Below are 72089 nucleotides of genomic sequence, written 5' to 3' on the forward strand. Positions count from 1 at the left end.
ACCCAGGAGACATCCCCAACACTCTGCAGATTATTAATATTTGAACTTATTTTTTACCTTGAAGTTTTCATTCAGTGGAGGTGGTGCATTAACAGCCAGTACTACTTTTTGATGCTCTATGACCCGTCCTTCAACAAAGGCTGAAAGGTGAAGCCTGGTGTTGAGCAGAGTCTGGTGTCTGGCACAGGCTAAACTATTAATTTCACTGTGAAGGTTTGACTGTTTTCTCATCACACCTGAGCCATTAGGGTCCAAATGTACTAACTCAATGTGAGTGTGTTTCTAAGTTAAATGAAATAAAGACAGGCCCTTTCATTTTGTTACAACATGTGCTGTTTTATATACAGAGGTTTTACATAGTTTAACCCAAGGGGAGGCTCAAAAAAGTATTGGACATTCTTGGCTGCTTTCAAATCATTGATGCAGACCACTTTGCTCCTGGGAACATTAAAAGCTGCAGAAATGGTTTAATACTTCTGCCCCAATCTGGACCACTATAATCTCTTACCATGTTCTACACAGACTTCATTACTTAGTGTGCGCCCCAATGTTCAGTTTCGATTGTGTGACTGGACTTAATATTCACCAGTGTGTGCCCCTCTAAACGTAATCTAATCAAGTCTAATGAAGAGACATCTCGAGGAAAATTAAAGAAAACAGGATGAACCTGACCACAGTTTTAAGAGGGGCTTTTTGGGGCTGATTACTTAAGAAAGTTTAGTTTCAGTAAAAACATGCTTTCACTTTGTTATAATGATGTAGGGAAAGCAGATTGATTGCAAAAAAAGAAAATTGCAAAGGAGAAATGAAAATGCATTATTTTCTTTAAAGAAGTATATTGAGTCAATTCCATCCTTACAAAATAATAAAAGGCTAATAAATGAATGGCTTGTTTAATTTCAGGGGTCTCACCACAGAAATACCAGTGAATTTAATTTTGACATAATGTAGCCTTCAGCCATTTTTTTCTTTTCTTTTGCATATTTAAAAATCCCATCAGATTTCAATGAATATTCCAACTTCATTACATTTTACTTTGCCTTTAAGATGAAATCCCATCAAGTGCATTTTTTTGTCAAATATTTCCTATTTTCAAATGCATTTTTGCTTTGTTGTTTCCAGATAGTCATCCAATTTGATTCAGTTGCATTTCTTATCAATAAATATTTGAGCAAAGATATATAGTAACAAAAAACATCACATTTGTCAATTTAAGAACTAAGCTCTTTGTACAGAAGTAGTTGAGCTGCAACAGTATACCATGCTTCTTCTTTTAACCTTTTCTGGCAGTGACGAGAGGAAAATGTAGACCTTGATTCATTGTCTGCTAAATCAGTCAGTGTTTACCATCTGGACGCCTGCAGAGAAATTAGGATTCGGACATAATGCAGATCTGCAGTCCCATTAGGTTACACAGTCTGCTCTTTTCACATCACTCCTTAGATCTGCTGTTTCAGAACATCAGGGTAGGCTGATAGTATCACGGCCCTTTGCTGTCTCCCCCTCCCTTCTGTGACAGCTAGGTCTTTGATGTGCAGCTCAGACTCGCTTCCAGCCCAGACAAGGCCACAGACAGTAGATTTGAAAACTTGGATGTCATTGGGGTATTAACCTGTGTGCTGCCCTTTAGGGTCAATGACTGATTCATTTTGGAAACACCTGAGTGCTTGAAGTGCTGTGGACTAAGGTACCAAAATCCCAAGGTGTGCTTATCAGATTTAGACGATGGACCTGCCTTGATCTTCACCATGCAGCTTATTTCAGTTAAAGCAGGTTATCTGGCAATCTGAACTTGGCTCAAAAGCTTGCAAGGTGTTAAACTTCAGCCATCATGAGGATATGCTGTCCCTTCAAAAGTGAGGTAACTTATTAATCAATTGGCCCTACAATATCAACACATGTGTAGCTTATCTATATTTGGTCCTCACAAAGTTATTCAATAGATATGTTACAAGATTAAGAGTTTCAAAAAGTTGTTCTGCAAAGTCTGATGTCCAAGTAAAACGTGCTTCCATGACAGTGCGGGAGTAGTTAATTACTTAATCGGGACATCCAGACTGTCACTGGTAAATCCGATGCTGCTTGAAGCACTCCTGGGTTAGGGGAAATCATCAGTATTTATGCAATCTGAATTTTTGCACATTTTTACATGTTCCACCCACGTCCTTGTATTTCATTGGGATGTTATGTGACGGATAAATACAAAACTATGCAAAACTAGGAAGCGGAAGGAGCATAAGCAGCAAGGCTTTAATTTCTTTTTGTAAAAAATTTCTAAACCTCAAAAGCGTGGTGCACATTTTAGATTTCTACACAAGTGTAACTGAACTTCAGAACTAATTAGTCACCTAATAAGTCAATGAGACATACGTACGTATGTGTCATTTTATTTCTGTAGAAAAAGAGCTGTCCTGTATAGGCCTTTTTAATTGGGGGATTAGTAAGGGTTGTTGACCACTTCTCTTGCTGATGGTTCTTCCTCATTCATTTTTTACTCCTTCTACAAATTGCAGCGTTGTTTTGGCCAAAATGTGCTATTTACTATCCCTAAATGAGTGTGTCTTTACTATTATGTGTACCTGTATGTCTACAGAGCTGCTGGCTTTCTTTAAATCTTTGAAGAAACAAGTCAAGCACATGTTAGACTCTGCAGTGCGGTAGCAGTAGCTTCTGCAATGAACAGTAGATTCTGCAATGAATCACAGAAAAAACCCATGAACATAAATCAATATTTGTTTTTTTTTATTCTCACCACCTAACAAAGCACAAGCTGGAATTTGGTACAAGACTTCCCCGTTGGGCTCAGAATGTGCAGACAATAACAGAGAAAGCAGAGGGGCACTAAAAAATGTCTGATTGCACAAATGGAGCCCTCGCTAAAGCCAAAAAAAAGACAAGAAACCAAACAGACTGTGAATGAGCAATACAACAGCATTTGTTGCTCTAAGCTGCCTCTAAAAAAACTCAAAAGTGATTCCAACTAGCAACGTGTTACTGCTCAGTAATCTGTTGACAGAGAAGCTTTTCAGCTTCAGAGCTAACTACCCTGACACAAGCACAGTACATGTTTAAAGTATGCAAGTTAATGCATTGAGAAATGCACCGATCCGTTCTATTGTATAAATGTATGGCGTTATAGAACTCCTCAGACTTTAATAAATGCTCATCGTTTAAACATGTATCACCAGAATAGTCACCAGCTTTGGAAGGAGGGTGAAATAATTTTCTTATTAGACACATTTGCCTTTGATACAGCCAATAGCTGTTTTTGTGAGGTATATGCAATTACAAAAAAAAACTGTCTTCAGTTAATTTTAGAATATGAAATTGTCCTTAATGGGCTCAGAGTGTGCAGACAATAACAGAGGAATAGATGTTGCCCTGATGTGCAGGTTAGGAGGAAACGTGATGCAGCCATCTTCCCCAGTTCTAACCATAGAACCCGATGGGGACAGCGCTGCGATCAGAGGTTGCCGCATTTTTTCAGGTCTAGCTTCAGCAACATTATGTACCAAAAGAAGCTGACTTGGTTGTTCCATCAGTGAAATTCTTTTTCCCTGATGGGGCGGGCATTTTCAAAGATGACAATGCCAGGGTTTGTTGGCTTCAAATTGTGCGAGAGCAGGGGTGCCCACACTTTTTCAGCTTGTGAGCTACTTATAAGGTGACCAAGTGAAAATGATCTACCAGCAGTAAAAATACAAAACATATTATCATGATCTTATTTTGGCTATTCAATATTGTGCATTATTTTCGTTGACCCCCCCCCCCCCCCCCCCCCCCGATTAGGATAATTAAAGTATGTTTTAATCGAATATTAATTAAAATACATATGGGTGTGTCTTGCAAAACTGAATGAACCCACATTGCACAATACAACTCTGATCACACTTCCAGGTGATCATCAGTCATTGTATGGCGGTATTTGGACTTAATAATCTTCATCTGGGAAAAGGCTGATTCACATAAATAGGAGGATCTGAATAATGCAGTTAGGGAGATGGGATATTTCCTCTTTTTGGGGTATTTTTCATCTGTTAGTAAGTTCCAGAGCTGTTCAAAAGCGCTGGACTTCAGCTCGATGTCAGCTTGGAGAGTCAAAATTGTATTCTCCACACCAGACAAGTTCGGGCGAAACAGCGTTGCTGATAATGCAAATTAATCCACTTCAGCATCCTCCTGAAAGGGGTAGCACATGACTGCAGCAACTGAATGTAGCAAAGTCTTGAAGACACCTGTCAAAGTCTGACAGAAAGTTTTCAATCTGCTCTGTGTACCGTGCATTGTCAAGTTGGTCACGCGTCTCTTCCTGCATCTCCAACGCCGACACAATAATCTGAAAGTTTGCAAAATCATAGTGCTGCAACTTTGTGGACAGATGTTGCATCTTCTGTTTCAACATAAACAGAAGATGAAACTAAGCGGATCATAGTGATCACAATTTTGTCTTTTCCTTGCTCTACATTAAGGTCGTCCAATATGCTGGTCAGATTTGTTAACAAAGTAGAGTCTAGCAGCCACTGGTCATTAATTGGCAGTATGGCAGTATTTTGCATGTTTGGCTACAAGTAAAAACTCCTTAGAGGTGCATAGCCATGTTATTATTATTTTTATTATTATTATTTAAACGTCAGTAGCTCTCTCTGGTTACATACAAAGTTTTATGAAAGATTATCACATCCTGTTTGCTTATTAGTTATTATTTTTGCCGTTTTCCGCTTTGTTTTTGCTCGCTCTGTTAGTAAATAAAGCCTATTGTGTTTATTTTTAATAACAGAGGTACATCAGTACATCACTGCGCATGTGCAGCAAGAGATAAAACAAGGAAGTGTCTAACGGCCATTAGCCTTTCCCTGCAAAGCATGAGAAATGGTCCAAGATCCAGTGGAAAAAAAAAAACTCCAAAAAATATGATTCCAAGAGGGAGAAGACTGGAATGTTGCTGGGAATACAGTATGACCGTTGGTGTTCACTGAAGCGGGCGCTAAACCTGCCGAGGCTCAGATGTGACCGCAGAGTTGACTGACATGAATAAATGTTCTGATATGAGTCTCTTAAAGTTGCAGTAGATCGGTATATTTAAATAATAACAGTTGGTCTTTGGTCACATCGAGCTGCAGCATCACTGTGAGGCATTGCAAAGGGTCAGACTCGGTCCGTCATTTTTTAATACTGTTTTATTAATTAAGCAAATCGGTGTAATGATAATTCTGCGATACTGCCAGTAGATGCCACCACTTCTGATCATCGTGCTCGATGCACAGAAACCACCATAAAAACACTATCAGGATGGAGGCTGGGTGTATATAGCTTTATTTGATCATGATAAAACGGTTTTGGTCTTTTTTTACAAGCATATCAGGTGGCAATAAACCTTTCATCTCCAGACAAAGCTCAGAGTGATTTCAGTCAGCCTTCTCCAGATGTTAATGGAACAGACGTCTTTGAAGAGATCTTGCTCGAATAGAACAGACAACTTTTTTTTGCCACATCCATTATCTCTTTTATGTTGAGCATTTTAGCGCATAGCTCTTGTTGATGTCTTACACAGTGGTAATTGAGGAAGTCCAGAAAAGCATAATCCTCCCTACAATTACCAATGAATCGGTTCAAGCAGCCAACCATCGCAGATGCACCATCCATGGTGATGGACACGAGTTTGCGAAACAGGAGCTAAGTTTTCACGATAGCGGCTTTGAAAAACTGGAAAATGTCCTTTTCCCTCCGTTGTGAATAAATTCTAGGCTAGCTACGCTCATGGAAACTGGACAAGTTGGCGCGGTTTAATAAGCGTACCTAGGTGGCCGACCCAAGTGACGTCATATTAGCTTCCCTGTCAATCAAGACAAATGTCATAGTGCAGATGGATTATAGCCTATCATTTGTCCCCTACTTTTAAATGCCATGCAATGCAGTGTGTGGGCTGTTAATCTGCAGTTCTATAAACTCTGTGTGGACGTACATAGGAGCTTTCATGAGGTTAAAAGCAAATTCTATTCAATTCAATTGAAAAATACTTTATTTATCCCAAAGGGAAATTAAATGTTGATGTTACTCTTTTTGTCAAGGAGTTATTATAGATGGTGATGGCTGCAGGCAGGTATGATCTCCTGTAGAGGTCCACTTTACATCCAATCTGTAGAAACCTTTGACTAAAGAGACTCTGTTTTTATTGTAGATAACAAAACCACTACATGTCGTTTGTCTCTGCTCTAAACTCTGCAAAATATCATGTGAAGTCATATTGCACTGTGTTTAGTTTAACACCAAGACGCACACTTGAAAGTACTCCAAAGCAGAGCTTGTGCATCCCTGTCTAGAACTGTGGCAGTGCATTATGGAACATGTAATGTTATTGGTTTAACAGAAATGTGAAATTGTCTTATTGACATGTCAGCAGAATTGGAGGCAAACATAAAGGTGACCTTGCTAATGATTTTTACTGAACAACTGAACATTTTTAACCTGACTCTCGCCAGATTCATTTCATTCTGCAGACCTCATCTGGAATGGATTTCAGAAGGAGGGGCCTTATCGACAATCCTTGCATATGATTGGATAAACCACTTGTCTGTCATCTTTACTGACATGCTACAAGCGCTTGCCAAACCCGGTCGGGAGAGGGGCGAAAACATTGTTTCCAATAACAATAGCTTTCAAAGCCGTACTCTGGTGTACTTTAATCAATTAATATTCGGTAGATTGGACAGCACTGATGAAATGGCATCAATGTGGCCGCTTGCTTCCTCGCTGTTGGGCCGCCATTGTTATCTGAATCAAAACATTTGCTTCTCTGATATGTCACATCTACGAAAATCCTGATTGGCTCGTCCATTTTATATGGTAATGAAATCCCAACCAATGGCAGTGATTCTAGATGGATGTGTGGAGCCGTGTGGAGCTAGGCTGCATTGTTTTTATATATTTTTTTGTCCTTTTTGATATTTTATTTTTTTCACCTTCAGTAAACCTTTTTTTGTTTGCAACACAAACACACTGAGACCACAAAGCGACAGCACACAAGGTTTAAGTGGTGCTGTGGCACAGTAGTGTGCCAGCTGCATGATAAGTCAAAGATCACTCTTTTCCCAAGCTATCATCCACGGTCCATGAGAGCAGTAGTTCAGTAATGACTGTACAATAACTTAGATGTGACAATGCTGAGTTTCAGGTGTTTGGACTCGCCACTATTTTGTTACAACTATCTGAAATGACAGAAAACCTCTACTTTTAAATACAGTTAAATGGTGCAGTCTAATGTTAGGCACATCTGTCTAACAGCATGAGTGTTTGAACAACTGACAGTAATCAACCAACCATCCATTTTCTTGCCCATTGATTGTCAAATTGTTTGCTGCAAATTGTTTGAAGCAATTTCATTTTTAAGCCAGCATGAAAGAGGATCCATTAAACTGAGTTAAAAGCCATCGTTTGCATGCACCAGCGCCAGATTACAATTTCCTTTGAAATCTACTGAAGCCGTTTCAGTGTTGCGGCAGTGAGGTTTAGCAGACGGAGTTCAAGAATGCAGCTTTCAGCTTAGCTTGTGATGAACATACATGGCAAGCAAGCATCCTAGTTAATTGCAGCATCACTGCGCAGGGTAGCTCTGCATCTTGTGAAGAACAAAACAAGAGCTGCACTGACTTTTGGATAAGCTGAAGAGTAGAAAAAGCACCGGTAAAGAAAAGCATCCAGTGTATAAAAGCAACTGTTTCATGAAAACAGAAGAGGTCATGCTTCTTGAATGTGCATATTTTAGTTTTATTTTTCAGGAATTAGTTTGTGTTGGGATTTTATTCCTCTATCAAAACAAGAGGAGATATGTTTTATTAAATCTGATAATTAAAAACAGACATCTGGTCTCTCTTGAGGGTGGTTATTGAATTCTGAGAACGTAAACAAGCGGCATGAATGTTTTACCACACCCAGACTCAAGAACTCTGATCACTTTTTTTTCATGTTACAACCATGAATTTCAAAGTTTTTAATCAAGATTTTATGTGATAGAAAAAACACAGAGTAGTGCATCATTTTGAAGTGGAATGAAAAATATCAAGCCATGTGTGGGACATGGCAATTATGTGGCAACATGTGGTTCGATAAAATGAAACCAAAATGACCTTTTTTAGAGTACATGTACATGTACAATTCTATCAGGTGAAAAACTAGTTTTATCTTGAAGACACCATCCAAACAGGGAAACATAGTGGGAGGATAATTCTGTGGGTATGACTTTCTTGATAAGTGACAGGGAACTTGATCAAGGTTGCTGGGAACACGAATAAAGCTGAATATAGCACAGTACTGAAAGAATTGGAACGCCAGTGTCAAAAGTATTTATTTAGCACATTTAAAAACAAGTGGACCAAAGTGCTTCACAGTTACGGTAGGAATCATAAAATAGTTAATAGAATAAAACACAGAAGTAGGATTTCTAAGAACTATTTTAGGTCTCATAATCAGTCAAATGGCAGGGAATAGACATAAGTTTTCAAGAGACATTTTAACGGTTCTTACTCTGAGCAGTGCAGACATGAAGAGGTATTTCACAGTCATGGGGCAGCTACAGCGAATGCTCGATCACCTCTAGGTTTCAACTTTGATTTGATTTTGGAACATCGAGGAGGATCTGGCTGGCTGACCAGAGTGCTCCAAGAAGGGTTTGTCGATGTTGAGTGAGCAATAACATCTTTAAGCACAAAAACGTCCAGCACGACAGCAACCGTCAACATACAGCCATATCTAGAGGGAAATGATTTAGATCAAAGCATATTAACATGATAAAATGGTTCATTCAAAGTCCAGACCTAAAGCCAATTGAAAACCTGTGGTGAGACCTAAAACTTTCTGTTCTCCATCTAGTCTGTCTGATCTTGAATATTGTTATGTGAAAAACATTGACCAAAATGTTCAGACTCTAAATGCGCAAAGTTAATTATAGAGACGCAAGTTAAAGGGCAAACATGATACAAAAAAATATGTGTATGACAATACAGGAGCTAGATTTTTATTATAGCGAAAAAAACAGGCATGTTTTTCCTTCTGGTTTATAACTACATGTTACATTAAATCCACACAAGTTTATGTTTTCTACATGGTACAATGTGAAAATGGTTAAGTGTTCTGAAAACGTTTATAATGGTACTGTATGTTCTAAACTTCTTATGTATTTGTCACTGGCAGTGAGGAAAATAAAGAAAGGAAACAGCAGACCTATAACTACTAGGGGAGTGTAAATGTGGCAAATGTGGAGTTCTAATTGAAAGAGCTTTGTGCTGTTGTTTTTTTTTTGGCACTTTTAGACTAAATCATACTAAACAGAAGGATAAATCAATTTAAGTTGCTGTTGCTCTGTGACTGCCCCTTCTGTATGATCACACCCAGACAAGATGAGAAAGGAAAGGAAGAGCAGGGGAGATGGAGAGTAAAACCAACACAGATCCCAGAGAAATTGACAAATGAAGAAGAGGAGGGAATTCCAAAAGAGGCAGAGTTTTCACAGTTCAAAAGAAAGCCTCATCATTCAAGAGGAGCAGAAACTCAGGCATGTGAGTTGGTCAAATAAAAAATTTAACAGAGCGCCTACATAAACAATTTAGTGTACAACTAAGTGTCAAGACTCCTGTTTCTTGTGAGAATCTTCTTTTGCTGCTTGAAAAAAAAAGATAATAACTGTCGTTTTGGAGACAACTTTACTCAGTTTACTCAGTAAACATCCAGTATAACAAATTACGTTCTTAACTTGATCCAGTTGTGAAAACCTGAATATTACCAGGCTGTTTTCAGATCCTATCAATGCATATAGGGCAGGGCTGTGAAGGCTATGGCCCCAGGACCATTTATGGCCTTCTGTATGGGCCCATGACTACAATTACAGAACAGTACAAATCTTACCCACAATTACAGCCAGATGATGCAGAATTAGGGTTCTGATTTAGCTATAAAATGGGGATGGGGCAAACTAGGTAAAAAAATATATAGCTAACCACCCCATTGGCCCTGTAGATTACAGAAAAAACATCACACAACAAATGAGATTGCCATGTATGTTCTCCGTGGGAGCCATCCAAGATTTGTACATTATCAGCAAAACCCTCTATTGCCTGCAGAACCTTCCCCTGTTGAAGCCAGATTATCTACTTTTATTTTCAGAGGATTAAGAGAAGAGCCAGTGAACCTGTAACGTACGAGATGTTGGTAATCAGTAAGACAGAAATGCAACTAAAATAAAATGCATGCTTCAGTTAGAGGGTAATTGTAGAAGTCAGCTTTTAAAAGATATACTCGCCAAATTATATAACTCTCACATCTCCTAAACCTGTTCACATTTTGTGAAATTATAGGCACAAATGTATTCATTCAGACCTAATGCGATAAATTAATACAAAGCAGTGCGTAATTATAAAGTGAAATGAAAAGGATAAATTGTTTGTATGTATGTATGTATGTATGTATGTATGTATGTATGTATGTATGTATGCATGTATGTGTGTATATCTATCTTCATACACCTCCCCATCAACTGTGACCAGGCTTCCTGGTCCTGCTGAACAAAATCATCCACAAATGATGTTTTTTTTAGGCTGCTGGGACAGTTAGTTTTCTACATCATATTATGTTGTACGTATCTGCTGAAAATTTCCATTTTTGTGTCACCTGACTATCACACCTCCTTCTCCAAGTTTCTGTGCGTGCATGACTTATGATGGACTGTGAACTGTACTTCTTACTGCTTCCTTTTTAAAGGTTTTGTTTTTTCCCCACTCTTTATCAAGTCTAGATTTTCCTGAGTGAATGACAAATAGTTGTCCTCTCAATATATCCTCCCCCCTGAGCTATAGATCTCTGCAGCTCCTCCAGAGTTACCATCTGAGACCCTATTAACAGACTAAAAGAGCTTTGCTGCAGGGATATCCCCATCTCCACTCTGCCCTGAGATAACTGTCCATCTGTTTATGCATGCCACATCTATGAAGTCCTTGGCTTTGTGAGTTAGCTGCTGTTTTCCCTGTTAACTGCTTTCTGCTGCTCCAGCCTCTGTGATCGCATAATCCTTAACAGCAGTCATTTAAATTAAATTCAATTATTTTTTGTTTGGGAATTAAATCAGAGTACAGCCAAGTTAACACCACCTAAGACCCCCCCTTCTTTATTCAACACATTTTTACCTATGTTCAATGTTCTCCTACTTTTTTTTTTATAAAAGTCTTCAATTTATCAAAAATGTGTCTGCATGGTGTAGGGTGGACCAAGTCTTGTGTTTTTCTTGATGCTAGTGCTTCACCTGCCACATATCTTTACAGTTTCATCTTTGTTTATTGGTTCTTCCCAAAGGCAGTTATAAAAAGGAGTATGGTTTTGTGAGGCTTTATAGATTCGCTGTAGAGTTTAATATCACTTCACACTGTAAAGGTTTGAATTTGGAAGAAATATCATAGTTTCTATGATGGCATTTCTTTCATTGTACAAAAACAAAGCAAGCTATTGATCAAACATCTATAAATGTACTGTACATAAAGAGTGGACAAAAAGGGTCTGTTTTGTTCCAAAGTGTTTCCCGCTGATTCCCGTGTTGTTTCAGTATTCTTCTATCACTCCTGGTCAATGCCCTGTTTGACAGAAATTCAAGCCTCTGACTTCCCACTGGGTTACCACTGGGTTTAAAACAGTAATAGTCACATCTAGTAGTAACCAGTAAATATTTCTCAGAAATTAGGTTGGTTGCAACTTTTTTTTTAATCACACCCCAGCTGTACTTGAGCTGACCAACATAACCAGTAAGTTACCATTTACATTTCCCTATTTCTTTGTGTAACAGGCAGGTCGCTAGTTTGATATCCCGCTCCGACCGTCTCAGCCGTTGTGTCCTTGGCAGTGTTGTAGTACTCGAGTCCGAGACTCGAACTCGAGTCCGAGTCATTAGCTAAATTTAGAGACTCGTGACTTGACTTGGACTTGAGCACTGATGACTCGAACTTGGACTCGGACTCCTACATTCAGATCATTCTGACTCGGAAATTGAGAAAAAGACTCGACTTTTTTTATATCATTAGGCTATAATTTTAATATGTCATTAGAATATTATTTGGTGTATGATTTTAATATCTAAATGTCGTACCGCGCACGTGACGTCACCATCTCATGAGCAACGCCCCTTGCTGCTAAGGTTGGGCAAACGGTGTGAGAGCAGAACAACATACCAACGTTCAGCTCAAACGATGGCTTGAGTGTCGAGGGCTTAGAAAGACTGGAAAACGGGCCGAGTTGATAGACAGGTAAGTCGATGTTTTTCTCCTGCTCGGCGTTCATGGCGTCATCGGACGTTTTTTTTTTCTGTTTGTAGTCACCGTCCAGGAATCGGTATAAATTTTCCGTCCCGCCGAACAATTTAGTCCGGCCCGGTGGCCAAATGCATGATCATTATCCAACGGCTGTATATCTCCTCGCTGCATCGACCGATCTGCACCAGATTTGTTGTGAGTAATGGGGGAACGCTGCCGAACGCGTTTGTGGGAATCGCCCGGTGGACGGGCGAGGAAAATGCGTGACAACATCTGCGCTGGCGGGCGGCCGGCGGTGCGCGAACCCCGCCCGCCGGCCGGCACCGCGGCAGTGGCCAATAGGCCGGAGTGCGCTTGGCTGCGAGGGCCGATCGACGCCGCTTGCAGCTTTAACATCCTTCATATGCGGCCTATCAGCGTACCTCGAGTCGCTGTTGCACGTTCCATAACAACAATGTTTAAAAACCATGGTTAGGAGACGTCTTAGACTTGGAAAAAGCAGTACTTTTACCGAGTAAAACCAAGGGTAACTACAGCGAGAGTTATTAGTGCAATGGAATGTTACTGCTTCATGTCATGTCATGTCACACGTCATGGCATGTTCTTACAATGAACTTGGATCAATAGTGGACTCGACTCAGATTTTTTTTTAATGACTTGGACTTGACTCGGACTTGAACACTGGTGACTCGAACCTGGACTCGGACTCGAGGCATAGTGACTTGACTACAACACTGGTCCTTGGGCAAGACACTTCCCCCGCATTACCTGATGATGCTAATGTGTGGCAGCCTCGCTTCTGTCAGTCTGCCCCAGGGTAGCTGTGGCTACTAACTTAGCTCACCATTGTCAGCATGTGAATGGGTGAATGTAGTGTAAAGCGCTTTTGGGTTGTTGGACTGGAGAAAGTGCAATACAAGTACCAGCCATTTACCATTTAAAACAAAAGTCCCATCTGACCATTAAATATATCTGCATGTCTGTTTTACAAGAATTTTATGAAGATTTGTTATATTCAACACATCCTACATTCCATTAAACAGACAGTTTGTCAATAACAACCATCATTTTGTAAGTGATCATAGTGCTAAATCTTACTACAATCCAGAAAGATGAACTAAAATATGAACTTTGGTTCTCTAATTTGGACTGCAGTGACCCAAGATTCACAAAAGCATTTTGATATTGGTTTTCAACTATTATATTTGTCCTTATATTTATTTTGTGTGTACATACTTCCTTAGCTTCTTTTACATCAGTTTTGCTTAGTAATTTGTTTAAGTTTTAGTGACCTAGTAAAGATGATTTGTTGACTGAAATATAGTGTTAATTCAGATAAACAGCATTCTATAGATGTTGAGTTTATTTCTGTTAATAAATTCTTGAACCTTAAGAGAAGTTGTCACTCCTTTATTCTATGTGTGTGCAGGGTTTGCTGTTAAAAGCATGCCAGAGCTTGAATCACCCTTTCAACTATCAGCTGTTTGGGCTGATATTCACCAGACAATACTCGACGGACCGAGGGTTATTTAGTAACACCCACTTCATGCTGAAATTGGATTAGAGACAAATGGACCCAGGCAACTTCTGTAATTAAGTTGTTGCATCATATTTTAGGAGTTTCAGATTTAAAGGGACTGAACCCAAATGCAAATAACATTTCTAGGAGTTTTACATTGTTACATTCTCCCCAAAATTGTTAAATGTGTGGTTGTAAAGTGCCAAATGTGTAAACATTTATGGAGTGTCAATATTTTTGCAAGGCACTGTAGATGTTCAAGATGTTTTTCAATGTAGAAAAAATATTTGAATAAAGCACAGCATGTTTTTCTAATAAATTTAGATTGATTAATTTTTGGGAAAAATGTAATGTCATTGGAGCAAAACCTGACAAGAGCATTTATTAACTAAACTGTATTTGACGGTTACAAACTCAGAATCAGGTAACCATCACACCACTATAATCTAGGTGATTTACTGTTGTATTTTTCTCTCATCAAGCAGTGACTTCATTTGCCATAGAGAAGATTATTTTAGCAGGTTTTCTTTTCTGCTTAATGTAGAATATATTTCAGATGCATCAGAATTCTTTGGAAAATCAATTTTGTTTTAATAAAGGCACCAGATGGGTTTCGCAGGTGGCAATAAGCAATGATGCCTCTCAGAAATTACATTTACATGCCACTAGTTTTTCAAACAGGTTTAAAATTAAGGATTATTATGGAGCCACAGAAAAATGCTGCTTTTCTACTGTCTCTGCTCATGCTCTCTCAGACAATGGACCCTTAACTAGTGGGCCATGTAATTAACCAAACATTCGTCAAGTCGCAGTGAGCGCAGAGATTACGCCCAGAATTGTTCAACAGCAGTTTGTTTCAAGTATATTACTAGCTTAAGGCTGTAATACATGTTCACATACTAAATCATTCTAATACTGCACACTTGTCACTGATGAGTGTAAATTGCTTTGTTCCTTGTGTCATCGGGGATGAATTACAGCAACACAGGTTACTGACATCAGCTGCCTGTGGCAAAGCTGGTTTTGGCGCACATGCTTGGGAGAGCCAAGTACGAATGTGTGTTTGCACCCATGTTTGTGCTTACCTGTGGCATTATAAAGAAACAGTGCACTCATACACCATCCACCACCTCTACAATCAAGCTGAATGCCTCCTCCCATCCTGTCACCAGGCTCCCATCTTATCTTTTGCACTCCCACGTTCACCACCCCCCCTCATCTCTAAGCAAAAAGTCCTAAATTAGCTCTGACCTTCTCTAATGAAAAGTGGAAGCTACACGGTGGCTTATTACAGTGTGCAGGGCTGAGCCTCTGAAATAGCATGCTGCTATTTACCAGCCCCCAAGTGGCAATTACGAGTCTCTCCATACATGACTTTCCACTGCTCTTTCTAGCCAGCAGGTGGTCTTTTTAGAAACAATAGACACAGACGACAATGAGGGAAACAGCTGCTGCTTACCTCCTGGTTCTCCCATGTAAATGGCATCGTCACGGTAAAGAATTAGGAAGAATGTCTGGCAGGAAACAGTAAAACTAAATCTTGGAGAAGGAACTTTCGGTAAAAGAAATCACATTTTAAATACTGATTAAAATGAAAATTGGTAAATGTTTAACTTTCCTTCATTTCTTTGTCCTTTGTTTCCAATGAGTCAATCTTTCCTGTGATCTTCCACAGTATCATTATTTGGTATGTTCTGTTTTATTTGGGCTAGGTACAAACAAATCCAACCAAGACCTGACAAAGGACCTGAGAGAGTGATCTACTGTGTGCTAAGTGTAGGCTATGCTTTATTTTTAAACTCTTTGGTAAAAGCCATCTTTGTGTTAGGTTTAAAGAAGAACAACTTTTAATGACCTTCAGAAGAAGGTTAGATGTTTTTAATTCACCCAAACACAGAACAAGAACCATGAGTAATAATTAGATCTTATTGAAAAATCTTGGTGTACAGCAGCCAGAAATCAGTATCAATCCAGGAATTTATTTGAAAAAGATAGTTAGGTTAGAGGACAGTAAGCATTTTAAATGTTCCTACTTTTTTATGAATATTTTGATATATATTTACATGGTACAACACTTAAGATATGGTGCTTCCACACAATGTAAATGAGTCATTTTACAGCTTGTATAACAGCACAGACTGGCATTCCCATGAAAATAACTCTACACACAGCCGTTAATGTCTAAACCACTTGCAATAGAGATGAATACAACCATAAATCAAAATGGCAAATTGTGGCCAATTAGCCATGTTCCCTCCCCAGTGTCATGTCACTTCTTACTGTTAGAAGGTCTGAGGTGTGAATGGGTAGCAGTGTTCACTATGATTTTATTGCTCCCATACTGATCACTGGATGTTCAACATGGCACTTAATGGTGAAGAACTTCAAGAGCATGTGAAAAATAATTGTTGCTACATAAATACAGCCTTGTTGCTACATAAATACAGCCTTGGCTACAAGAAAATTGCAGCTCAGCCTGAAACTGAGCTGCAGCATGGTGGCCAAGACCATACAACGGTTTAACATGGCCAGTTCCACTCAGACCAGGCCTTACCATGGTCCACCACAGAAGCTGAGCGCACATGCTCACAGACACAGCAAGGGTTTGTCTTTTAAAAATACACTGCCATCATTGCTGCGGGGGTTGAAGGGGTAAGCCTGTTAGTGCTCAAACCATATGCCGCTCACTGTATCGAACTGGTGTGCATGGCTGTCGCCCCAAAAAGGAATTGTCCTCTAAATATGATGAACAAGAAAGCTCGCAAAAAACTTTGCTAAAAAACAAGCAGGGTAAAGGCATGGATTACTGGAACAATGTCCTGTGATCTGAAGAGTGAGTGTCTTGCCTACAGTCAAGCATGGTGTCATAGTTTGGGGCAGCATGAGTGCTGTCGACTGTGGGGAGCTAAAGTGCAACGAAGTACTCCAGCTTCCCCCCACAGTCCAAAAACATGACTGTTAGGTTAGTTGGCCTCTCTAAACTATCCTTAGGTGTGAGTGTGTGTATGGTTGTTTGTCCTGTCTGTCTCTATGTTGCCCTGCAATAGACTGGCAACCTCTTGCCTGTTGAATGCTGGCGATAGGCACCAGCACCCCTCGTAACCTCATGAGGGATAAGTGTGCATAGATGATGGATGGACTTTGTAAAGTTCCTTGAGCTGACGTGTTGTGAATTGACTCTATATAAATAAAAATATAGAAAATGAATTGATTTGTTGCACGGATGCCATCCCATCACAGTATGACACTGCAACTCACTGAGGAGCTGAAAGCGACCCATTGTTTCACAGGTGTTTGTAGAAACAGTCTGCATGCCAAGGCACTTGATTTTAAACACCTGTGGCCATGAAAGTGATTGGAATCCCTGATTTGGATTTGTGTGCCCTTTATTGCAGCGTCTGCTTTGTCGTCTCTGGTAAGGGACCCATCCAACTTTTTCATTTATCGATTGGGGATTAATCTGAGAAACCTTTGGTTAGGGATCCACATCACTTGAGGATGGTCAAATCTGAGGATCCAAAGGGCCACGCATGTGGAGACAATGAGCAAAGGCCTTTTCGACAAGGGACTTACATAATTTGGCTAAAGCTGAGGAGCTAGAAAAAAAAAAAAACAGTCAGCCAGATGTTCTTTTATTCAAGCTTTTCCAAACACAAGTATTCTTCTTAGAGTCATGAAGGCTATTTCATGAGCCACACATTGCTTTTATGGATAATAAAGCCTCTTGACAATAAAGCCTTTGCTGTCAGTGATGATTTATTTGCTAGACATAAATCAAATTAACACAAGCTGCAGTTCATATGATACAGTGCCTTGCAAAGGTAACCACATTTCTTGCACTTTTTGACATTTTGCCACATCACAACCACAAACCTCTACACAAAATTGCTTGATTGAAATTTTTTCAATAGACCTACACAAAGTAGTAATTAGTTGTAAAGTATAAGCAGTATGATACATAGCTTTTAAAATGTTTCATAAACAATAATCTGGGAATAACAACAACAACAACAATAATAATAATAATAATAATAATAATAATAATAATAATAATAATAATAATAATAATAATAATAATAATAATAATAGCTCATCATCAGTCAGACTGGATGAAGAGCATCTTTGAACATCCCTTTTCAAAGCTTGCCACTGGTTATTAGTTGTATTTCAGTCTGAAGAATTACCATTCTAACACATGAATAGTTATTGACTTATTGTAGCACTGCTTCTATGTTTAGAGTTGCTGTCTTGGTGGGAGTTGAACCTTGCTCCAGTCGCACGTCTTTTACAGCCTCCAGCAGGTTTTTCTATTAGACAGGATTTAGCTCCTCCCATCTTCCTAATCCATTCTTCCCAGGTTCCCTGATACTACTGCAGAAAACATTCCTTTTGCCTCATCTGACCAAAGAACATTCTTCAATATGTGAGCCTACAACAAGGCTAGTATGGCTTTCTTTTAACAATGTTTTTTTTCCTGATTTGCCAGATTTGTGGAGCACATGACTGATAATTGTACCGTTGCTCTCCCACCTGAGCTGTGGATTTTTCCAAGTTTTTCACAACTACCTTGGGATGTCTTGACTTTTCTGATTAATGCTCACCTTTCATGGCCTTCAGGTTTAGGGTTAGGGTTACCCCTAAACCCTAAAAAAGCCATTTCTTGGAAATTGTATCATACCTTTTCCATTTTTGGATGATCAATCAAACAGCTTACCTGACTCTGCTTTATATATCTTCACAACTGTTTTCCTGAACTTCCGCCTGTGTATCTTGGTCTTTATTCTCTAACGTTCTCTACTAACACTTTTCTGAGTAGCTATAACACAGATGAGTTAAAATTACACACAACTGGACTTTATTCACTATGTATAGTATTTCTTAGGGGCAGTGGCTGATTCCTATTTATCAGTTTCTTCTTCCACATCATCATCTCAGAGATTATGTAAATTCCACAAAGGTGCTGAACTAGTGGCAGCCTCTTTGAGTCACTTTGGTAAGTTTCTGTGTTCTAATCATGTTAAGAACTCAACTTGTTTTTTTTATCTTGAACTGTGCAATACTGGTTTAGTTGCAATGTGCTGCAGAAATAATTTCTACTGGTACTTTCTTCACTTTTTGAACAATAGATGTGATACATAGCCAGGGAAAAAAATTGGATGCACTTGGGAGCAGTTAATTAAGCTTTCAAAAGCCCAACTAAATCCGGCAATAAAGCCTGCAAATCCAAATGCGTTTATGAGAAAAGTTGTAGGATGGGAGCAAATGGAGGTCAATGCCACATTCTAACCATTCATTTCTTTTATTGTCAAAGAAAACTTGAGACTATTGACAAAAAACATCAAATGGTGCTTACAAGGACACGTCAACAAAAAAATGTATAATGTGATTTATTGAAATGCGGTTTCAGTACCAACATTTGGAAATATTTTGCTGGTGTCATACCAAATGTAGATACTTACAGACCAAGGGCAGAGCACTATACACAAAAAAGGGATTGCATTTGCAATTTACTATTGATGGTCATCTTCATCTTTCATCATTTCTTAGAAAGAGTAAGGATGGATGCCATTTCCTGGGATTACCCACACCCCTCCCTTTCTGCCTGTTCATACTTTATTCAGGTCGAGGTTAAAATTTTCTATGGAGATACTAAACAATATTTCAAGTTGTTTATTCATCTCCGTTATCATACAATAACCATTATCCCCATACTTTTTTCTGTTGAATATCTGACATCAGTACAAGCTTGTTAATAACAAAAAAGAATATACTGCTAAATCCGTATCAGAGTATGTCAAACCACACTTTACACTATTTTGTTTTCTTAATACAATACATTTAAAAAAAAGGATAACTACACTATGTTTATTTTTCTTACACACATGGAAAGAAAGATTTGCTTATCTGTGTTGTCTGCACCACAATAAAACAAATCTATTCAGCCACCTGAAATCTGAATGGCTTTCTATGACAAGGTAGCAGAGTAGTAGTAGAGTGCTATAGGCTATGGATCACTAAGCAAAAATTCAGTTTTTACATTTAAGCATCAATTATGAACAAGCATGCTTTGGCAGTAATTGATATACCAAAAATAGATAACAACATTATTATTTTGTAGCATTAACTTAGTTCTTGACCATGTACTGTATACCAAAGGCAATATGGTCCTTCTGAACTGCTTCCAAAACTGTAATAGAGGAAAAACATCCAGAGCTTTCAAGTTAACGGAGGTGAAATTGACATTTCAGAACAAAAAAAAACTATATTAATGACCTCTGGCCTCATGCTTCTCTGTAAGATCTAAGTTTTATTTCTAAAGCCAGAACAGAGGCGGACAAAGACAACAGTATTGCGGTCAATATACCTTTGCTGTTGGAGTCACACAACAAGAATACCAAACAGCACAAAAAAATGGCATACCTGTCTTCAAGTCAGGCAAGTCACTTACCTCAATACCCATATGAGCATACAAATCAATAAATGTTGAACAAAAACATTTTCACCACATATTGCGTTTTCTATTTTCAATTATTATACAATTTAAAGCTAATTCTAATGTAAAACCTAATAAATGTTCTTGCTCTAACTCACTGTTTTTATGTTGTTTGTATGGACGAAGAGCTCTTTTCTAATGAAACAGTGATTCTCTCCTTAATTCCTTGAAGTGTCAGAGAAAGTGACGCATCAAAGCTTGCTCTTTGACAGCAGTTTTTCTCATCAAAAGTAACTCAAAGTCAGGTATTTCTTTGTTTTGTGGGACTGTAGAGTTACACCATGAATGTCGGTCATCAAAACACAGAATAATTACATAATTAGGAGCGAGAAATAATGGAGGCTTTTATCTTTTTGCTGTCTTTGTTCTGTAAAGCACCCGATTCCGCTGCACGCAGTTGAAAAAGATGAGAACCCCTTTCATCAAAACAATGTAATAGCACGGTATGCAGGGAGCTTTTTTTCAGAAGTGCTCAGCTGCCCTCACATACAGCTGCATGCACATGGTTCTCTTTTCTCTGGAGCACTTGAAATCAGCAGAGGAGGATTAAATGATTGTGAATAAAGAACAAAACTCACATGCACCCAAATGCTCTGCTCTTTTATCTCTTTAAAGACACTTCTTGGTGCTAATGCAATACCTAGATATTGCATTAGCACCAACAAATGGGAATAAACATTTTATGCTTATCCAGGATAAGGTTTCGCTGGTCCCAGAGAGAAACCAGGACATCTCTCTCCTTGGTAACACCCTCCTACTTATTCTAAGGGATCCCAAGGCGTCCCCAAGCCAGACAAAGTATATGGTCCCTCCGGCGAGTTCTCGGATCTCGCTAGAGATCGCCTTCTGCTGAAATCTGCCTGGAAAACATCAGGATGCCTGTTTGGCTCAGCTATTTCTTCACCAAAATGGCACAGAGGAATTTTTTCTCATACAGTGGAATACGGATATTTTTTATGCCCTATATAAAAAGACACATAACAGATTTTTTTGGAAATTTTTCTTAACGTTAAATCAAAGTAAATGTTTTTTTGTTTTTTACATCGTTTTTCTGGGTTTGAGAGGGGGGGGGGGAGATACCCGGGTCAGCCACATAGAGGACTTAGGCCTCCGTACATGGGTCGTGTACGGAGCACACCTGCACCATCGGAGCACACCCAACTTTTCATTTTTAATATCAATTGTGATTATCAAAATTACAACTGCTCAATGAGAGAGGGGATTTTTCTAATAAACTTTCTTACACTTCTGAAGTTTATATACATTTTGTTAAGGCTAGGTAACTGACAGGTACAGGGTTTTTTAAGAGAATTAGTAAAACATTAAATTAATTCCTATGAATGTTAATTGTTGATTGTTGCCTATTTATTTTGCCGATCGTATCAATTTGAAGTTTGCAAACTCTAAATAAGCAACAGCAATAACAAACAAATAAAAGCTCTCCGTTAATAAATGGTAACTTTTTGAGTAGGACTTTATTAACGTTCCAGTGTACAACATATGCTATTGACAGTATACAACTTGATTCTGGTTTTAGATTAAATATCATCCAACGGTGGGTGATCATCTCACAGTAATTTATTTTCTCCAACTGTTCTCCCCGAGTGCTTGCAGGAAAGCTAGCAGGGCCATCCATCTACCTGTCTGCTTGTTTTTTAATTTCCTCGGGGCAAGTCATAGGCAGCCCAGGAGATGACAGGTTTCACAGCATGGTGGCTAAGTGCCATACGAAAAAAAAAGGGCTTGGTGCGCACAGGGTGCATCTATCAGTCTCAGAATTGATCTGGCACAACATGCTCACCCATTGTTTGACTGCCATTCAGACATTTCCAAAACTACAGTCTGCAAAAGTTTCTTTTTCAGAGAAACCATCCATCATGATTAAAATGCATAGCTTTAGGATACATTATAATGTTTTTTACTGTTATATTTGCATTAGTTAAAGATGGCAGACACCACCTTCACCTTTCCCTTCACACTAAAGCTATTTTGAACCACAGCTGTCAATTAGTTTTCCCTCACTCTTATTCAGCCCGGGTAAGTGACAGAAGTCAATACAGGCAATTCTGTAGAGGTTGCATGCATTGTCCATCAGTCCTGAAGCATCACCAGCAGTCTGGCAGGTGAACCTCTCATACAGAATGGAAGTAATGAGGAATTGCTGTATACAGCTGCTGTGGGATACCAACACCCATATCTTTCCACACAGTTAAGTATATTCAATTTAGAGGCTTCAAGTTTTTTAAGTGCTCACATGATGTAATGTACACCAGTCAGCAGACCTTTATGATGGCTTAGTTGGACCCCATACTGCCATAGTTATTTAATGTCAGATCTGTGCTTTGTCATATGTTGATTTCTGTTAACTACTTTCACCAAGCACTTTATGGTACTTTTCTATTTGACTTTTTTTCTATGACTGGCTGACAAGGCAAGTATGCTTTAAGACACTGGGTGTTTTCTACCTGAGACATTCATTTAGCATATCGTCTTTGGGGGCCATTTTTGTGATGTATTCCAGGATTTTTGCTGTGTCATCCTGGATGGTGTTTTAAACGCTAACTAGACCTTGACCTCCCTCCTTCTTCTTAGCATACAGTCTCAAGGTGCTGAACTTTGGGTAACCCTTTCTTGAATTTTGAAGAGTTTCGTTGTCTTAATATCAGTGGCTTCTATTTCCTCGTTTGGCCGTTGAAGTATTCCTGATGACTTGCAGAGCTAAGGTATTGATGGCTTGGATATTGTTTTTACCTTTCAGCTGGCTTCTTATAGGACAAGTTTGTAGGTGCTTGGTTTGGCTTACTTATGCCAACCAGTAGCTGGTGTTACTACTAGCCCCTTTCTGGACCCTGCTCATGTATTTCAAGTACTAACTTGTGCCTTTTACCCTTTGCTGGAGGAACTTCCACGTAGTGCATCTTCCAACCATGGGGTGTTGTCACATAACACATATGGTTCCGGCACAGTTTTGGTGCTCAGTGGGTCTAGTTTCATGTTTTTTACTCTGCCACTGAGAGAAAACACACACACACACACACACACACGTTTATTTAAATAGTGCCAATGAACAACATGTCATATCAAGGCCTTTTCTAAAGTTAATTCTCTTGAATTATACAGATAGATTGGTTAAAAATATTTATACAAGCCCACTCTAGCTATTGATAGGACTTGACCTGCAGGTCAATATCAAAATGTCTATCTGAATTTAACCATAATTAACCCACCAGCCACTGGAGAGTGAGGCTATTTGACGATCTGGTGGAGGCTTTAGATAAGTTTGTAGATTTGGAAATCTAGCTCTCAACGACGCAGGCACTATATGTAACTAGGGATCACCAAGGCTACCAATGCTCAGTCCAGGAGAGTTCTACTGGTCGTCTTGAAAATTGAGGAGTCCTGCAGGAGGTTTCAATTACGATAATGATATGATGCTGGTAAGTAAACAGCTTTGCAATAATACTGATGATATAATCTAGTTGGGGAGTCCTACTGGTGCTGGGCCCCATATCTGAAAGATTGGCCAATCCACCCTGAGTAGAAATGAGCTACTCTGAGTAGTTCTACCTCACACTGTCATACTCAGCGTTTTTCAGTTTCAGAACAGGTCATATCAATCAGGTAACTAAACTCAGCATCCAATCAACTCTGAGTTAAGCGCGAGCCTGAGCATCATAGATGCCCTCATCACTGGAATGAAGATAATGCAATTCACCATGGCAACAGCAAGCCTCAAAATTTCCCTTGAGTACTATTAGAACTCTTTAATGAAGGCATATGGAGAATATTAAACTATAATTAACTAAAACATATATGAAAGGAAACAAAAATACATGAATGGAAAATTAAAGCTGGAAGTCTCAAAGGTTGTTACAGAATAAATTATTGATTTCATTCTGTGTAGTTCTTTTATTAATCTTGTGGGTCTCAGACTATGCAACATCTTTAAACTCTACAGTAACTGAGTGCAACAGTAACATTCCTGACAGCGCGACATACAGTTGCCTCTGAAAGATTTTCTGCGTCACCTACATTATTAAAAAGCTACTGTTGTGATGTGATGCAGGCAAGCAAAGGGCACCGCAAGAGCAACTTGGTCCGTGGAGATCAAGAGTACAGGAAGAGAAGATGGAAAAACACGCAACCATTCCAGGAGTCAGATATTTTATTCAAGTGAGTTTGTCAAAAAATGTTCATGATGAAAATGTCCAGTGATAAGAAAAAATACATGTGCATATCTATATAAGCTTTGCTGGCAACAAATTAGATAGGACAAAATAATTAGATAATAAGCAGCACAAAATATGAATCAGAACAATGCATATAAACTTTTTTTTGCTTATATGATTAGTATAAAGAGGCACAGAGTGAGATGCGGGGCACAAAGAAACCCAAAACCCAAGTACCTTCCCTAGTCACAATATTCTAACTTTTGAAGCTGTTTTCAAGCTGTGTATATGTGCGACAATGCCCGTTCAGCAAAAGCAAAGCAAAGACGGGAAAGTCCTCCAGCGTGACGTATATTATACTTTGCTGTTGTAGTGAAAGAAATATGGATTGGCATTAAAGATGAATAGTTTTCTCACTGGTTCGTGTTTCAGATCTCCAGCAGATTTCATGACTCTGTCTGGCAGACAAACAGAAAACTAAATCAACACAGAAGCAAACAATAAAGAAAAGAAAGAGACTATGAAATGCACGCAAATAAGTACATATATTGCTCCTAGCCCCTGAAGATGAAAACAGAAAGCACATACACCCATTTCTCAAGCAAACTGTGTATCCAATCACTATTCAAAGAATGTGTGGCTGTAAAACACGGGGGCAGAACTCATCAAATGTTAATAATTCTTTTTAACAAAACCAATTAGAAATTTTTCAACTCAGCTTATTAAATACCCTTGCTATGGAATCATAGTAGAGGAGGCATGGTCTTATTGATATTTTTCTCACACAAGGAGAAACATGTTCTCTTGTAAGAGATGAATCTTTGAAGCTGGTCTTTGACGGCGACTTCAAAGCAGACCTACATGCTAAATGATGGCGGTGTTGAAGAGAACCTTTGGCTGAGCAGAAAAACTCAGATACTGATACAAAAAGGGGATAAAAGGACTTAGATATTCATGGACAAAGGTTGAAAAATGAAAATATAGTCTGCAAAAGATTGGAAACAAGACCAAATCTGCTGAGTAGCATGGATGTAAAATGAAGTGAAGCAAATGAATTGGTTGAGAAAACGTTATGTAATCATTTTATGCTCTCTTCTAAAACCAGCATCTTTGGATGTAGGTGAACAGTGGTAGAGCTTGGAATGAAATGTTAACATATTTGTTTTCTGTTTGCTGGTCAATTCTCAATTGAAGTGTAAATTGTGTTTGAAAATGAATGGAAATAAAACCTTTTTTAAATATCATGCGGATTGGTGCAGCGTCTGCTTTGAAGTGGTCACTGTACCGATCCGTTGTGGTGGAGAGAGAGCTGATCCAAAAGGCGAAGCTCTCGATTTACCGGTCGATCTACGTTCCTACCCTCATCTATGGTCACGAACTTTGGGTCGTGACCGAAAGAACGAGATCCCGGATACAAGCGGCTGAAATTAGTTTTCTCCGTAGTGTGTCTGGGCTCACCCTTAGAGATAGGGTGAGGAGCTCAGTCATCCGGGAAGGACTCAGAGTAGAGCCGCTGCTCCTCCATGTCGAGAGGAGCCAGTTGAGGTGGCTCGGGCATCTGGTAAGGATGCCTCCTGGACGCCTCCCTGGTGAGGTGTTCCGGGCACGTCCCACCGGGAGGAGGCCCAGGGGAAGACCCAGGACACCCAGCTGGCCTGGGAACGCCTTTGGATTCCTCCGGAGGAGCTGGCCCAAGTGGCCGGGGAGAGGAACGTCTGGGCCTCCCTACTAAAGCTGCTACCCCCGCGACCCGACCCCTGATAAGCGGAAGAAGACGGACGGACAGGCCATTTAACATTTCGGTCATCTTTCTGCCTTCCTTTCTTTTTCTTTGACCTTTCCCTTTCTGTGTCCATTGAATTTAAGTTAATACCATAATATCATCCAATAAAGGACTTTGCAGACATATCAAGTGGAGCAAAATAGCAAAAAAGAAAATAAAAAATAAGAAATGTGTCCAAGCAGGTTGGAATGGGTGGAGAAAAGTGTCCTGTGTAACCTTGCCTGAAAAATGAATTCTCACGGTATTTTTGCATTCAAAAACACACAATAATCCATGCTGTACTGCTTCAACCATTTGTGTCCGGACCAAAAACGGTTCAGGCCAATCACGTTGTGGTATTGAGACTTAAGGCGGGACATTCCGCTGCAAGGAAAGCAAGAGCGGCAGAGCCCACAGCCGAACCATCACAAACATGGCAGCGCAGGAGGACGGATGTGTAGCTGCTGCTATCACCTCTGTTTTGTAAGAATCCACGATTTCTTCTTTGATAGTAGAACATCAAGAAGTGCCTTGACTAGCTTTGTTGTGGTTTCTCATGGCAGCTGCTGCTTATGTTTCAATTTGATACCATGATTGGCTAAAACCAACCTTTGGTAGGTGAGCACTAGGAGTCGCTTCACCCAATCAGCTCAAAGAGTTCTGCTGAACTCTTGGAGCAGACGGATTCAAGTGGATCAGTCCCAGATTGATCATTTTCAGAACTAGAGGGCTACACATTATCAATCTGCCGTGCCAGGTTATGTCAGTGTGTTGTAGATAAAAAAGTATCAGCAAGAATGAAAGGAAAGGTGTCGAAGATGGTGGTGAGACCAGAAATGCAAGCTTTACAGACAGTGGTGCTGAGGATGAGACAGGAGGAACAGCTGGAGGCAGCGAGATGAAAAGTGAGGTTCTCTTTGGGAGTGGCGAGGATCAGGAATGAGTACATCAGAGGAACAGCTCACGTTAGATGATTTGGAGAAAAACCCAGAGAGGTTAGAATGAGATGGTTTGGCCATGTACAGAGAAGGAAAATTGAGTACATCTGTAGAAAGATTCTGAGGCTGGAACTCCGAGTCAGGAGACCCAGAGGATGACAAAAAGAGGAGATTTATAGATGGAGCGAAAGAGAAAATGAAAGCAGTTGCTGTAAGAGAAGAAAATGCAGAAGATAGTGTTAGATGGAGACAAATAACTCATTATGGTGACCCCTAAAAGGAGGAGGAGTTAAATGAATGGAAGAAAGAAGAAAAACTCCTCTCCTAATGGTCAAAATAAATAAAAGTAAATGGCCCGAAGCCACTCATCTTTCTTCTATTGTATTTAACACCAAAGTGACTAAATTCCACTAAAATATTTTTTTTTATCTTTCTTTTCACATTTCATTTAGATGTTTGTACAGTACAAATATATTTATTTGGATTTTAATGTTTTTAACTTTGTAATGTATTTTCTTTCTATTAAGAACAATGATAACAAATCCTTTACACAAGGAGAAGACCAAAGTCAGACAGGACTCAGGTCAGAGCCTGATGAGAAGGTAAAATCACTTTTAGCCTCTTAAGCCCAACAGCCCCCAGTACAAGGGGAGGAATTGAACCTTCTATTTGTTTCTAGGTTCATTAGTATGGATTCAGGTTTGTTAGAAATTGCTGATTTTTAACAAATTAACTAATATTAAACCAATATTATTTAAATGGAGTGAGTAATTGCTGAATAAAATGTGATTACATTTAAGCATGTTATTTAAGTAAAAATTTTGAAAGGGGGGGGGGGTGGCTGTTCTTAAAAGGTTAGACCATCCATCCATCCAGTCATCCATCTTTTCATCCATCGTCTATATCCATGTATCTTCCCCGGGAAGACTGGTGCCTATCTCCAACAGTCTTTGATGAGAAGCAGGGTTAGTTAAAAAAAAATTAGAAGAAAAACACATTTGGTTTGAGTTCAGTTTTTTTTTTTTTTTTTTTACCTATGAGGGCATAATAAACACAACCTGGTGTTTTCCAGGTGCCCAGGTTTAGTTACTGTTAAATAAAACGTCCAAATCATCACCCTGCCACCACCATGCTTACCAGTTAATATGACTGGTTTGTGATAATATGATGTGTTTTCTCATCCCAGCTCTGTGCATTATGGCTATTTTCCACCCAAAGGATACTGTTTCTGATTAAATGTTAAACCTAAATTGGAACTGCCACATTGCTTTTGGAGAGAAGAGGGTTTGCTTTGGTTTTCTGGGAAGATTGTTTTCCATAAGTGAATGGTCTTTCTCACTGTAGAATTATGCATGTTAATGAAAAGACAACTGTCAATATTACTGCTTCTCTAAAGTTATAAAGATCAGTTAATTAAATCAATTTAATTACCATTTTCTTGGGTGCTTCTTTTCATGTTAAACCCCATGGAAGTACTGAGGGCCAACTTATTTGTTTGTTTAATATAATCATATTTAGGCTTTATAATTAGTGACAGCATAAAATCTGTTTTGTCCTTTAGTACACCCTAGGTTAGATTTAAGCATTTTCAAATCATATAAAGACCAAAGGATTTTTACTCTGTTTTGATTCTTGTTGTACACACACTTTTATTTTCTCTGTCATGCAGAAGACGTTACAGAGCCAGACACGAAGGCACAACTAACCTTCCACACAGATGTACAGATGTGTACAGATGTGTGTACATATAATAAGGTGTAACCAGATTATATGTACACATTCTGCGGCACGGATTGTGTCACATACAAGCAGAAGAGCTCACATAACTCTTATACTCAAAGTTCTACACTGGCTTCCCGTTGTGTACTGTGTACATTTTAAAATTTTGCTACTAACCGTTAGAGCCCTGCATGGACAGGCTCTCTGTTATACCTGTGATTTGATTCAGCCTTACCCTTCTGCTTGAAGTTTAAGATCTTTTAAACAGAACCTGCTAATGGCCCCTCAAACCCATTTTAGGACGAGGGGAGACGGGTCCTTCCAAGCTGTCGCACCCAAACTGGGGAATGTACCACCACTTTAGCTGTGCTTGATAAATCTGTGGATCATTTTTAAAAAAAACTAAAACATTATTTTTAAAGCAAGCATATTAGACTCACTTCCCCAAGGGCTGCTAAAACTATATGTATCTTGTCTATATAAATTTCTTTTTGGTGGTGTTTTGTATTTTATGCCCTGGACTGTGAAGAACTTTGTAACAACTGTCTGAGAAAGGTGTTACATACATAAACTGTACTTACTTACTTACTTAAACATTGTGACAACAATATTTGTACATCAAACAACCACATCTGGGACTCCACAGGGAATATCAGCACATCAGAATATCCTGAACCCAGACCAGCCATACTTTTTTTTAAAACAGGAAGTCAGTCCTTTCGGATGTTGCTAGAACAAGCCATGTTTGGTTCCATATATTAAATTATAAACAGTCAAGTTCAAGCTTTACAGAAAATGCTAATGCCACTCATTAATGTTCTCACTTGAAAAAGAAAATTGCCCAACTCACCGTTCATCTGGAGTAACTTTTATGGCAGCCCACACGGCTTTGCCTAAAGTATCCATGCTGCCACTGCACAAGTCTTGACATGCAGAAACCCTCCTTAGACAGAACCATGACAGCGAGAGCAAAAATACAGAAAAATAAAACTACAGAGCAAAGAAAATCCATCTTGAGCATCGAATGCATAAATACACAATTAGAAGTTGAGGCTCCTGTGCCATCTGTACTGCAGCACACTAAGAAAATAATCTATTTAATTTCCTTGGAGACCACAGGTGCTACCATTTATCTCATCCAGAAAGACATCTAAAGTAGATAAATGCTCTTCTTCGAATGAAATAAGTCTACCTTACCATATGTGGCCCTCTGCTCTGCCATATGAAAGCGAGGGGGGATTCCACTGTTTGTGCTTTGAATGCCTTTTCACATTCAATATGTCAAACTTTGGCCATTCAAATTTCATTTATCAGTCTCAATTGAAGAGTGTTGAGTGAATTTGTGTAAACACACCTTAAAAGTTGCTGGGTTATTTCTTTAGCCTGAATCCTAGGTTCATGCTGTTGGGACAGAATTTGGGTAGTTTTGAACAATCTCAAAAATATTGCGACCCTGTTTGTAGGGTAAGAGAATAGATGAAAAGGAACTTCATCATTGCTCACAGACAGCCATTTAAAACTATAAAAATAGATAAAAATAGAAATGGTAATATTAAATTGATGCTGTATAATAATGTTTATGTTAATGTTTCTAGTTCACACTAGAACACAAGACATGGTAGCGTTTGGTTATCACAGTCTTGTATTTTTAAGACTTAAATGCTGAGGAAAGTTAAGTGATCTTTGATGAAAATATTTCAAACTTACAGCTTGGGTGCAGAACCAGGGAATACACAGATAGCAGGTGAAGCATGGGGCAAACAACATGGAACCAGTGGCCTGAACATGAAACCAAAACTGCTTAAATACTGGGAGGAGAGAAATAATGAAGGTGTGAGGAACAGGTGGAGTTAAACATGGGATTATGAAAGCACAGGTCCTCAAGGCAGAGCAGAGGGAGAGGAGGAGGGATAGGACAGAGTCAAGGAGAAAATAGAATCTAAACAGAATACAAAGACCACAATAAATATACAGACTCTATTACAAAATAATAAACTCACCAATGACTGAACTGAAGACCCGCAGGAAAATAAAGAACTAACATAATCAAGAATAAACAAGGGACCTAACGATACATGGATGGATGGATGGAACCTTTAGAAATTGACAGACAAATATACAGCTGACATAAGTAAACTTAGAAATATTTTATATGGAGTAAATCTCCAATTTATGCTGCATCTCTCTGTACTCCTGGGGACTCTCTTCAGTCCTCACCGTGGTCCAATTCTTCTTAGCTGATGTCTTTCTCTGAACACACTCCCGTACTTCCTCGATCCACCACCAAGTCTTCTTGGTGTCATCTTTCCTTCCAGAAGAAATACCGTGTGCTCTCCTACCTGTTTCCCTGAAAGCACTAGCTGCAGTTGTCCAGTCATCTAGAAACACACCTGAACACCCTTGGCCTGTCTGAACTCCTCCCTGAAAGTCACACTCCTTTCTTCCCTTTTCGGCTTCCACCTCCTTGTCCTCTGCTCTGTATCTGTCCTCTTCATCTTCCTCACCATTCTACATATCACCATCCAGTGCTGTCTGGCAACACTCTCACTAAGCACTACCTTGCAGTCAATAAGTTTCTTGCTGTCGATGTATTTTTCCATACTATGTTTTCTTATTGAATACTTTTTAATGATAGACTTTTGTACTTTTGTAATTATATTTTAAGTCTGGAAAGTAATATACATATTCCTCGATCCATTGTCTCCAGCCACTTATCCTCACTGGGGACTGGTGCCTATGCCAGCAGTCAGTAGGCGACAGATAGAATACACCCTGGACAGGTCTCTAGTCCATGACAGGTGCAACACCAGTCATGAGAGGGCAACACTATAGCTGGAGAACCTGCACAACATGCAAAATTACCAAGATTCAAACCCAGGACCTTCTTGGTGCAACTTCATAGTGCTAACTACTGCACTATCTTGTTGCCTGGAACAGTATTGCTTCAGTTGATTTGCATTCATTTCCAGATTTTTCCAAAGTTCATCCCCTAAAGGTGAGTTTAAAATACACATAACTATAAAAAAGCAAACAGCTGGGCATAATCAAGTTATATTTGAAACAACTCCACAACACATTTTTGATTAAGGACTATTTGTGGTCTAGAGGGGCAATATTAATATCTCCGATTAAACCACATGACACAAATAAAGGACTGTTCAGCCAATGTAACCTGACAAGTTCCCTTCGTGTGTTTGTGTGATTCAGCTTCATGAATGAGTGGTGATTTGGCTGGCTGATGTGTTCACACCCCCTGGTGATTTTCCTGCATAGAGTTGGCATTTGCATCCATGCTCGCGTGACTGTGACTCTCTGCTGCTCCTTCACTTCCATGTTGTGTGCCTTTTTCCACCTCTCGTTATCCATTTGTCTCTAAAGCCACGACTCACCAGGATATACTGTTCCATTCATCTCTGAGGACCTTCCAAACCTTTTGGCTAACATGTGTGTGGTAACATTATCTACTAAAGCTCAAACAACTATGCCTTTTCCCATCAGGGGATTTTATGATACACCACCAGTCAGAAGCTACATTAGTAAATAGTTGCCCATAGACATTCATGACAGTTCCAGTGGATATTCCTCAGCAGAACAGTGTCCAATACACAAGTCATAGAGTCAAGGCCTAGAGTAACAGTCATGAGCATTAAATGTAGAAGGCTGCAAAACAGGAGGAGGTGCGCATGCAGACGCCAGTGCAACAGCATGCTTGTCGCAACATTTTATCTAAAAGGTAATTAAACATGACCTGATGGAAAGTGCAAAACAGTGTGTGTTGAAGAGCAGTAAGTAAGCATAATGCTCCCAAAAAGAAAGGTGCTTTGATAAAATGGCTGCTCTAGGGGATCTCCAGGGGGTCTTCACTTCTGCACGTGTTGTGAAGGAAAGTGGAATTGACTGTCACAAAACACTCAGGTTTAGCTCATCTATTTTAAAAGAGGGAGCAAGAGGTTGCCTTTTTGCTTGTCCTACATGCATATGCAGTTTGGGCCACAAGTTTACAGAAATTCAATATGGGTTGGATGCACAAGATTCAATTTATTATTGATTTTGTCATGTTTATGCTGTTTATATGAGTCTTTTCCTGAGTAGAGGATCCCTGCTGGTGTGTGTGGCAGGCCGGTAGGACATCAGCACACATGACAGTGATGGAACATTTTTTTTATTTTCAAGATAATTCATGAATTGTAATCATAAAGCATTCAGATGTATTACTCTGTGTATTAGCAGAGTTGAGTGTAAACCTTATCTGCAGCTTTTAAGCTCAGAGGACATTGTGACCTTCCAAGCAAACAGAGATGCTAATTCTCTGCAACTGTTATATCATAAGAACGAAGGAGGATTATGTATTTTCATACATGGACTCTGAGAAAAGAAGAACCTTGGAAAAAGTATAGGTGGAGTGTGGACAATAAAAACTGAAACATTCTTGGTACTAGCTAATTCAGCTTGACTCCATCTGGAAGAGGCTGTGAATTATGTACACAATGTTGACTTCACTCGCCAAGATAAAAAAAAGACCTATGTGTCTCAACCAGATGAGTGTCTGTCCTTTCTCTTTTAGTAAGGTGAAGATTAGAATTACACCGACAGACCACAATCACCCTCATCTACTTGATTAACCTGTGTGGTAGGATCAAGCCCTCTGTGTTCTTGCTGTTGTCCCTAGAGTTTGTTTCTTGTTCCTAGAAGAAGGTATCTGTTACACTTATCTTCTGCTCCTTTATCCTTGTGCTCCGCTCTCCCAAGTTCAGTCGTTTCTTCACCCTGGATCTTCTGAGCCACACTGTGAAAATTCCCTCCTGGAACCTCATTTTCCCCATGGTTGTCCACAGCAGCTCATTTGGCTCCTTATCACTTTGGCCTGCCTGCTCTCCAGCCTCCTGTTCTCCCACCTGAAAAGTCTCAGTGATTTTGCTAGCGTTGTCCTCTACGGAAACTCAAACCACTCTGTCTTCCCCATCTTTGGGTTTGGAAACTACCATAAGCCATGACCGATTTTTTTCTGTCATGCTTCCTCTAATCCACACAGGGTGCAAGCACAAATATACAGACACTCCCACCACAAACCTACTGTAACTATTAACAAGCTACTGGTGCAATGCTGCCTGGTTCCCTGGCCACTCTGCTTATCCAAAAAGAGAGGGCGCTCGACAAGCACAATACAACAGTGGGCTCAGCATCAACAGAGGATGAGGCAGAGGACCATGGAGGTTGTTCTATTTTACACCAGGTGGATGAAATGGCTCGCATACAACTTCATTGAACTCATGGCATGCTTACATAGATGTTGAGCAAGGTATTTACAATATGTGACTTACTTCATCAGTATTATTGCTCAATTACAATTGTATTTACTCAGATTGCCGTGACCTGTAGTCCGCTTCCTGCTTTTGGAGTGGACTCTGGTCAATTTGGCATTCCCATATGTCTTTGAACTGCTCCAGAGTTAAGTTCAACCGAGCCAAGACCTAGGTTTTGAGGTGGATCTGAGTTTGCTTTTTCGGTCTGCGTCAGAGTTCAATTGCCCAATCACACCTTTCGAAATGAACCGAACTTTCTGAGCAAACAAATCAGAGTCTAATTAAAGTAAACTAAACATGGATGGTGTTAATGCATCCTGGGAAATAGGCCTCTGTGCTTTTTTTTTCAGAAATCATCTGGGATTGCTATTTCCCAAGATAGTCTGCATACACAGTTCTGTGGTGTCTGTGGCATTTTGGCCCTTTAGAAAAAGCAACTATGCACACGTTTTTACCCTCTAACTGTGCATTCGAGATGAGGTTAAATAATTTGGAGAAAGCTGTCTTTCATCCATTTGTGAAGAGCCCCAGCACAATTGGCAGCAATAACAACCCTGAGCATGCTTCTGCCACTGCCATGCTTCTCCATAAGGCATTTAACAATTTCGGTGTGATCAGAGGTGCACTTTATGTTGCAAGTGGTTCTTTTTTGGTCGGTACCCATTAAATGCATGGTGATTGAAAATCTGCTTCCTTGTGGACAGTAACACTGGTGTCTTCCAGATTATGGTTGGCCTGAACCTTGGTCATTGTTGTATTATTCCTCAGTATCAATCAATCAATCAATCAGCCAATCAAACCTATAAATAAATGAATCGATCGATCATTTGTTTTTTCACAAAGTTTATTCTTGAAAACCTTAACTAATTTTCCTTTAATCAGAGGTTGCCAGTTTTGATCAAATGGCTGACTTTGGACACATCTTAGTGTTCTAACAGGACAATGATCCTAAAGTTGTTGGCGATGGATGAAAGAGGCAAAAGTTATGCTTCTGAAATGGTCCCAATTTAAACTGTGTTGAAAAAGTGAGGACAGTATTAGATTTGTATTTCACCCTGAGAAAATACACTTTAGAAAAAACACCAAATGCAATATGACATTCAGTGATATTTGACAAGTATATGTAAACCTTTAACAAGAGCTGTGGACTCACACCTTTATCTCCGTTGGGTGAAACATAAAAATACACTTTTAAAAAATCAGAAAGAAAAAAAAGCGCTTGTTGAAATCAACAGTTGAGCTGTAAATCAGGAGTCGACACGGAACAATGGTTTTCAAACATCTCCCAAAGCAATGAGCGGAAACAGTAGGGTGACAAGGGGAAGAAATTATTAAAATGTGCCACAGTCAAAAGTGCTCTTGCAGTAATTAAGTCGACAGCAGCTTGGCTCTAACAGCTTCGTTCCAAGTGTGTAATGTATTTCAATAATGACGGCGCTTGGCGGCAAATTGGCTTGTCGTCACGCTCTCTCCCCCGGATAACCCTGTTACTGCTGACCACTGTGACTGGGTGCAAGTCCACATTGGAACACTGCTTTCCTGTAAAAGAAGAAATGAGAGAGAAGTAGAAAAAAGAGAGAGGAGAAAAAGAGAGCACAATTATAAACGTGTCTCATTGCATAAGTAATGTCAGTGCATATTCCTGGTTAAAGTTCATATAGTCTGCAGTGGATACACTCTAGCCCCCTGCTGCTTACTGAGAGTATTTTTTGTGCATCATCTTTGAGCCTTACCACTCTGCTTTGGCCACAATGGCTAATCCTGACACATGCTGCAGTGGGAAACAATCGCAACATGCAGCCTTGAACATTATGGAAGCCTGCCACTTGGATATATCTGGCTATATGTCAGTTCAGACCTGGCAGGCTAGCTGCTCATCTGGATCCTAGTGTTTTGTGCCTCTGCGGCTGTTTTGATGGTTGACCAGAAAGAGTGTTGGACGACTGCTTATGTGAAGTCTGATGGTCCATGAAGGAGAAGTTTGATAAATCTCAAAGTTTTGATTGAGCTGCTTGTTCTTGAGCTTGGGACTGTAATAACATAACCTCCTAAACAATGAAGTGGGTAAAATAATCTTAAAAACTATGCATTATGCTCAGATCTAAAATACATTTTGTAAGATAGACTTATTGATCTCACAGTGGAGAAAGTCACTGTTATGAATAGTTGAGAAACAAAGTCATTGATACATTTTAGTCCACAAAGGAATGACAACACATTCTTAGGCTTTGGGATTTCAGCAAAGACCAGGGAGAGCCACAAAACACCAATGAAGAAAACATGGAGCAGCAGTGAACCTTTCAAGGAGTGGTCTTTCTACCATATTACTCCAATGGTTCACTGACAACTCATCTAGGAGTCATTATTAAAGTCATTAGGAGGGCCAGTTCTGTCCTGGGATGCCCACTGGACCCAGTGCAAGTGGTAGGAGACAAAAGGACTGTGAGAAAAATAACATAACTGATGGACATTGTCTCCCACCCAATGCAGATGTTGCACAGCTGGAGAGCTCTTTCAAGTGACAGACTGCTGCACCCTAGATGCTTCAAAGAAGCGCTTCCGCAGGTCCTTCATCCCAGCTGCTGTTAGACTTTATAATCGCTGCTGCTCAAAACAAACTCACTGGTTGCATGGGTTCTAATCTGATCATAAATCATGAACCATTTACACTGTCTCTCCGATGATGTCAATTTGCACATGTTTTAGCTTCTCTGGGAGTTGCTTGTACACTAATACATATTACATATTTTCTCACATCGTTGTCTAAATTGGCTGCTGTATTTCCTTTGTTTACCTGAAATCTGCATTTCTTATTGGATTATCATCAGTCTCTCAGATGCTAATGTCAATTTGCACATGCTTTAGCTATGCTAAGTGTTACTTGTACATTCAAGTATATTGCATGTTTTTCTAACATAGTTGTGTAGATCGGGTGCTGTATTTTCTTTGCTTGACTTCAATATAATTTTTTTTCTGAGTATGCCATATTATCAATTATTGTCCAATACTTTATTTTTATTTTTGCCTTTCTGATAAGTTTATACTCTGTTGCTTTAGAACTTAACTTTAGAGTAGCTTATTTTTTTCATTACTGATCTAATGTGTAAATCTGTCTGTGTTTTCGCAGTCATGCCCATATTTTCCCCATTGTTTTACAATAAAGGTTTTTATTATCTTATTTAATCTTAAAAGAACACAGAACAACATCAAATCACCGCAGACCACACAAGACTCAGTTAAGCTCAGTATACAAAATTCGATTATAAGAAAAAGGCAGCACATGGCATCCATCAAACAGTTTCCAGATGATTGCTGAAAAAAAAGCACAGAGGCCTATTTCCCAAAAACCGACCGGATTTCAAAGACTTTTGGGAAATTTTCTATGGATTACTAAGACTTTTTGGAAGGTGTGCATCCTGTTACATGAGATGAAATGTTAACACACCATTTTGTGTGTAAATTTGGTTTGTCTGACAAAGCCAGTCACACGTCTCCACACACCCACGAAGACCAACCTGACCTAAGCCTATTTCAAGTTCCATTAGCAAGGACATGTACTCATGTCTATCAACTTCGCAGCGGTATCAGAATGCTTCCTGAGCTTTAGCTCCAGCTTTAGTGTACTCCAACGGTCATATTGTTTTCCCAGCTCAACTCAAGTTTCATCCGTCTTGGAATCAAATATCTTCTTGCGCCTTTTTACATTTGATCTTGAACTCACAACTAAGCTGGGAGTCCCACACTCACTTGCCGTCATTGCTTCAGCTTGTTGACCTATTGTAAGCATGTGCAATGACATAACCCTGGTCACATGATGTTGTAATGGAAATATTACAAAGCAAAGGCTATATTTATTAACTGTCATGGTTTTAATATGTTTGTCCCACATGCAAAACACAATTCAGAAGGCAGGCAGCAGTTTAAGATGTTTTTTAAAGAACGCGGGAACAGGAACGCAGGATAGGCTCGCAGGGCGAGCGCCTGACAGCGACAAAGGAACGGAGCTGATCACCCTGTGAATAAGAACAGCTAATTAGTTCAGGCCGTGGAGATCGATCTGTACGTGAGGGTGGAGTGCTTACCGCCAGGCTAGGGAAACCTATCCGAGGGGAGTGGAGCACGGAGACAGATTCTTCTGAGCCCACTACTAAGATGGAACCAGGTGACTGAACGACAGGTGAGCGGGTAGATGGAGCAAGGCAATCTGAGCAGCACCAAATCAGAGAGCAGGGAGCAGATGGCAGCAGCAGGAACCAAGGCTGACTGGAGATGGCCTCAGCCCGACTTGGTAACACCAAGGGAGCACGAGGGTAACGTCACAGAGCAGGATCCAGAACGGAGAGAACACGGAGGTTTGACTTGAGACGTAGGAAACACACAGGGATGCTTTGAGTGGAATCCGTGAGGCAACCTGAGAGAAACAGGAAACAGGGATTAGCGCTGGGAACAGACAAACTGTCAAGAGACAGTGGCCACTGAAGCATACCACTCAAGGTTAACACTCTGGCGTCTTCCTGCTGTCCGCTCTCTGCCTTTATGCTTCAGCACGGCGCCGCTGAATGAGCTGCAGGTGCACACCACACCCATCTGTTAACTACAATCACCTGTGATCAGACAGCGCTGGCAGAGAGCTGCACAGCACTGCCTGCAGACACTAACAAATTAAGTGAGCAAAAGCAAAGCTTAAAAGACAAAAATAACAATTACTAAAGAAAACAGTTGAATGCAAGCAGAGTGAGTTACTGGTGTATAATTAAATAAAAAAGTCAAATAACGTGAATATGTACCTTTAAAGGTTTAACCAAAACATAGTACAACAAAATTGTAAAGTGATAGGAAAATTATACTAATGAATAATTAATTATCTTTTATAAAAAGTAAAAGTAAAAAAGTAAAAAAAATCTGCCGTTTATTGTAAGGTTATATTCCTCTCCTTCAATCTGAAACTCCTAACAACTTGTCTTTAGAAGTCACGTAATTAATAAGTACAAATCATATCTGTAATCTAATCTAATTGAAGAAGTATAAATATTATTATTACTGAGGTGTTCAAAGCTATTTCTTAATGACTCAGCAGGGATTCTTTACAAATTAGTGAACAAACAAGGTTTAAAGCTAAGCAAACACTGGTTGAAGTTTTATTAATACAAGCTGTCTACTCTGACAGCAGATGCAACCCTGATTGAATAAAGTCAGTCAAACATGATAAGATCTCCAGATATCCTTTTTGTAGAGCAAAAATGCTCTGGCATTGCACTTTTAAGAAGAGATCTGACTTCTACCTACTGTTGTTAGCATTTAAGTTTCTTTTCTCGTGCTGGTTTTCCCAAAGTTTTCTTTTCGCAAAAAATCAGTCATAGAGCCGCAAATGGCCACTGCCTGCACTATGGACACACCTGGTCTGAACCATTTGTGTCCAGGATGTGTGAGGTATGCAGAGATGTTTTCCTGACCCTAAACCTGTACAAGTCGTGGAAGGAGGGAAGGTCAGTCCTGATGATCCTCTCTGTAGACCTAATTGTTTGGACCTGTCTTGTTTTCTGAAAGAGCCAAACAACACACTGATTGATGTGCACAGAACAGACTGAATAATAGCAGTGTAGAAGATGACAAGTAAGTACTTGGGGTAGGGTTTACTTCTTGAGCAGCCACAGGAAGTACAGTCAGTTCTGGGCCTTCTTCTGAACAGTGTCTATGTGTGAGGATCATCTCAGGTACTGAGAAAGAGTTATTGCTTGGAACGTGAAGTGATCCACCGTAGACATTGATTTGTTGAGAAAGGAGAGGGGAGGCAGTGTGGGGGCTTCTGAAGTCCACGCTTATCTCCCCAGTCTTGAAGGGGTTTAGCTTCAGGTGGTTGGGACTGCAACAGTGGTTCAGACAGTCTGACTCCTGTCTTTATGGAAACTCATCACCTTCCTGGATCAGACCAATGACAGTGGTGTCATCTACAAACTTCTGGATTTTCACAGACGGGCCTGGTAAGGTGCAGGCATTTGGGTACAGCGGGTGGAAGAATGCAGAGAGAACACTCCTCTGGGGGGCGCCAGTGCTGGTGGTTCTTGTGCAGGAGGGGATGCTCCCCAGCCTCGCCTGCTTCTGCAGGTCCGTCAGGAAGCTGGCTATCCACTGACAGGTAGAGGCCAACACTGTGAGCTGAGTGAGCTTTTAGTGGAGGACTTCTGGTTTCATGGTGTTGAAGGCCAAACTGAAGTCCACAAACCAGACCCTGCCATATATCCTTGGATGGTAAAGGTGGTGCAGGATGAACTCTTGCCCCAAGTTGACTGTATGATTTGACCAGTAGGCAAATTGCAGGGGGTCCATTTGACCCTTCATAACCACCATTTCCTTTTAAAAAAGAAATGAAAATAAGAGATTCTTAGATATACCTGAAAATATTTGTCTCCTGAGAAGATATGAGTCTCCAGAAATATTATGGTTGCAATTGGTTGGCCAGAGGGATCAAGGCCAAGAACTATAAAGTTTGACATTGTTAAGTGGTGAAATGTGGACATGCTCAAGGAGTGTAAAAACGTTTTATAGGCATCGTATTCTGCAGTGTATGTTTAGATGATAAAGTTGAAACGTTGAGGACAAAAGAAGTGTCAGGTCCAACAAAGGGATTGTCTACTGGAGATGAACAAAAGTAATTTCCAAGAGATGAGGAAACAATGACAAAAATAAAAATGAAAGTCTGAAGAAATTTTGCCCCAGATCGCTTGAAAAGGTTACAATACAGTCTGTCATCCTGGGAGCAAAAGCAAAGAGATGAAGGATGGCTTTTGCCCAGCACTGTATCACTTTTTGTCTGTATGCCTCCTCGATTTTGAGGCTGCAGTGCTTTGGAAGCATAACTGCTCCGATATGCATTCCTAGTTCAGCATATGTCAGGGAAGATTTATTCTTATCCATTCTTGTATTGTTAGAAAAAAACAATTCAAATAGAGATAGCAACAGTGTGATTTTGTATCTGTATATTTTTGTAACTGTATATTTTCGATCGTCATATCCCTCTGGTGCATGTCGGTCATATAGTGAACAGTTGTTCAAAAGCCATTTTCTTCTAAATGTCATGATTTCCATGGTGGAACTTCATATCAGCCACTAGAGTGCTGTATAAACCCCAGTGAAGAGCGCCCCTCTTCATTGTGGTTTATTCACTGGCCAGTCACTGTCATTACAAGTCAATTTGTCCTCTGAATCCAAGATGGCTGACAAATAGCCACCGTTGTTGAGCCCTCCTGGAGTGAACCCTAGAGGTTGAAGAAAATTATGCTACACAGTAAAATCCTTTGCAAAAGAGAAACTTGTTGTAATATGCCCTGAAATTATAGCACAATTATAGCGCAATTATTTTCTGTTCTCGCACATGTCAAACTTGTCATCGAGGGACAACACAGGAAGTGGAAATTAGCAGCGAGCTTTGTAGTTCAGTCCGTGTTGCTCTGTACGTACAGGTATAGCAAGGGAAGAAAACAGTTGTGAAAACTTATGTCAGCTCTTGTCATCCAGATGTGATGTCAGCCAGTATGGTCCAGGTGCGGCACCACTAAAAGATTTAGCAGTGTATTAATGGTGCTGTGTGAAATTCAGTTCCTGTGAAAATTTTTTTAAAGTTTAGGCATGAGTCCTGTAAGGTTCGGGTTAATAGATAGCAGACTGGTGAGGAATCTGCAACAACGCTTCATATTGTGTAAACAGGGGAACAGAATTTTGCACAACGCCTGCAAAATACTGGGGAGAGAGGAAAGAGGCTGCCTGCTGTATAGTCCTCTTTCAGAACCCGTCACTGCTGCACTTTGGGTCAGTAAACACTTCTACTACCACTATGCAATCTAAAACATGACTTGATCTGTTCATAAATTGCTTTTTTTTACTCTGCATCATTTTTTTTTTACATGTACAGGGTGTACATGTGGTCATTGGGCCACCTCTTGCCCAATGACCACTGGAGATAGAGACCAAGAAAATTTCAAGACAATGACGTTGTTCGAAACTTGGCCTGTGTTCTTTGAAACTGAAAAGTCAAAGTTGAGCAAATAGCTCTATTTATTTTCTTTAGGCATCTGTTTGCCAAAGATCTCTTTCACAACATAGTTCACAACAACAATCTGCAATATGGCTGTGATAAGGGAAGACATTTAAATTTCTTCAGGTCATTTCTTTTATGGTATGCTTTCGGTATCCTTGGAAACAGATGTACTGGCCTTGTGAGGATGACCTGTGTCTCGCATTAACTGGAAATGCCATGTCTGTGAACAGATGTAGACTAACAAAGCTCTTCTTGTTGATGAAAACGTGTTAATATTAATAAAATGATACAGTATTGCCAGTCTATATACTATATATAGTATTGCCTGCACCCAAAGAGAAAAAACGTAGACTTAAACTAGTTTTTTTTAATGGAAATGTTTTTTGAAACATAGAGTTAGCATGTGTGTATTAAGGCCTGTTCAGCCCTTAACAATAAGCCAATCATAACTGTTCATGGTTTTGCCATCCAATATAATTAAATAAGATTTCGTATTGAGTTCATATTCCATCAAATTTGGAAAGAATACTTATATTTCTACCTTAACTTTTTAACAATACTGGAGAAAAAGCTTTGGCTCAGGCTTTCATAATTCATCAAAGGGATGGTCAACAATAGAGTTACAAAAATAAAAATAGCATGATACAGTGATTTTGTGTTTTATTTACCGATTTGGTTCAGACTAAGCAAATGCCATAAATGCATCTTGAAAACAAGTTTTTGCATTGCAACGTTATGCTGCATGTAATTGTAACCAGGTTACAATATTACAATTGTATTACAATATAGGTTTCCAACACTAAAAATAGGAAAGGAAAACCTGTGGACAGAAAGGTGGACGGATCAGACATTCCTCCAGGCTTGATTGGTTGCTTCTGACCGGGAGCAGTGAATTTCTGCAAATGGCAGTAAGACCATAAGGAGGACCCAGAAAAGCTTGTCGTTTGTTCACAGATTATCTGTCTCATATTTTACAGTCAGGACATAGTGATGTAAAAAAATACATTTATAAAAAAGTTACCGACTGCAACTTTAATACTCCTTGAACTTTTTCACAATGATTTTAATTTCTTTTTGATAAAAATCTGTCTTTTGCAACCTCTAAGAACTTTTCTTCCATCATCATTTCATCACCTTTAAAAAGCTTCTCCCTTCCTGCTGAACAAAAGCATTCTCACAGCATGATGCTGCCATCCCCATGTTTCACCAGGGGAATGGTGCGCTCAGGGTGATGTGCAGCAACTGTGGATCTTTTTTGACCCGAATTTCGTAGACATGTTTGCTGTGTTCCCTACATGGCATATGGCCGATTGCAAATTTTGCTTCTCATGGCTCTATTTTAATTATGCCACTCTTCATAACAGAACTACTGCCACCAGATTCTCCTTCTTGAAATGTAAATCTCAGCAGCATCTCCAGCGTCACCATAAACCTGTTTCTCTGATTATTGATGTCCTTTGTCCGATTTGTCAGAGTCAAATTTGTCTTGAGAAGTTTGCAGCTGTATCATGCTATTTCCATTTTCAAATGATGGGTTGAACAGCACTCCGTGTGATGGTCAAAACTTGGGATCTTGTTTTATAATCTATCCAAACTTTAAACTTTCCCTCGTGTATTTCCCTGACCTCTCTGGCATGTTCCTTTCTCTTTATGATGATGTCTGTTCTCTAACAAACTTCAGAAGTATAGATATAGAAACTTTTGTTTGCAACATGTGACCTGCTTGTTAGGAGTTTTCCACCATAGCCATGAAATCACTGGACTGAGTCTTGGGGAAGGCCTTCATGTGTAGACTTTGCATGTTCTGGTTTAGCTTCAGGCTTTCTGTGTTTTCCCTGCACAGTAGGTTGATTGGTGACAGAAAATATCTGTTGTCCCTGTGAGAAAGCTGTCCAGGGGGTACCGCGCCTTTGACCATAGACTCCAGTGCCCTCAGCCTTTCTTAAAGGGACCGAATGGGCTTGTTAATGGACTTTTTCAAAAACGAAAAGGGTCTATCTAAGCTTCTCATGAATTTAACTGCTCTTGATCTCATCTGCTTAATGGTCTGGTTTAAAAAACAGTACACTATTATTTGCACTCATGCCTGACTTTATAAGGATAGAGGCAAAACAAAGTAACAATACACCCAACAGTTATATGTTGAAAATCAAAAAGATAAAATATCTGTTTTTGTGCAACATCAGTAAAATAACAGTACCCGCTTGGCCACCCCTATAAAACATTCTGATGCTACAGCATCCCCTGGAGCTATGCACGGCGGTGCACAGTCTATAAAATACTCGCAATGCAAAGACAAAATAATGTTTGTTTGTTTCAGGTTTGACTTTAGAACAGGCACAGTTATGGGCACAGCATGACAATTTAACAGATTTATTATCTATAATGAACATGAGAATGGATATTCTAGGCTCCCAGCAGCAGAGATTGGACATTGAGGAGGACAGGTAAGTGTTATTGTTTAAGCAATGAAATTATGTATAGTGGATTGTCTGGTAGAGATGGGTCCTTACTGTTAGCTATGTAGGTTGGAATCCAGGAGGAGGTGAACAGAGCCACCGAGGCTGAGCTTGGCAGGTAGGGGAGGACCACGGTTTGATGATGCTGAAAGGAAAGGCATTCAGTGCACTGGATGGCATAGTATGGTGGATAGGCAGGCGAGGAAAGTGTTGTAGTATGGTGGGAACGGTTGATACCAGGAGGACAACCAGAGGAACAGCAAGAAGATCAATGGAGGGGATCTTGATACAACTTCTTCAAAAAGTCAAAGGAGCGAGGAAATAGAGCAATGGAGTGTGAGGACTTGAGCGAGGCATGGACTGATTTCCTTGAAAAGGAGGACAAAGCTCACATTTGAATCTGAACCTGAGAGTAAGAGTAATGCAAGAAGATAAAATTGACGAGGTGATCAAAAGATCACATGTTGTCCAGTCTACCGAATATTAATTCTTAGTGAAGAAAAAAAACACCAGAGAATGGCCTGGAAGGCTATTGTTAATGGAAGCGATAGTTTTGGTTTCAATGTTGGTTTTGATGTGAGTGGTTTAGGTAAATAAAAATAAAAAAGAAGTACCACGTCAGTAAAGATGACAGACAACTGGTTTGTCCAATCATATGCAAGGATTTTTAATAAGGCCCCTCCTTCTGAAATACATCTCCAATGGAGCGATCCTAAATGGATGTGTGGAGCCCTGCGGAACAAAATCCATCTGGTGAGAGTCAGGATAGTATGATGGCATCTTCAGCTCCAACATGAGGCCAATAAGCAAACTGCAAGGGGTCCTGAAAGGTGCTTGTTTGCTTGCCCAGGTGAGACAGTAAGAGTCTCTGCAGAACCTGAATGATGTGGGATATCAGGGTCTATACTTGAAGACTGATGTCTGAGCTTTCGTTGGTATCTGAACATGGTGTCATTCACAGCAATCAAAGTTGTAATACTTTGCAGCTTCTTATCTGCAAACTATAAAATGCCCATTAAAACAATTGGACTTTAAAACTCTGAAAAAGTGTGCTGTGCATTTTTATTCAGGGTCCCTTTCAGTCAATACCTTGTAGAACAACCTTTCACTTCAATTAAAGCTGCAAGCTCTCTACAAGCTTTACACATTTAGAGACTGAACCTTTACCCATTTTTGCAAATCAGCTCCCTTTCAGTCAGACTGGATGGAGAATCACAAACCATTTTCAACTCTCAGTTTCCCATTGGAGTGTGAGCTGGCCGTTCTAAAACATACATATGATTCCATTTAAACATCCTATTGTGGTTCTGGATGTCTGTTTTATGTTGTTTTGCTGCTGAAAGTAATCTTTCATCCATGTTCCGAGACTTTTGCGGCTTTATACAGATAATCTTGGAGGATTGCCCCATATTTAACTCCATCTGTCTTGCTATTGACTCTGATCATCTTCCCTTTCGATGTAGAAGGTAAGCATCCCCACAGCTGCTGCCACCACCATGGTTCACTGAGGGGGATCATGTGGTCACAGTGGGGGTACATTTTCAATATTCCCCCACCATGTTGCATGTGCATATAGGCCAACAAATTGTCATCTTAGATGTTGGTTTGTTTGCAGTTTGTTTGCCACACCGTGTCTGGATTAAACAATGTGCAGTGAGATGTCAATGTGCAGGGTTTTGGATTTTGTTTTATAACTTACCCGTATTAAAAACGTTCTCCACTTTATGTGCATCCTGCCTGCTGCTCCTATGCCTTAATCTTCAGGCTGTTTGTTCACCAACTATCCCCAAAAAAACATTTTACGTACGTAAATCAAATCACACATGAGAGGACAACAATAAAATACAAGTTTGTGGTTGTAACATTGTAAACCATACCAGACAAAGGTTGAATGCCTTTACAAAGAGGTTATCTTTTGCAGAAAGCAAGTACTGTAGGGTACTAGATTTCAGTTTTATATCAAGCCGTATTTATTGAACACATAATAAAATCATCTTATAAATCATTTGTCTTTTGAAGAAAATTTTCCCCTAACTTATTTTTGCTGAAAACATAAATTTTTACCAGAACGATGATCTGTATTACAGTAGATCTATTTTCCTGCAGTGCCTTTCAAATATTGGATCATGGCAAATAGTCCTTAATGGGAGGAAATAGGTCTGTCCCTAGGGCTTGTAGAGCTGCAGCAGCCTCGGTGCCTCAGACCTCTCAGTGATTCTCGTTCGCTCTCTCTCATCGCCCCGTCCCTCTCTTTCATCTCTCACTGTATTGTGATGCACTTCTGCAATCCACCACAGTTTGTGTGCATGCATCATTGTCTGTGCCAAGGGTTCGCTGTTAGAGGTGTAGAGCTTATTGGAAGGGAGGGGTGGGGCAGTCCAGCGGATAAATGGAAAGATGTAAGAAGAGGTTTTTCCGGAAGAGGTGGACAAAGAAGAGATTGCAGGATGAGCCTGCAAAAAAATATCTGAACTCTCTTTCTTGTGGTTTTGGACAGGTCAAAGTCTGCAGTGATAGCTGCAAGACAAACAGAGGCACAAATCTGGGTAAAAAAAAAAAAAAAACTCTTACGTTTGCCACTCTCAATGAGACATTCAGTGTCCAAGAAACACTGCTAACATCACTCTGAAAACATTATATCCACCTTAAAGCTTGGCTGTTACAATACTGAGTGGGAAGTAATTTCTATGCATAAAAAGGGAAACTGGTTAAAGTTGATGATAAACAGCATAGAGCTAAATGCAGGGACATCCTGGAAGAAAATAATTTAGAGATCCTGCAAGAGAGGAACCTGTTACAATTGTATTTTCCAGATTATTTTAATTAGTTTGTCATTGTAACATTACAGAATGTGGAAAAAGTTCAACATATGCACATACTTTTGCTAGGCACTATTTGACTCAAGGATTGCGCTTTATCAACAGAGACATCTGCAATTCCTACATAAGACAGCACAGAATCAGCCGTCCTCTTTCCCAGACAGAAAAAAACAATAAAGTTATTTAATATCAAATATCTCCATTAATGTCTTGTTTGCTGTCAGGTGAAAAAAAAATGTGAGGATTTGCAAAATCCACCTGAAAATTTCACTGAACAGCCCATTCTGCAGAAACAGCGCAAGTGTAAACAGGATTCCCTCCGGCTGATGCTTTCACCTGGAGGAAGTGGGCTGCTAAACCAAGGCCACATTGGCAGAGCCGTTGGATTTTCGTGCCAAGGACTGGTTTTGAGCAGAAAAATGAAATGAATTAAATATTACTTGATGAATAGCATATGAGGGTTTGTGCTAAGGCTGCAAAATATTTATGAGGAGAAACACTGCAATCATCACTCCTTTAGGAGATTTGTTTTAGAATTTATAATCAGTTGGTCAAGAATCAAAAGCCGCTAGATCCCTTTTGTCTTTAAAGTGTGCCCTGGGGCTGCAAATGAACTTGAAATGCATTGCAACTTCAATGCTTGCATTTGTTCTGCTTGGGCCAAAACATGCACCTTGATGGAGAAGCTGCTGAATCCCATACCTGACAAAGCAAGCAAAAGTATATCAAATCATAAAGCACAATCCAGCAGGACAGCAACCCTAAATGTGAAGGTTTATGAAGACATGCCCCAGAAGGTTTGCAGATAATTGCAGCAAAAGCAGATTATGCAAAATTTTAGACACCTATACATAATGTCCAAAACAGAAACAGTTTCAAAGAGCACAACTTTAGAATTTTAAAAACATCTTAATAACCACATATAGGTTTTTTTTCCATTTTACACTTATCTACTAGCTGATCTATCATAAAAAAAATCCCCTAAAAAAGTGCATTGAGGATTGCGGTTGCTATGTGCCAAAATGACAACAGATTCAAGAGGCATGAATTATTTTGCCGAGCACTTTAGAGAAGATCTCAATTTTTTCTTGTCATTATTGATGTTTGTTTCTCTAAGGCCAACTATGTTTTTCATTTCTTTGCACCTTAAAAAACCCATTGTTATGCCCCAACTGTGAAACTCTCATTGCTGTCAAAATTTAACCACAGGACATCAAAAGCACCCTCCGGGCTTCTGAATGCATTATCAAAGTTTTCCATTACAGATGAATTGTTGGAGGAGGAAGTGGGACTGTTGAGCTCGGGGGTAGGTTCAAGAGTGTTTGTGCATCAGAAAACGGACATGGATCATCATCATCATCATCATCATCATCATCATCATCATCATCATCATCATCATCATCATCGTCACAGAAAAGATAAGTAGCCAAGAGAACTGGGTGAGAAAGGGAAGATGGTGAGGGAGCAGTTAATGAGAACTAAAGTGAATGTAGCCTGGTGCTGAATAAACACAATTCAGCATAAAGATACATGGAAATACTATAAACGTGTCCCGTCAGGTCTAAAGCCAGATGACTTCTCATGTTGGTGTCAAATTCCAGCACAGCAGGAGGGCTGACTCATCCTTGGTCTTTCGACTTGGACTGCACAGACAGATTTGAATACTAAGATCCACACTCAGCACTTTAACAAGGTTAGTACGGCCTGCTGTTTTCTTGTTCTGTCAGGTGTCAATTATTTCTCATAGCTCTACAAAGGGATACATATTGCTGTTCAGCAGTTCTTTATCCAAACATGCAGCAGATAAACAGCATCCTTGAAGAGTCTAATCATGAATCCAAAAAAGGATAAAAAAAAAAACAACAACAACTGGACTTCGATTCGGAAGCTGAAGACATTTTGCCTCCCATCCAGGAAGCTTTCTCAATTAAAAAGGTCTGGAGTAGTGTGGAGTTCCAAGCTTTATAGACCTGCAGGCGAGGCCTCATTAGAGCTTAGATTCACCTGGAACAGGTCGCCCCAACAATGGAGAGTCGTTAGGCTCATCGTTTGCCTGGCTCAGAGGAGGAATGTTGAGGTCACATGCATGGAGGTGTGACTTGGAATGAAACTTGGCAGGAATCAAACCTATAGGGTAGTTCACGCGTGACGTCAGCCCTACATCCGGGCACGGTGGTTGGCAAAAAACAGAGCTGCTCTCGTCTACTACATGACAAAATGGATGATTTAGAGCGTACTTTTAGTTAGTTTATTTTTGGAATCTAAACAATGCCTACGACTTGTTGTGCTCCCGGTTGCACAGAGAGGCATTCCAAATCGTCGGATTTACGTTTCTGTCGTTTACTGAAGGAGGAAGGACGAAGAAAAAAATTGATATTTTCAATGAAAAGAGCGCAGGCAGACACTTCCAATGGACTGGGGGAGCCATCATACCACGACAGAATTTGTAGTCTACACTTCATCTCCGGTAAATACAACTTAATTCTGCTCTAGACATTGTTCTACTTAAATAGCGGTGGAGGGGAGGTGGCGATCGCTACACAGGCCGGAGAAGTGGCCCGTGTAGCGATCACTACAGCAGCCGCCGCTGTCTGCTGCTCCATTACGCCCCCGTTCACAGGCGCTAGTACTTCTGTGTTTACGCTGCAATGTCGCCGACACCCCCACCCATTTTAACAAGACAAAAACACCAAAATAATCCTTAGTAAACAATGTTTTTTTAATCCTACCGGGCGGGTCTTCCTCTCATGAGACGCGGTCTGTGTCCGACGCTGCTTTCTGCTGTTACACAAACATGTGTGAACATCCATCCATCCATTTTCTGACCCTCTTAATCCCTCATGGCGTTGCGGGCGTTGGTGGAGCCTTTTTCCCGATATAAAATAATTGTAGCCGTCCAGTGGTTTCAGGGGCTTTCATGCTCTCTCGTCTGTACTGGCCTGCCGTGTGGATAAGGCAGCTGTATATGTCGCGGTACGGAACCCTTGGCCAGCATTTCACAGACTCGCTCCGTCCCTTCAGGCTTTTGCTGTGTGGATCTGGCAATCTGATACCATCAACCATAAACTTACTCTTAAAACGATCTTGTGATACGTTATTTAAAGAAGAAAAATATGTGGAGAACTCGTCACTTTCTCTGTTTGCGTCTGCCATTGTGTTCGTCTTTTGCCAACCAGTCCGGCGCGCATGTGCGAAAAACCCGCATCAAAACAATAACAATGAACTGGTCTATAGACCAATTTGTTGCTATTGTTTTGATGCGGGTTTTTCGCACATGCGCGCCGGACCGGTAGGCAAAAGGCGAACACAATGGCGAACGCCAACAAAGAAACTAACAAGTTCTCGACATATATTATTACGAACGTATATTATTACGAAACGAACGTTTATGTCTTGACTTAAGTATATATCCTAATTTTTTATTTATATAATTATTTAAGTTGAACAATGACTAGTGCAAAATTAAGTTGTATTTACCGGAGATGAAGTGTAGACAACAAATTCTGTCGTGGTATGATGGATCCCCCAGTCTGGGATTGTCTGCCTGCATCCTTTTCAATGAAATGATCCATTTCTTTCTTCCTCCTGCGGTAAACGAAAGAAACGTACATCCGACGACTTGGAATGCCTCTGTGTGCAACCGGGAGCACAACAAGTCATAGGCATTGTTTAGATTCCAAAAATAAACAAACTAAAAGTACGCTCTAATTCACCATTTTGTCATGGTGGTAGACGGGAATAGTACTGTTTTCGTCTACCAGCATGACCCGGATGTAGCATGGATGTAGCTTGTGACATCACGCGTGAACTGGTCTATAGCTGTCTTGTACGTTTTTGAAATTTGAAACCTGAGCCCTCCTCCTCTGTTTAAAGTGTTTTTTTTTCTCACTTTACCTAAACAGCTTCCTTCACCCTCTCTTAAACCATCTGTCTTCTCTGTCCAAAACATGAACATTTTGGTCCTCAAAAGAGTGTCCTTTATTCTTGAGGTGCAGATGGATGGCTGAGTCTTGTCCGGAGAAGGTAGCTCTCATGTGTTGAGCCATGCGTTACTCCAGACATTTTGAATTGAGAAAGCTTCCTAGATGGGAAGCAAAATATCTTCATATTTAGAATAGAGGTCCAGCTGTTTTATTTTTTTAGCCTTTTTTGGATTGATCATGACCTGGATGACAGAGAACCTTCACCAATAGTCTATTCACTTAATGTTTACTGTCACTTTATGCTGCCGGTTAAAAATAACAAAACATTGAAATCAAAACATCTCTGTGTTCCTAGTCTAAAGATATGAAGATGCTGAGTTATTGATGTTAGGGTCATGTTTCCATCAAAGATAAAACTTGTAGCATCTTGTTTCTTGTTAAACTCTACAGGTGAGCGACACTGCTATGATATTTTTCTTTTTGCCAAATGGCAGCTGAGTTGCTTACTTGTTATTTGTTATGTGCTAATCAAGACAGTAAAAAAGTATGATAGATTATCTTTTTCTGATTTGTTATTTTTTAGAAAGAATTTCCTGGTTAGAAAAAAATGTGTACTCTCAAAAAGCACTTTTAAACATCCAATATTGCTCTTACTATTGGTAGGGAGTTTGATATTTCAGTAATGTTGGAACCCTTATAACCTCTTCCTCTGACCAAAAGGAAATGTATAAACCTATCCCTAATCCACCCTGAAGTTGTCCCCATTGTTTCTGTGGGTCTTAAAGCTATAGTTGGTAATCCTGTTCAGAAAATATTTTGTTATACTGGGTAAAATGGTCCTTCAATCCTTAAATTATGTATTCAGAAAAAGGAGGTTAAAAAAATAGATATCTGTGGGAGCTGCAGGCCTGTAAAAACTCTGACCAATCACTGCCGTTGGTACTGAAAGGCAAGGATTGGTCAGAGTTTTGGTTCTACACTAACCCCCTCTGACCATCAGGGTCCTGGGCTATCACCTTTACTAGTTTGTCCCATATGCCAATTATTCTGAGGCACTCACCTAACGCGTGCTCATTCCTTGTTAGTTTCTGTTTGCTGGCTGCACATTCAAACTTCTAGCGTTTATGTATCCGGTTGTTACCTTAGCAGTTAGCTTCGGTTAGCTTCTACTGCTCTCCCCGTATACTTTGAACATGGCTGAGAGTCGTAAGAAGCAAGCCGCAACTTTATGAGAAGAGGAAGGCCTCAGTAGAATGAAATAAGACCAGAATGTATTTGGGAGATTTTTTTCACGTGATCACGCAAACAGCAAGCTAAGACGGTCTGGCGCATGCATTATTCAAACAGGGATTTGGGGAAACATCTGAAAAAATTGCAGACTCTAGCTTTAAAGAACTCATAACCATGACCAAATTGAGCCTAAAGAATAGTAACATTTGTCTTTGTTAAATCTTGAACTCAGCTTGAAACTTACTCTAAAAAACAAAACATTAAATAAGATAAGTAATGTAGAGCAGAAAAAAGTCAGACACAAACACAAAGTTCCAATAAACTTTAAAACATGTTTTCTCTCACTTATTCTCAATGTTTTAGCAATGGAGCTGGAAAGACGGTCTTCCAGAGTTTACGCTGTCAAAGGCTTTTAGTCGCAGTTATCGAACAGCATCAGCAATTAACTAGAGAGGAGCACAGACAATTCATTGAATAAAGCAAGCTAATTAACTTTCACAACGTGATTTCCTTTTCTGGCATAACACTTTAGATAGAGCAGGTTCTCTGAATCTGTATGTGTTAGTGTGTTCACCAGCTTTCCATTTCCATTAGACATATTTGCCATCTTGCTCCGTAAAGCTGTAAAAGTTACTTTTTATCATCCTCAAGTGTATACATATAGTTTTCATTTATGCTCACACACTAATATGAAACCTTCCACAAAAGTATTTCCATATAAAACCTTGATGGATGCCTTACAAATTCTCCTGGTGCAGGTTTGTTTCTAACGCAGGGTCAATAGCCACAACAGATAACGGTCTCAGTGTATTTTCCCATGCAACTTTTTTTTTGAATATCTGTTCTAGCTCCCTATAGCTACACTTATGAAAGAAAGCTTAAAAATATACACTTGAGCACATCAGTAGGTATACCTTTAGGCTTGAGGCCTTCAGAGTTTGACATGTTTCAGCAGGGCACAACAATCAATCCAGACTAGTAAAGCTATAGCAGACAGCCCATCTCATGCTGTCTCTAAATTTGACTTTGTCTGTCTTTATACGTCTCTGCACCTCATCCTCCCTTTTTAAATCTCAACCAATGTCTCTGGGCTGGAGAATTTGCCTGTCCAAAAGAAGTTGTACATGCTGTTTTCAGTGGACTCTTGCACGCATCTTTGTTTTCTTCTCCCTCGCTCTCTTTTCTCCTGTCATTTTAAGTACGTATTTAAAGATTCTATCCAATATTTCTGTATGACAGACAAAACCAGCACAATTTGATGGCCTTAGATAGAGTAGGACTCTGCCAAATAGCCTCTGGCAACAGTCTGGGAGCATGGGCACCTGTTTGTCAAGAATATGCAGGAAAAATCCACACACATCTGTCAGGCACAAATAAAAGCTCCAAACTTGTACCATTGCAAAAAACATGGTGACTGCCTGAAATTAGGCCTATTACACTATCACAACATGCCAATAACACCATCTCACCGCCTTCTTCTTTGTCTCATGCTGTGCTGCAATTTTACATTGCTATCTTTGTCTTTTCATCTGGGATGGTCTGCTGACACTTGTGGAGCCTTCTGTTTCCGTACTCCTGCATGCAGTAGAAGTCCTATTACCCCACAATTGTTTTTTTTTTTAATAATGGATTAGGGTCAAATTAATTTCTTCTTTGAAAATGGGATGATGATGAAGACTATGGCCATGCTGCCACAGAAAGGGAGCAGACACAGATGCTTACTGGGGTGTGATTGTTAAAGGTGTAATCTAACCGTTTTACTTTTATATACTTTTGAGTATGTAGTTGCCTCTGAAATATTTAACATTATGTAAAACGGTGTATAAAAAGCTGCTCTTGGCATAAAAACGAAGTGCATTATAAAGAAATGTCCAGTACTGAGAGCGTTCTCACCGTGTTATACAAGCGATGCATGGACTGAGAATTATTAACATAAATCATTGTTAACTAAAAAGGCTAACTCTAGACAATATCTTGATCTGGATATTATAAGACATTTAATAGTGGTTTGATCAGCCTCTCCTGACCAATATTTCTGTGGAGTATTTGTGCTTCAGCCTCTTCAGGTTCCTCCAGAAAAGGACACACCTTTTCCGACATTTACATGTACAGATCTCAGCTAAAAAGTAGGACAGACCCAGGGTTAGTCCAAACACCCCTGCTACCGAGCAGGGTTGGTTCACGGTTGTTGAACCAACCCATGACCAACGGTTGTTGTCATGATTCTACTCAGGGTAATGGCTTCTGAAACCAAAAACCCAGGTTATGCAGGAATATTCTCCAGAACACACTCTTTTCACTAACCCATCTTTGAAATGGCGCCCAGGTAACTCAAAGTAAAAGAAAAAAATATTATAATACAACACAAAACAAAATGTTGAGTTCATGTAAATGTATTGGAAATATTTAAGGTGTGATGGAAAAATGTATCTGTGATATGTGTCAAACACGTTTCCCTGGGTCAAAATCAGATTTAAACTCTGCAGGATTGTCTTTTAATAAAACTGTCAGAAGTACAATATTTATGACAGCAGAGAAGTTCCCCACATCAGCTGTTGATTTAGTTATAAGCAGAGCAGCAAAAGGAAGAGGGAAGGGGTTGCTTATAGACAAAACAAACTGGAAAAGCACTGAGCATTGATTAGATCTTTTTTCTAATCAATAAGACTACATTCAACTTACTTGCACTCATAGAGTCTCCAAATACACAACAAAATGTATTCAAGGGCAAAATAATTTAGATTTTGCATGACATGACCCCTTTAAGTCACTTGGCAATTAATTTGCATTGTCAATTTGAAAGATGTCTCATGACATTAGCCAATGCTTGAAACTTTTGGCTAATGTCATGAGACGTTGCTTCAATGTTACCTTAATATTCTTTCCTAATGAAGCCATCTATTATTTGAAATGCAGCTGTCTGTCCTGCAGCAAAAATCCCACACCATCTGATTTTGCCACTCCGGCACTTCACAGCTGGGTTACTGTTCTCAGACTCGCAAGCTTATTTTTTGTTTCTACAGGACATGTCTCTAAGTAGCAAGGCATTTGTCCCTGTGTGCATTTTTAAAACTTTAATCTGATTTTTGTTTTACTTTTGGAGTAATGTCTTCTTTCTTGCTGAGGTCTCTCAGCCCATGCTGGGACAGAAATCATTTCCCTGTGGATAATAGCTTGCTGTACCAACTTCAGCCAACATCATCAGAAGGATTGATTTGGACATTTTGGACCAAAACACATGGAACCCATTTCCTCCTGAATTCTGACGAACTGTTTAAAGACATCGTAATTGTAAAGTATGTAAACACTGTATTGGAACAATTGTCTTAATATTCTGGTATTTAGCAAAACATAAATAATCTTGATAATCATGATTGACCTGATCAGGTTCCAGTTATACATTTCTTGTTACTTATGAATAGTTGCATAAAGTAGTGTAGATATGTCATGTACAAAATGTGTTTGCCTGCAAAGTAAATAGCCGAAGAGATATGTTTTGTAGATACCAGCATGTACCTATGTGTATGTGTGTAACTTTCTGTCTCGTGTTGGTGTGTATTTTCCAGCAAGAGGAGCCGAGTATAACTTTTTGACATTGTATCCTGGATATAGCAGGTATTTGGTGTTTTTTTGTTGTTGTTTGTGTTTTTAATCTACAATCTGAGTGAACACTGGGCACACAGACATATCAGAGGGTGTAACTGGTCTTAACCCTCCCTCCTCTCACCCCACCAACTAATCTACTCACAAAGCCATCTTCAGCCAAAGGAGCTTATAGAGCCAATGTCTACCCCAGAGGGTACCCCATATGTATAGCAGAGTCTGCAGGGACTCAAATTGATGCCTCTTGTTCATTTACTTCTTCTATTGTTACAAAAAAAAAAAAATCACTGATACAGAGAAAAAAATGCAACAAACCGGAACAAAATGACAAGCACCGCATGAATATTTGATGCAGCTCATCTGATCTTATTTTCTTTTCATGACAGGAAAAATATGCAGCAAATGGTACCAGGGGAAATCTACAAAAGCTTAGCTTATCCCCCGTAAACGCATTATTTTGTGGAGATATTGTGAAGTTATTCCAACGGTTACGATGCCTATGCTCCTAACATCAACCTCTCTCCCCAGTGCTGGATATTTAATACATTATGGACTTTAATACGTCGCAGACAGATGATCTCTAAATAAATATTCTGTCCTACTTTGCCTGCCGAGATGGTTGTAATGCAGTAAGCTTGTGAAAGCCTAAGGCATGCCAGCTCAGCCTTGATTCTACCTCTGTTTTCCTACTGTGTAACCAAAGTGGCCAACACGGACGGAAAGGTCGCAGCCTTTGGCAATGGATTGACTAAATCCAATAGAGAAATTTGTTTTTTGTTACACTTTCAACTTTGATCGCAGTAAAGTCTTATGCTGCTCTGATAATCCTTTAAAACCTTGACATTTCGAGGTAAACCATTTAGAAGATAACTACGGTATGTCTTGGGGGGCAACATTGCCGGTTGTATTTTCCACAACACAGCTTTCTCTGAGAAGTTTCATTTGATTACCGAAAAAAAAAACTGCCAAGAACCTTAATCGAAGTATAAAGCACAATGGGGCTGTCGGTTTTGGTTTTAGGGGAAAATAATCCTAACAAAGAGCTTCAGTCACCAGTCCTATAGTTAAGGCCCACCTGTTCAGTGGCTTGGTAACACAAATAGTAAATCAGCCATGGCAACAACTCAATGCATTCTGGCATCCATAAATGGCAAAGGTGACTTGCTGAAGTTCAAACTAAGCATCAGCACTGGGGAAGAAAGAGGGTTTACCTGAAACTGAACTTGGCATGGTTATGATGCTAGATGGGCTGGTTTAAATAGCTGTTGATCTATTGGGATTGCGTACACCATCATGTCTTAGATTTACAGAGAATGGACTGTAAAAGAGAAAATATGCATCCTGCTGCAGTTGTGTGTATGAAAATGCCAAGCTGATGTCAAAGGTCAGGCATTCCTTGCAACCAAGAGATGTGCATAACTAAAGCAGATGGGCTACAGCAGCGGAAGACCACTTATGTCTACAAAGAGCAGAAAATTGAGGCAACAATTTGCAGAGGCTCCCTCTAACCTGACAATGACAAATCGCAAACACCTCGCCTGGTCTGATGGGTTTTCCTTCAACACTGCAGCATTTTAGAAGGTAGGGTCAGAGTTTAGCATTAACAACATGAGAACATGGATACGTCCTGCCTTGTAACAACACTTCAAGTTGGTGGTGATGGTGTAACAGTGTGGGGGGGGGATATTTTAATGGAACCCTTTTGTACCAGCTCAGCGATGTTTAAAAAACATATTGAATGTTGTTAATGACCATGTCCATCCCTTTATGACCAGTGTACCTATCGCGGCAATCATATTCGTGTCCACATAGATAAAACTATCTCCAACTGATTTCCTGAAAATGCCAGTGAGTTGAATGAATTGCAGTAAACAACAACAGTCAAGAGATCTCAACCCAGCAGAGCCCTTTTGGGAGGTGGAAGAATTGAGATTCTTATCATGGATGTACAGCCAACAAATCTGAAGCAACTGCTCTTCTTGGGAACTATGTTAATAGAGACATTTCTGAAGAACGTTTCTAACACCTTGATGAATCTGTGCCACAAATGATTAAGGCAGTTCTGAAGGGAAAAAAAGGGGTCTGACTTTGTACTAACAAGCCGTACCTATGAGAGTGACTGTTAGGTCTTTTCTCAGCTAACACCATTTCAGTTTCCATATCATTTCTGTCTGTGATCCTTCAGTTATTTCTGGCTATCTAATGTGTCATAAGGGTGAGTCGTCCTTTTTTCTGCCTGCAGTTTTCACATTATGATTCAGCTAGTGAGCCAAGGTGTTGACATGGGCCTCAATAGCAAATGAAAGTATAAGATGGGGAAGTGTGGGAAGGTTTTAGATCTAACAAGAGTTGTTAGAGAGGTTTTTTTTCTGGATTTGCTTACTGAATCCTCGCTCACACCCTTCAGACTTTAAAGGTGATGACTATTGTGAGGTTAGTGGTGGGGGTAGGGGTTTGTGGAGCCTGTCAGAAATGACTCTTTTATAATGTCCGCTGCTGCCATCTGACAATATTGTAACACCTTGAATCACTGCTCCTCAGTCTACCACCTAGCGGTCATAATGTTGTGAATAAATTGCCAGAGCAGATGGAAACTGTGAGGGAGGTGTGCAGTCGTGGTTGTAGATTTTTCTTGACTGCAGAGTCATCCGTCCTTTTTATATGATCTATGCAAAAGGTGACAGGAGTCATTGTGACATTCATTCTGCACCATGCAATTATAATGATATCACATAATTAATATGATGATGCCATGTGCATTTGTTTTCACTTCAGAGTTTTAAAAAAACAACTTGCTAAAGTGAGTAAAGTCATGCAGAGATATGCAACTGGGAGTAATTTTCAGGTTTGAAAACAAAACTCAGGGTCATTTCTTTGCTTAAACAAGATGAAATTATTGGTATTTGCAGCACATTTGAGACTAATACATACTCGTACACCCATATATAAACTGACAGGTTCTTTAATTTAAAAGTCAAACCTATGAATCCAGCATTACTGAATAAAGTCAGTTCATGAAACAATAAATCCAACTTTATTTAACTCAGGCAGAGGCTTAACACTGTGATTTGTAAAGAGCAAAAATGTTGTCAGCTTGTAACGCGTTCCTCCCGATTCAACAGTGAGTGTTCCTCCAACAGTGAGCCAAATTTTGATTAAAATTCCTCACTTGAAAACTATTCATGGTATTCAATTTCCAATAAAAAGAGGAAATCCTTTAAAAATGAGTAATATCAGTATGTTTTGTGGGTAAGTGGTATCTATTAAGAAAGCACAGCTTTCTGCTGGTTTCTAAAGTTTCCTAGAGGGAGCTAAATTATTTAAAAGTAAAGATATCTTTCTTGTTTAGGCCAGTGTGAGAAACCATTCAAGTTGTTATTCTCAATGACATTACAACAAGCTACAGAGCCAGCCAAGGCATAAGCAAATTAAGTCCTTCCTGAGCTCCTTAAAACTTGTCCAATTTACTAGGAAATTTACTAGGAATTGCCTCCTACCACAGTTCAAAACTTGCATGTTAGCTAACTTGTCACTCTAAATGAGCAGCACACGTGTGTCCCTGCAAGGATCAGCAGGGGTTTTTAGATTACAATTACCATTGTGTGTGTTTTTAGTAAGATAATGTTTATTTAAAAACAGTTTGTGCTTTTATTGTTTACTTTGGAGTGAAGATTTTACAAATCAGCCACTCTTTTTTTTTTCTTATTTGCCTATCTCCTGTATCTTGTTTTTCAAGATTCAGGACAAGGCCCGAGCTACGGTAAAATAGGTTTTAAACAAATGTGTTTTTTTTCTGTTTGAAAAAGGTCTGCCTCTACATTGGGAGGTTAGAAACTACAGAAACATCAATGTTGCACCAGCAGGTGTCAACAATGTTGACTTGGCAAAAGAGTCTTCTCAAACTGCGTTTATTTTATTTTTCAGTTTACATTTCATCTTTAACGGAACCATTTGTGTAAAAAAACAAATTAAACACAGCTTCATAATTGTTGTTACTTGCACAGAAAGCAATGGTATGCATTTGCAAAGTGGGGCTCTGTTATCCAGTCCATACATATAGACCATTTTTGGAACTTGGAATTTATATATGATTTAACATGGGTTAACAAGCAAAATACAAAAAACATCCAAAATGTTGTAACTGTATCGCCAATCTTTTGGATTCAATTCAATTCAATTCAATTTTATTTATATAGCGCCAATTCATGAAACATGTCATCTCAAGGCACTTTCCAAAGTCAAATTCAATCATATTATACAGATTGGGTCAGATTATACACATTGGTCAAAAATTTCCTATATAAGGAAACCAGTTGATTGCATCAAAGTCCCGACAAGCAGCATTCACTACTGGGGAAGCGTAGAGCCACAGGGAGAGTCGTCTGCATTGTACATGGCTTTGCTGCAATCCCTCATACTGAGCAAGCATGAAGCGACAGTGGGAAGAAAAACTCCCCATTACCGGGAAGGAAAAACTCCAGCAGAAGTGGGCTCAGTATGAACGGTCATCTGCCTCAACCGACTGGAGGTTAGAGAAGACAGAGCAGAGACACAACAAGAGAGACAAAAAAGCACAGAAACACACATTGATCCAGTAATCTGTTCTACATTAGATGGTAGTAGCGGGTGAGCCGTCTTCTCTGGATGATGTCACAGTTAACAGAACGCCAGACCAGGTGTACCTACTATGAAGATAAATAAGAGAGAACAGAAAGTTAAAAGCTGAAATGACAACACGTAATGCATAATTGAAGAACATTTGGCCTGGCCAGAGCAACCGTTTTTTAGCAGCATTTTTTGATTCTGCTCAGGATTAGGGTCGATCAGAGCAGAATAGACCAATGTTGTGAGGTGAACAGACTGTTGTTCACTGATTGGCCAAGGTCGACGAGGAATAAGAAGGTTTTCTCCAAGGAAGTCCAGGGCAGCAAATATCTAGCTACTATTTACTCAAGTACAAACTTGGGCAAACACATTCATTTAGCTTGGCAAGATACAGCGGGTGTTTTCGAAAAAAGCTATATTATTTTGGGGAAGGGAATAGACTAAAAAGAAATTCTAGACCAATAGGACAGAAAACATTCCACTCAAAAAGTTTGGAAATGTTACGCCTTTCTCTCATTTAGAAAAAAAAATCTGAGATCCTTTTTTGGCCCACAAAAAATATATATTTTCTACTTTGTTTCGATTAAATAGTTCATGTTTAGTTAATTGCTGAGCAGATAAAAATAATTCACAGTAAAATAATTTTTCCTTATTACATAAATAAGGTCCCTGAGTGCTTTCAGGTTGACCAGTTTGGCCCGTTGTGCAAAAGGTTTGGACACCCCTGCTGTACACCAACAACAGGAACTGTATTGGTAGTTAAGTTTATTTGCATTCCAACCTTTTGGCATGTTTAGTTTCTCAATCATTTGAGTCATGGCAACTACGACAGACATAAATCGAAGGCAGCCGTATGTTCACTCAGTCTTGGGCAAAGATACCTTTGTGTTGGTGTGGGAGTTTGAACATATTTCCAGAAAGCTTGCAGGCTTCAGAAACCAGTCGGTTCAATATGAGATGCAGACAACAAAAACTGTTTCCGAATAACACACGTCTCATGTCAATTATCAAAGGACACAGACCGGGACAGATTATTCTGAGAGCCCAAAGCCAGCTTCTGAGCAAAAGAATAAGACCGGTTCATTTCGCTCTTGATGCACTCTTACAAAGGAGAGAGAAAAAATAAATCTGTCTTCAAACACAAAGGAAAAGACAGAGAGACACAGCAGCAGAGCTTCAAACATAGAGAAGACAGAGACACAAAAACACTGTAATTCCATAGGTATGTGACAGGACTTTCAGAGAAACTCGGGGGAATCTTCTCAAAATACAACATACATGAATTTCAAACCTAAAACCACTTTTTGATAAGGACTGGTTCATCCCAAGGACAGAACACCCAAAGCTGAGCATCGCTGTGTATGCGGTCCAGTGCAGCAAGAATTGCTCTGACTTCTATATTAGAGAAACCAAACGACAAAACATGGTGCAGGACAGGAGAACCAGCAGTTTGGGTCAAGATTTAACAGTCCAGTTGCATATCAGGAGCAAAGATCACAATTTTTATGAATATTTGTTCACTGTAACACTGCAACGTGATTGGTTTGGTCTCGAATGGTTGAGGCAGGAGTGGTACAAGATGAATTATCGTGTGTTAGTGAACACACAAATACTGCGAGAATTCAGCTTGCAGGCATGGTTAGTTATTTTTTAAGTGCTTTATAAATAAAATGATATGGTATGGTGCTTAAAATCAGCAGCTCCCAAACTCTAGGTTCAGGTCTCTCTTGTACATGAGACCATCTCATTGAGATTACCTGTCTAAATAAAAGTAAATACAATAAAATTTGTTTGCTTAGCTGTGAGGCTCCATAATTGACAAAGACTTCCTGAAAGGTATTAAAATGTAGTCCCAAAAACTGTCTGATTGCTTTAATTTAAGCCTGTAAGCCTGTAATATAGGTCTCGGTTAGTTCCCCAGGCCGATACTTGGGATCAGACTGGGACACGGCAAGTTTATATAGTATTTGACATTGACACATCAATACAGATTGAGGGTCTCGATTGTCTGGGTCCTTGTGGTTTTCACTGCCTTCTCTGACAGGACATGACCAATTCACACCATATTTACTGAAATGTATTTCCACACTGATATCAAGTTAAATGATATTCAAGTAATTTATGCTCAGCAGAGAAAGGCCTTAATTAGCGCATATACATATTGTGTTCTTTGAGCAGCAAAATTTGATTTACCGCTGCATGCTAGAACAGATTTAATAAAGCACGACTCAATATGCCATTGTGTTTGCTGTGGCGACTTTCAGTATCTACCTTATTAAAACCGAATGTCGTGTTTAATCAAACGTTCCTGCGTATAATAGAGGTTGGGGGTGAGGAAGTGGGCCTTGCTGAACTAAGCAGGAGGAGTGTTAGAGGTCTTGGTCAGCCTGGGTTTATAGTGGTAACAGCACAATTCAGAAAAAAAAATAAAATAATGAAATGTCTTGTTAGCAAATTCCAGGTCAAGGAAGAACATGATCTCCAAGCAACAAAAAAGTATTTTCATTCTCTATCTCTGGATTTCTCTCTGCCTTACTGTCTCCCTAATTCTTTCCACCATTCAAAATTGCTCTTCTTTACTTTCTGTTCTCTTAATGAGTGAGATTTAGATGGAGCCAACTCTGAAAGAAATAATTGGGTACTTGAATTCTTTATGGGAACAACATTCCCTTCTGACTCATTGGGGCCCTGTGTTACTGCCACCTGACTCTGAGAGCCATTACATCTGTATTTTATTTAATTTTTTTTTTCTGTTTCTGGAGTGTTAATTGCATCAAAGCTGTAGTCATCTTAAATTGTTTCATTAGTTGTACCGGCAATATACATTTGGAATCCATTTTATCCCTCAAGGTAATCTGAGATTAGCTGAAGCTTGCAAAGACAGGCACAGCGTTTCTGAGACTTCTGTTTGTGGCACAATACATCACACTGTGCAAGGGAATTCAATTTCTCATTCTGTGGGAAAAGTGTGTGTGGTCCCAGTAATCTATAGCTCCATACTCAACATCATCACTCTTGGCCCCCGCGGTTCGAAAACCTTCTGGGTTGTGCATGACGTTATTTCCGTTGTCTTGAAAAAGACACCTCCGAGTTCTCTTTCCGTTTGACTGCACACAGGATCAACTACATACAATCTAACGTCTCATTGTTGTAGTTCGTTTGAAGTTAGTTGTTAGGAAAAGGAGCTGAGGTTTAGGGCTAAAGAGCAAATATTTTATGAACAGAAAAAAAAATTAGGGCCGGAGAAAGAGTACCTGTAAATTTCTCTGCGGTCCAACTACGCCTCCAAAAACATCCAAGGTAAGACCTAGGAACAATAGCTGTGTTCCTTACACGTCAACCGTTTAGTTGTTTGGGATTTCAGCAGGACAGTTTATGAATAACTGACCTGCATTTGTTTCCATAGGGACTGAAAAGCCACTTTTACCATCCCTGAGATTAGAGTCTTATCTGATTGTGTTCTATTTTGGAAAAGCTCAGCAGGACTATCTGAGGCCCACTGCATTCCCTCTTTCACATCTTATTTCCTCAACGTCTACCTTTCAAATCCCTACCTGTAACTCTACCGACCTTCAGAGCTGCCTTATCTCTCATCACCTTGTAGCATCTAAGCTTTAGGGGCTGATTGGCAGATTCATTGCAGCTACACATTATTGATGATGTGACCTGTCGTTTTAATCCGCAGAGTTAAACTAGACAAATCTGAAGTTCAAGTACAGCCCATTCAGTCTGCGTTTAGAAGGTTTAGAAATAATAATGTAAATGAAACAATTTCCTTTTCTTTGTGCTTTTTCAAGAAAAAAAAATACATCTCATTCAGTAACTTTTAATAGGCAGAGGAGCTCTGAATTACATTTCGACCAATGGTGTGACTCCACAGCTGAAAGCGACCCTGCAAATCCCTTCCTGACCCAGTTTCCCATGTCAGCATGCTGGTTTCAGTCCTCCAGTGTGGCCTCTTGCATATCTTCTTCAAAATAAAGATGCAACATCAAGAAAATACCCTTTTGGCATTAGGAAACTGCAAAAATAATGAGCTCAAAGTTGATTCGTTTTGCATTGTTGTAAAGATGATTCAACACATAAATTTCTCTATAATGAGAAAAAGGATGCTTTATGGCACAGAAGGTATAGATCTTTGTTACAAATACTGTGATTTAAATGGTCATGTAAGGTGGTTAATTTTGGCTTCATGGTCGGCCTAACACTATCATTTAGAGAGTTTCTTTTCTAATCAACTTTTACATGTTTTTTTTTCCCTTTGGCTGGTGCAAGCTGAAATATTACGCAACATTTCTACGTATATTATTGAGAAGTTATGCGACAGAACAACACAAGGCAGCGGGTAACAATGCAACGAGTTGTGTTCAGTCCCTCATCTGAAAACACTGCATGGTGCAACTGCAAAACGACCAAGACGTCTGTCAGAGTAAACTGACAGGCAGGACAAGGCCAGGATTAATCAGAGAGGCCGCCAAGAGACTCAGCAAGAAATGCAAAGATTGAAAGCTCACTTGGAAAAAAAAAATGTGTTGACAGGACAACTAATAGTTTTGTTGTCCACAAATCTGGTCTTTCAGGAAGAGGGGCAAAAATAAAACAAAGGTTGTAAGAAAGCAATAAGAGGGTCGCTCGAGGATGGACAGGCAGGCAATGGTCCGGTCGCGGGCAGCGGGCGTCCATAGTAGTATCGGAGCGGGAGTAAGTAGGTGTGCCAGGAAGACGCTGGGGTTCACGGCCAGGTGGATCATTAAAGATCCTTTGGAGGGTGCAGTGACAGAGTGGAAGTCGGAAGAAGGTCTGGAAGTCGGACAGGAGGTTTCTGGAGAGGAGAAACATGGATTAGTCACGAGCATGAACAAGGAAGCAGGCAGCAAGTATTTGGTCTCGGGAAGATTACCGCTCTGCTAAGCTGGCCATCTGATTTCTGCTAACTACCAGTTGCATCCTGCTGGAGAAAAGGGAAAGCACACCACAACGCCACATAGATGTACACACAGCTCGGTGCACCTAAAAAACAAAAAAGCAAATTAAATCTAAAAGGGAGTGTTTTGATTTTTGGAGAACCAGATTTCACTTGGGGTTAGGGTTGGGTCAATGCGTTTTATTTCACTGAGCTTGAATTTCCACTCGTGTAATTTATAGTGCATTATACATGGCTTACAGTTTTTTTCTTCTCCCTATCTTTGACTAAATGATTGTAAAAAATATTATGAAATAAATTGCCAAACCTGCATCTGCTTTGTTAACTTCTGAGTTTGACTCAAGTCTCAAGCCTCGATTCTGTGTTTGTGCAGCTGGACTGTGACTCCTGTCTATTTGTCAGACTTAAGCCCCTGCTTCTGGTAAACAGTCACATGGAGGCACATTTACAGTTTCCAGTTAGTAAAAGTCTGCCTTCTGAACAACCACGTATGTCATGTAAAACAAAAATATGAAAATACCCAAAGGTTTTTGTTGAAACTGCTAAAAAAACTTTCCAGTTTGACTTTTTTTTCAGATGACAGAAATGTTTTTTTTTTTTTAAAGAAACTAGCCTGAGTGACAGTTAGATTAATTCCTTGATGAAATCATTTTTGATGATCCTCCAATCTGAGATTATGTAGAAAGCATTCTGCTGTAGGTTAACATACAAGGCAATGCTTTTTTTTAATGTAAAATACGATACCGATATATACCTGAGTACTCCAAACAACCCATCTTAGAAAAGATGGTAATTATTAGAACATCTGGCAATTGTGAATAATAATGTCAAAAATAGTAACTTTAAAAAAAAGTTAAGGCTAAAGTTTTCTAGCAGTTCCAACAAAAGTTACGGCTACACAGCATTACTTCCTGTGTTTGACTTGGTCATAGAAATAATTTTTACACTGTACATTATAACTTTTGGGTAACTTTATGACATGTTAAAAAAAAGCTTGGCGGTTGTTATTAAATGTTCTTGTTTTAGCTTTTACCATTTTTTTTTTGTACTACTAGCTAAAATAAACACAGATCCTGTTCAGGGTGTGCCCCACCTCTCAGTCAATGTCTGTTGGAGAATAACACAGCATAGAGGAATGGATTAAATGATTGATGAATGAATGGATGGCATCATTTTTTAAATCGACCACTATTATTTTCTATACTCCAGTTAGGTCAAAGGAATTTTGGCTCATATCCCCACCAAGGGCACAGGGAAAAGGAGGAGACTGATAGAGCATACTGTGGCCAGTACACATTACTTCCATGTTTGATTTTTTTTTTTATATGATATTCTAGATGTATTTTTATGCCCCTCTTTCACTAAAGCAGCTCATAATGACCTCTTTACTTTCACCCTTTTCTCTTTTTCTTGCTTTGCTGAGTTCTCACAGTCCTCAGGGGAGAGAGGAGAGAGAGAGCCTGCGTGCTCCGTGTGATGATCAGTGAGTCTTAGTGAGATCTTGACAGCCAATCATCTGTCTTCTAGTGGCATCCCGCTTGGCTTCACATTTCAGGATGGTGCCATTCTTATTATTCCTGCCCGGAGAGCTTTTTTTCTTCGCGTTATGAACAGACTGGCTGTTTTTCTTTGCCCCGGCATGCTACTCGGACTCTGACAGATTTGTGTGGGGAAATTTGCAGAGCTTTGTTTCCAAAAACGCCCATGCACGCTCAAGTGTATATATAAAGAGCTCGGCTCTATAAATCAGGATAGATTAGTTACAGAAGAGGCATTTCTCGTAACTTTCATATCCTCTCCTTCAGCGGCGCAAAGAAGAAAGTTTCCCCATTAAAAAATGTTCCCAAACCCAGCTCAGTTAAAGTGGAGAAAATACATTACGGGAGCTAATGTGATTTTGGGCTGAGCAGATTAGAAATGTCTTTCATGGTCACATTCCAATATTAGTCCAGAGCTAAGCCTCAATATGTGTTTCTTTTGTGCTTAACCTCATAATGTCAAGAGACCCATAGTCACTTCTGGCATGAATATTCTCTTTGAGCAAACTTAGCTGTTCCACTCATCCAAAGCTGCACAGAGAAGGGGAGGGTAGGGGAATAGCATGGGGCGTTCATGAGGACAAGTGTGAAAAGGGACATTCTAATAGATATTTATTGCTTGCAACTCGTATACAGTCCTCGTCAAACGGCGGGAGATTTCTGACAAGGCAGCACGTGAGCAAAGAAACAGAATGGAGTCGATTGCCTTACTGATGATCTGTCCTAAAGGACCCGAGAGTCGCGGCTGTCAGCGGAGCCAAATCCCCAGTGTAAACATGAGCAGTGACTGATCCACTTTCAATTTAAATGACCTCCATGCCGCCACCAAGTCTCACCGATGGAATTCAGAAGCCTCAATCAGGCTGAACTCTTTCCCTAACTTAATCCAAAGGGGATTAAGAAACCAAATCAATTAGAAGCTGAGGCTAAGAAGCAGAAGTCTCGAGCTATCTCTGCCTCCCTCTCACTTCCTCCCCTCCTCTCTTCATGCAGCTAAAGACAACAGGTTCTTAATGGCATTATACTGAGAAGGCAGGGTCAAAGGCTTGTAATTATAATTAATTACAGATGAGTAACTGGAAATATTTTTAAACTTTTTAGAGGGGGTACACCGGAGAGCAGACCAATGATACAGTGCCCTGTAAAAGTATTTAAAGTATTTTTAAACATCACATTACAGCCGAAACCCTTGATGTCTTTCTGGGAGCATTAACAACGGGCCTGCACAGAATTGTGAATTAACTCGAGACAATAAACGTTTTTGAAAGTAGCTATTCAGCAAAAGTCATAAAAATTTAGAGTTAATTTGTATTCTGTTTTCAGAAGTCCACGAATTAGTAAATCAAATCCCCTTGTGCCTAATTAAATCTTTGTACAAATATAAATCAAACTGTTGCATGAAGGCACCAGAGGTTCGTTAGGGATAATTGATTAACAAATAACGGCAGGAAGATCAAGCACCCCAGCAGGCGGTTCAGGTATGTAAGGCAAGTTAGGGTGCAAAACAACGAGCTCTGTGTAATCCATCATGTGAAAAAGGAGTGAGAATGGCACAACTGCAAACCTGCCAAAACATGGACATCCACCCAAACCGACAGGCTGGGCAAGGAGAAAATTCATCAGAGCAGCAGCCAATAGCACCATGGTAACGCAGATGAAGAGAGCTCAGGTGGGAGACTCGTGAGAAAAGGCCCCCTTTTTTTGCGCCCTTCATGAATCTTTGTGAATCAGTGGTAAGAGGAAATTGTTGAAGAATTTTATATTTAATCGATGCTCACTTTAGAGTTTGTAACCTTACATGAAAGGTGGTTGTGACAGCAACATGCTGTGGGTATTTGTTTCTTTTTCTTCAACAGATTTAGTGAAGTAGAGTTGATTGGAAGAAGAATGGGGCTAAACGCGGGACAATTCTGTTGGAAAACCTGCCTGGAAAAGGTACGAGACTGTGTGCAACTTCCAGCAGGACAACCACTGTACTCATGCAGCCAGAGCGCCAATAGGATGGTTTAGATCAAAGCGTACTAATGTGTTTAGACCGGCCTGGTAAGAGTCAAGACCTAACTGAGAATCCTTGGCTTGAGAAATTATGTTCATAAACAGATGTTCACAAAGGTCCCCCATTCCATCTGACAAAGGTTGAGTTTTTTTTTATTTTATTTTTTATTTTTGCAAACCAGAATAAAATAATAATGTGTAAATGTACAGAACTAGCAGAAACATATCCCCAAAAGACTTGAAGTTGGAATTGCAGCTAAAGATGACCCTGGGTAGCTCAATGAAAATGCTTGCCACACTTTTCAGATCAGATGTTGATTTGTAAAAAAATAAAATAAAATAAAAATCAAACCACACTACCACAATTCAATTTTGATTTGTGTTGCTCTGTTACATATCAATTTAGTAATATACAATAAAGTTGGATTGCATTCAGTAGGTTTAAGAAAATGTAAAGAGCAAAAGTTCAAGGGAAAAGAAAGCTAAAAAAGACTTGGCATTGTTAACATCTAATAAAAGAAACAAACCTAGACAGTATGTAAAGAATTCAGCCAAGGTTTCTCAGATCTGTTTGGATCCAGTCTCTCACTTTTAGACTCTTTGTCTTGGAGGGTGTGTGTGTGTGTGTGTGTGTGTGTGTTTTTATTTTCTCAGCTAAGTTTTTTTTTTCATGCAGAGCCTGTTCTCGCCTCATGCTACACCTTCCTCCATCCCTTTTATACCTCTCTGTAGAATACAGAGGTTCTAAGGGAAACAAGTGCGCTCCCGCAGCAGAATGTGAATACCGGGGCTGTTTCTGTGTGAATCCTCACTTTCTCCCCCACTGTCTGTCTCCCCCTAGTCCGAGTGAATCAAAGGAGATCAGTTCCTGTACAGCCTTGTCTTAGAGGGGCTTGACTACAGAGGAAGGCAAGTGAAGGGATGGGTGAGAGGGGGTGGGGTTACTCCTCTCCCAGAAGTAACTCAGAGGGTAATGCTGAGAACTTCAAACGATAGTAATGAAATATATTCATGGGTTTTTTGCCTTGTTCTTTAAATGTGTACATTTTTTGAAACAGAAGAAGTTTGCCTTCTGTAAATCTGTGTTTTGTTAATCATGTCTTTTGAGATTTGAAAAAAAAATGTGGAAATTTACAAGCCTCTCTGAATAGTTTTAGTTATCATTCCCATCATACATCTGAGGAGCAAAAACCATCCATCCATCCAGCCAGCCAGCCAGCCTGGTATTGCTTAATTGCCTGAAGAATGTTTACACATGTTTACCAGTAGAGAAAAGCTAGGATTTCAAAGTCTGTCTTCAGAAAAAATAATGGAAAGTTCCCTAAATGTCAGAGTTACGGCTTGCAAAGTTTTAGCACTAACCCTGAGTATAAAATCCAATATGGCTGGCCTGCATGTAAAATTTCTTAGCCTCAAAAAAATCAGTTTATTTGAACTACTCTTGTAGTAAACCTTTCACACATATAACTACACCTTTATCTGAGCATGTTGCTTTAGTATTTTAAAGTGCATAATGTTCTAAATGCATTATTAAGTTGCACTAAGCATTTCAATTAACACACCCCAACTGTTTTTCCAAACTGGACCAGAACAAAATTTATCTGGGCTAAATGGGATTCACATATCCAAGTAAATTTATCACTTTTCAACAGACCATGTTTCAGGTTTCTTATTCGTCCACTTCAGCTCGTGCTGGGAGTTTTTATGTTATATTATTTTAGACGTGGATGTTTTAATCACCAGTTTCTAATCAATGCACTTCAATAATTCTTCTTTTGGGCCGTCTGTGCTTACTAGCACTAAGTTACTTTGCGAATAATCAATACCAGCATTTCTTGAGTACCACAGACATTCTATTTACCCCCATCGGTACTTGCACCACATTGTTTTTCTCCAGATGTGTTCTCCAAAATTTACCTAACATATTTAGTTTCCTGCCAAGTTAAGTTTCATTTAAATAAATGTTATATAATTCAATTCAGCGTATTATGTATAATATATGCATAAATCTTTCAGTTTGAATACGGAAAGAGATCGTTGCATCGTTTCTGCCACTGTACAGATTTCATACATGAACTCTGTTCATATTTATTGTCAAACACTCCACGCACCTTGATGATTCTGACAAGGTCGCCTTGCTTAAACGCTATCTTGAGTTTTGTGCACCGCTTGAGTCTAGTCCCTTAAAGGCTCTGAAACACTTGAAAAGCATTATCTGCGGTCACCTGCATGGGCGTCATTTTAATACTTGAATGAAAACTTTTGTCGTAACTTTTGACTAGATCTTGAAGCACGTCTAGATATCGGAGAGTGTTGTTTGCGGTGAAATATCTCCACATCCTTGATTTCAATGAGCGTGTAAACCTCTCAACCACAGACGCTTTTATTTCACTAGCCGTGGAAAAAAATGCTCAATACCGGTTTTATCCATCAAAGCTTTGAATGTTTTATTGAAAAATTCTTTACTCGCATCGGATTGAAGTTTCCTTGGAATCTGACTCTCTTATAAAACAGATTCAAAAGCTTTTACCACGTCTGACGCAGTTTTCCTTTTTAAAACCCTGACATAGGCTCTTTTGGAAAATACGTCGATAACGGTTAATATATAATTAGAACCGTCATTTTCCTTTGACAGGGCCTGGATGTCACAGAGATCTGCTTAGAATTGTTTCAAAGGCCAGGTGACAAACACTCTATTTCTCGGAAATGTTATTCTCGCGGTCTTGTGCAAAGAATATGCGTCTTGTTGTGATAAAAAGTCTTGCACCTTT

The sequence above is a fragment of the Fundulus heteroclitus genome, chromosome 15, assembly GCF_011125445.2.
Source record: "Fundulus heteroclitus isolate FHET01 chromosome 15, MU-UCD_Fhet_4.1, whole genome shotgun sequence".
In the NCBI taxonomy this organism is placed as follows: domain Eukaryota; kingdom Metazoa; phylum Chordata; class Actinopteri; order Cyprinodontiformes; family Fundulidae; genus Fundulus; species Fundulus heteroclitus.